This window comes from Helianthus annuus, chromosome 13 (assembly GCF_002127325.2).
Source record: "Helianthus annuus cultivar XRQ/B chromosome 13, HanXRQr2.0-SUNRISE, whole genome shotgun sequence".
NCBI classification, from domain to species: Eukaryota; Viridiplantae; Streptophyta; class Magnoliopsida; order Asterales; family Asteraceae; genus Helianthus; species Helianthus annuus.
The window spans coordinates 85,264,195-85,336,283 of record NC_035445.2 but is presented as its reverse complement, the minus strand read 5'-3'; the positions used below and the strand labels follow the sequence as shown (position 1 = coordinate 85,336,283).

Below are 72,089 nucleotides of genomic sequence, written 5' to 3'. Positions count from 1 at the left end.
TGCATGGTTGTAAAAATCCCGACTAGGTACCGATTAATCCCCGATTAATCACTGATTAATCTCGATTAATTTCCGATTAATTGCAATTAATCCCGATTATATCCGATTAATTCCCAATTAATCGCTAGTCCCCACCCCATCGACCGACTAGCGACTAACGATTTCTACGACCATGCCAACATGCGATTTCATCAAAAAACAACATGCGATTTCCAACATGTTTTTTTTTTATAACATGCGATTTCACAATGGTGTACGAGCGTATGATAAACCCTATTGTACATTACACTTTCTCTCTCTTTATCTCTTTCTTTCTCTCTCTATATATATATATATTAAACGGTCTGAATACCTAATCTTCACCTATTCAAACACGAAGGGGATTTTCCTTTCACCATTGAGCCAAAGCCTCAATATATTATTTATAAAAAAGTGAAGTATGTTTGTATTAGATGATATTTCCAATACATTCTAGTCATGTATTTGATAAATAATTTAGTCAAAAAAACAATGAATTTTACTAATCATGTCACTTATATGGGACTTGAAACCGTGATACAAGCCTTAGACGCTACCCATGGCTTTATAGCCTAGTGGTATCTTGGTGGTGAGATAAAACTTTGGACCAATAGCTCCTGAGTTCGATTCTCACAAAAGGGGGTTTTCCCATATTTATTGGGTTTCCTCCTGAATTGGTGTATAGGCATTATGCCTAGTGGAGATGGATATGATCGGGTGGTTCTGCTGGTGGCACGATGATACTCCAGTGGTCCGTCAGTGATCCAAATTTGCCGTTCAAAAAAAAAAAAACAAGCCTTAGCTAGACCGCTAGTAGTGGTTCTTTTTGTTATTGGGTCACCAACCCCAGTGTTTGATAAACAAAATTTTAAAATGACGACTTTCTTGTATTAGGCTATTACACTCTTCAAAATAAAGAGTATGTTGTCCCACTCCAGTCAGACTATGTTATCTTAACCAGGTTCACGCGGGCTTCAGAATTTGGCTTGGGCATTTCCTGGTAAACCATATCGCCGACTGCCACTTGATATAGATGTGGTGTCACCACAAGAGCTTAACACACGTGACACATGGTGGAACAAAAACACAAATGGACTCAAAACAAAACAAGGCACCTCTACAAGGACAATGTGTTCTATCCATCATTGTCTAATACACTAAAATGAAAAAATAAAAATTAAACTTAGATATCTATTAAAACCCCCAAACCTTTCTAGCACTATGCCACAAGTGGTATATATACAAATCTTTTTACTAGTAAAATGATTTATTATTAAGTGTGTAAATGTAAATACAGTTGTTGGTGTCGTTGAAATTAGAAAGAAGGACAAAAATGGCATATAGAATAATAATGTGGTGGTAAAAAGAAAGGGAAAGGGGGGTGTTTTTGGTAAAAGTAAAAAAGGGGGACCACGTGGACATAAAAGGATGAGAAACGGCGACGAGTACAGCTGCGTATCCACCCTCACCGTACACTTTTCCTCCAGCTGTCTTCCTCTATTTCCAGCTAAGCTCAACTACACCTATTTTCTTTTTTAACATTCTTTTTTCTTTTCTTTTTAACAAACTAAACTACATTGGTTAGTTAAAAATTAAGTGTTTGGTGCAACTTGCCTCAGTTATATACATTCAATTTCAAAGACATTATGAAGATTTATAAGTTCACGCAACTAACTAATAAAGCTAAGACTCTCATCTAAGGATTGGTGTTAATCTCGTGCTGGTGTATTTGGAAAGGAAGAAATGAACTGGTGTACAAACAGATTAGACGAAGTTCGCATGATATTTTAGGGGAGGTTAAATCGAGAGGTTTTGGGTGGACTAAGAATAGATTGTCTGGTAAATATATTAATTGGGTGGATTGGTGTAAATACCTGTTGTATACGATGTAATTGTATGCCCTTTGCCCGTTTAGATCGGGGGTGTTGTTTTGTTGTTTGGCATTTTGTTTGTTTGGGTCTGATGTGTGTTTTTAATGAAGTTTACTTTTAAAAAAAGTTAAAAAATCAAGTATAAAACAGACATCCTATTTTTAGATGTTTATGTTCGGTTCGGTTCCGCTGGTTCTAAAAAAAGAAGGTTTTATACCAAACCCCTAAGTATGATATTAGAGAAGGAAGGACCAAGCTAAGTTGTTTCCGTCGGGTGGGTTGACCAGACCGAATGGTTTTACTCGTTTGACAGTTTAAAAGTCTATTATTTCTCTATCTATTATTTATCAATAACTAATAATACTATTCCCGTGCATTTTGGCGGGAGTTTGATTATTACTAACTATAATATCGGCATTCGGTATAGAAATTGAAAGTGATAATGTAAAACTATGGAAAAAAGAACATCGAGATGTTAGAGTATATTCTAATTTGTTTATGTACGATTTTACACGTATTCGTTAGTGAGGATAGTGATACAATAATATTTGAGATAACTATATACATTTGTTAAAGGCAAACACGGATACTTTTTAAGACAAGTCAAAGTTAGATTTTTAACAGATGCGAGTTCATCATAGTTGTTTTAACCAACACGAGTTGGTTTTTGTATAAGAGATATTATTTGGTTCGTAACACTAACCTACATTTCATATTATGTTATTTATTTAATTTTTAATGACAAAACTTGTGTCTGCTCTATTACACTAATAATCTTAAATTAATTTTTTTTTCAGAATAAACATCGGTACCTTTCAAGAGGCATATGCTTTTACCAAATAGGCTAGCACCACATTCTTTCATTGCATATTGTTATGTTAAGTTTGATAAAAAAAAAAGTATTTTATTCTTTATTTGAAAATAAAAATAGAACCACTTTTTTTTTTTAAATTAAGAAAATGTAAAATAAAACCCGACAGCTTAAAATGAGTTCCTCTGTCGGTTTTAATTTTTTAAATGAGGAATAGTTAGCATTTTAATGATTTGAAAATAGATGAGTTGTAAAGAAAAGACCGACATATTTGCCAAGACTTGCATGGGTAGTCGAAAAGATTATGTTATAAGAAATAATGATGCATAGGTATCATAAATCGACCGAGCTCATTTAATATTTGATATACAAATTCAAACGTTTCTCTCTACTAACTTTTTTCTATTATTCTGTCACTAGCCTAAGAACTCGCGAGCTTCGTTGGTAGCTAAACACCAACTAAACACATAAAATAATTTAAACGTAGAAGCGTTAAAGTGTGATTTGTTAAGCCTAATATTTTGAGACAGTTGAGCACGTCTCAATAGTACATCTACATAATGTTCGTTACAAATTAAGTTTTTGTCAACTAAACCTTCATGATGTTTTCATGATGTCTTCTTTAACTCCACTATCGCATTCATCCTCTGACATTATCAATTCCAATCAGGACGACTTAGAATTTAAAGCTCTATTGCTAGATTATTAAAAAGAGTTAATTACTGTTTTCGTCCCTGTGGTTTGTCAAAAATTACTATTTCAGTCCATTAGTTTAAAAATTGCGATTTCAGTCCTTGTGGTTTCACTTCCGTAACCATTTCAGTCCACCTCGTAACCATTTCAGTCCCTGTACTTACAGAATAAATGGATTGAAATGGTTACGAAAGTGAAACCACAGGGACTGAAAATGGTCACGAAAGTGAAACCACACGGACTGAAATCGCAAATTTTAAACTAATGGGCTGAAATAGTGATTTTTAACAAACCACAGGACGAAACAGTAATTAGCTCAAAAGTGTTAATTACTGTTTTATATACATGAAATTAATTTGAAAAAAAATAGATTCTTACTTAAGTGTAAGAACAACTCAAACGGGTTCTTAGAGATATCAACTGGTTGGCTACCATCCAACACTTGATTTGCTATAAATCCCTTTTACTGTTATAGAAAAAAAATAAGGTTATAACCCGGAAATTTTCCGGGTAGGAAAATTTAATTTATAACAAATAAAAGTATAAAAATAACACTTTAACATCTAAAGTATCATCTTTTCCTTTTCTCCATCATTAATTTTTAATTGGTTTCTTAAACTTTTTCTTGTTGTAAAAAGCCATAAAAAACATACAAAAGCAAGAATGTAAAGTAAACGTCTATATTTAGAGCATTTACATTGGAACCTCTATTCTATATTATGTAACACCCTTTAAAATATACTAGATTATAAAACACTTGAAGCCCTTTTAAGTGAAAACATACTTAGAAAAACATAAATTCCTTACATGGATTTCATACGTAACAAACGTTTAGCGAAACTAGTACTAGATTAAAACATTCGGAAACTAAATTGTTAATTGTCTACATTTGTCTAAAACAAAAACCATTGGAGTTAAACTAAAGCGGAAGCTTGTAGATAGTGTTCGGTTCATCCAAAGCTAGCTCGACCATCTTCCGATTAGTTCCAAGTCACCTAAGGTCAAAACATAATCAAACATATGTTTTAGTGAAGATATAATAAGCATAACCAAGTTCCAAGCATCAAACAAACAAGAAAATAAATTTTTTTCCGGGCTGGAGGCGTCGCGTGACGCGTAGAGTCTTGGCGTCGCGCGACGCCCTGTTTTTCACAGAATGTTGCTTGCTGTTGTGCTGTAAGTTCCCAGCTTCAAGTATTTCCCATTACTAACTACAAATTGGCATAACTTTTGATCCGTAAGCCCGTTTCAAGTGATTCTTTTTCCTACACGACCGTATTTAAATTACCGACGTGTCTGCATAATTATTTTTACCAAAATCTTGGTTTACGGACTTAGTTCCCGAAAACTCCATTTGGATATTTGGCTCAGTTTAATACACAGACTTTCTACCATGTACTAGAAATCTTGAGGCGTTTTTCACCCAACATCCGGGGCTTAACACCACACTTATTACTTTGCCAACCCCATGTTCTATTTCACTTTCACTTGGTATCATTTTTGCCAAGTAATTGGACATCATCACTTCTATTTACACCATTGTTCGACCCGGTTGATTGTTTAGTGAAACCATCACTTTTAACAAATCAAACCCCTTTTTCCAAATCTTTATATTGACCCGTTTGAGGTTCATGTGAACTACGCCACTTTAGAAGGCATCAAACGTGTCTTTCAAGATTCAATCCATCTATTTTCTAAACTCGACAAATATGCATAATTTAACGAAACCAAAGCCACTTACCTTTAAAGCACTCCCTTTCCGCGTATGTCTCCTCCGGCGTGTCCGCTTGACGTCCCGGATTCCTTGCCTAAAGAGTTCAATTTACAACACGTTTAGAGCTCTTTCTTAAGCTTTAATGCATCATTTAATTAACACATTTCAAATCTGCGTTTTATCAAACCCTTAACATTTTGACCCTAATTTAGGCGTTTCATCGAACACCTGGCGGGTCGACTTTCTACATGATCTAATTTAATTTCATAACTTGAGTTCATCATTCCAATTAACCCAATTCTTATAGCATACACATATTATTAGCATAACAATCCTAGAGACTATTTAAAAATCTCAAATTACACTAGGCAACAATCTAAACCCTAGTGTTTACCAAGTTCATCTAACTTGTAATCACCCACCATAGTGATTTTATACCCATATCATCATCATGCAAAGGTTGGACAAGAATTTATCTAGGGTTTGCCCCCAAACTTCATATTACTCCCAAATTTCACAATTTCTACCACCAATTTAAACTAAACATAAATTTTCATTCATATGTAAGGATTCAAGTTGTATCAAAATGACCTAAATTGACATACCTTAGGATCCCCTTGACAAGGTGATCACGATTCTATGCTTGGATTTCGATTTCTAACTGATTAAAGCCTTCAATTTGTAGGATTTCTTGTGAACTAGGGTTTGGAATGGTGGTGTCGCCCCTGGGGTTCCTCTGGTCGACCAGAGTATAGCTTTTGGGGGTGTTTGTTTTATTTTTTCTTTTTTTTATTTGTTACTAACTAGTAAATTGAGTTTCATTTTGACAATATTGGCCCCTCTACTTATTAACATAACCATTTTTATTATTTTAACCCCATTGTAGGCTAATTTTAGACATGTTAGTTAACCAAGTTACTACATTTCTAGATAAGTAACTTCTCGTTTATTTAAACTATATATTATTATAAAGTCTTATAATTTCGGGATGTTACATATTATATAGAGAAAATAATAGAGGAAACAACAAAAATGCCATCACATTGGAATTTCTATGATAGAAAAAAATTAAAGTAAAGTACACCTCTATATTTATAGGGTCACATACATTCAACCCTCAATATTATTATTCTGAGTGTGTAATATCTAATATGATTTTGAAAAGCTTCATTTATACAACAGCCTCACCAATTTTGAAAAGACCCATTTTAAAAAAAAAGACTCACTCACAACCTGTTTTAATCGAGTTAATCACGGGTTATCCTCTAAATATCTTTTGACATCTGTACATAAAATAAATACAAACAAACTAATCATAAGTTCGTCTTTAAACAATTTTTCAAAGTTTACCTACTTGAGCAATTAGAGATAAATATAAAGCAAATCACCCGTTAGGTAAAAACGGTTGAAATTGCGTTTTTTTTTTCAGTAAACCAAACTTTATTATTCACCAAAAGAGGCATACAAACAACAATTAAGCTTCCAAAAAAACACACTAAGATACATCCAAAATACTCTTACCCCGTTACACATCCAATCACTTTAAAAAAATTATCTATACACATACACTAACCAAAGTCTAAACCAGAGAAAGTGGACCAGATTGAGAGATTGACGCCTATCGATCTGTTAATCATCCACCAGAGAGTAGCCTCCTTAATGTCTTGCACTATTTTAGTTTGAAAAGCATCGACCCCTTTGAAGATCTTATCATTTATCCTTAACCATAGCCTTCATATTGTCATGAGAAATACAATATAAATCGGCCTTTTTTTCGTGGGCGTATCCAGACTAATTCTACATACACAAACCTTCCAACATAGTGATTTAGCGAAGATACGTGAAGCAAACAAAAGACAGGAAGAGCAGCTTTTATATTTTTTATCATACATGTAATCATTTTATAAATAATGCTATACAAAATTACATGAAGAAAAACTGTTATAGTTATTTTTTTTATAGTATCAATCATAATGCTATACACACCTTGTCGTAGCTTAAACACATTTCTTCAGATTATGACCCAATTTGATCAGATTCTAAAAAACGAAGAAAGATTATCATGAGATACTGTAAAACTGGGGTTTAGGATGTAAACCATAAAAATAATAAATTAATTTAGATGATTAGCGTTGCAGAAAACCCAAATCGGGAAAGTTTACCTGAATCGTTAACGAAAAAAATCAGACTCAGATTGGGTTACTCAAGCGGATATTAATCACTGGAATAAGGTCGGGTATCAAACATAAGAGCACACATGAGTTGATTAATGGAACAAAATGTGACAACCCTCACAAAACCAGGTATCCGTACGACTTAATTAGCCATTAACTGTTGCCTAATTACTGCGCTTAACTGAGATTTCTGATAAACTGCTACTTGATTGTTGATACATGTACATGTCTGCATCATACTTTGATTTTTCCTGTCACTACATTATTTATTTACTGAACTCTAGTGGCAAACTTGATGCACAAAAAGCACAGTAGCACTAAACGGATACACAGTGAACATGCTGATATAGCCAGCATCAGGCAGACACTGCCTCTAAAGGCCTGAATGAGCCAGAATTATTTTACTACACCCATAGTGTGTGTAAGGATGCAAGGGTTGTATAATTGCGTCTCTAGGAATAAGATACAGAGATTGGATGTGCCTAAAACGTACTTTAAGCACGGAACACAGCACTTTTATTTACACACTAGCTTCTAGCTAATTAATAAAGTGCCAAAATACAAAGAATTATTCCCGACACTTTGCAGAATAAATTGTGTCGCTAAAAATATTACTTACGACGCTTAAAGGATATCTTGAGCACTTTAACGGATTCCTATCCAACCGAACAACCGGACAATACCCGGAACATAAAAATATTGCCAGAATTATTGTTAGTATTTTTCTGAGCCAGTTAGGGTCCCTGATTACCCTAACACCCGTATCATAACGCAATAAACAACTAACGAGGTTAGACCTTTATGTAACCGACTTAACATAACTGAACCATAACTGAGCAGTCGAAAACGAACCGGATGTCATTACATCCTAATGAAATCGGCCAAGGTGATGTGACAAGAGAGTACAACCTTTTTATTATTTTAATGGAGTTCGTGGATATCTAGACGACTCGAGAACCGTTGGACGAAAGCACCTAGAATTCTCTATTTAAACTCACCTCTCTCACCCACTCAAACACACACAAGATCACCAACACATCTCTCTCTCTCCCTTGCCCTCTCCTCTCGGCCGAACACTCACACAACCATCCATCCATTTCCGAGTTCGTGTCTCTTCATTTCAAGTGCATTCAAGTCTTGAGGATCACGTATAAGGAAGCCGGAAGCAAACGGAAGTTGAAGGACCTCGCTACGTTGCTTTTATCCACGCCGTTTTCGACTAGTTTCTTCCCTAGCCTCGAGCTAGAGGTATATTGTTTAAAACTCGTTTTTAGTCGTGTCTAAAGTGGTTAAAAGGATTTTTATCGGTTAAATGTCGGTAACCCGCTTCATGAATCTTTAAAGTCTACTAAAAAGTGAAAATCGTTGGATAAAAGAACATAACGCGTGTAAATATCGTAGTATTTGAATATGTTGGTTTTTATGGCCCGATCTATGATGTGGTGGCTCTCATCATCGTTTAACCCGACTTTGTTAAGATCACGTATCTTGACATACACTTGTTTCTTTTGTACAAGGGTTAAAAGGTGAAACTCCACCACACGGGAAACATGAACTTGTGTAAAAGTGTTTTAACATGAAAAATAGTATTTAAAACGAGCCGATCTACGTATGTACAAGTGGTATATACGTAGGACCGGGTGTCGAGAAAATCATGTTTTATAAAAGTTGCATAACATGTTAACAAATGTGATTTTTATAATCTACAAGTGTATAAACACTTGTGAAATGAAAGATCCGACAAAATAACGATTTTTATAAAAATTGTCGGAAGTTGTAAAGAGTGATTTGTTCCAAAAACGGGGTTTTTGCAAGAATAAACTATTTTATACAATAGATCCACTAAATATAACGAGATCTACATAATAGTTTTAGAAAAACTACAAGTTCATGTAATATTGTGATTTTACATACTAGTCTACGAATTCGAAGTGTTGAAACTTGTTTATTATGTTGGAAATTGATTGATTGAAATAAAAGAAGTGATTTTGTAAAAGAAAATGATACGCTTGAAAGCGTGGCCACCTCCAGTTACAGGGGAAACTCTGGCGAAATTTTCTAAAAAAAATCTAACACTTAGAATTATTTACAAGTGTTAGACTACTTTGACATGTTTTCAAATATATTTCGCCACAACTTTATTTATAAATAATCGGAGGTGGGATTTTCACAAAACTAAACGTGATAAATATATTTTCGGTAAACATATTTTGTCACAACACTGTTTATGATTATTTTGTGAAAATGTATAAATATTATTTTTAGAGTAAAAATAATATTTACTAACTTGTCAAACCCAAGATAATACCAACGCTTATACGACAAGCATAAAAGTTACAACGGTAATTTCTATTACCACATAATCATTAAAACGTAACTTACGCATTACGCGGAAATATTCACCAACACGTATGTTGTTAACGTATTATTTTGGAAAGTATTGTGTAAAGAGAAAATATAATATTTTTGAGAAAAATAATTATATTTTGGAATGAGAAATAAAAATATATTAAGTGGGACTTAATGAGATAGTATAAATACACATGTATTTAAATCCCCCATCCTTGGGAAGGAAAGTAAAATACCAAGTATGTACACGAAACGGTTGTCTAACCGTCTCCTAAAAATATAAGTTATAAAGCTAAGGCACGGCCATCCGTCTAATAGAATTAGCACCTGTAGGTCGTTGCACAGCTTCGGATATTCGGATTACTTGGTAGAGATACGCATTCACTGTGAGTTCATGTCCCCCTTTTCTCTAACTGTTTTCAGTTTACTTAACTGCGGGGGTGAAATACATGTTACTATGATTTACGAGTACTTTACAACGGTATGTTTAACGTAAGGAGGTGTTATACGATCATGTGAGTGGATAGGAACAACATGGGGCCATTAGTCCTCATGGAGGGACCGAGGGACAGGAGCGGTAGATCTATCTGGGTGTAGCGAGCCCAGCCCCCGGCCAAACTAGAAACGGACTGTGGGGTGACTTTGTCCACATACTTTGCCGTGGCACAAATCTGCTAGGTTTGAGTCTCCCTATTTGCACTTCACATATGTCAGTGGCCTTGCAAACCATTGGTGATCACAAGTCCTCTTACACTGCTACATACCACAACTATTTTCATACTTACAAAGGTTTTATATACTCACTCACGCATGAACTCGCTCAACATTATTGTTGATTTTTCAACTCGCATGTATTTCAGGAAATTAAACGGATCTGGCACGGTATGGAACGTTTTCCGCTGCACTGGTCATGAAGTCATCAGGGTTTAGGGTTGTGTCTCTTACCTGGACAAGACACAATCCCTAAATCACGTTTATGTTTTGTTATAAGTTGTAATGTTACTAAACAAGGTTATGGTTGCATGTTAAAAACAATGGTATTGTATGATGTTTTCAAAAACTTAATGGATGACTTGCATGGTTTTTAAATTCATACAGCTTTGTTATGATTAAGCTATGGTATTAAGAAGTCACACAAATTAACCACGCTTCCGCAAAGCCAGGGTGTGACAGCTTGGTATCAGAGCCAGGTTCATAGCGAACTAGGATTCTTTCTCGAGTCTAGACTATGATCACTAGGGCTCTCACGAAAACATTTTTCTGCATACCACTTAAGTCCAGATCCACAAACTTTTACAAACGAATGTTGAGCACATATTATTCATTATTTTAGGCTCAGTCTGGGAGGCTGAGGTTCAGGCTAGTGGGACTAGGGGTGTTGGCTAGTGGGACTAGGAGTGTTGGCTAGTGGGACTAGGAGTGCTGGCTAGTGAGACTAGGAAGGACAGTCTGAGAGGCTGGGAGGCTAGTGGGACTAGGGGTGTTGGCTAGTGGGACTAGGAGTGTTGGCTAGTGGGACTAGGAGTGTTGGCTAGTGGGACTAGGAGTGCTGGCTAGTGAGACTAGGAAGGACAGTCTGAGAGGCTGGGAGGCTAGTGGGACTAGGAATGTTGGCTAGTGAGACTAGGAAGGACAGTCTGGGAGGCTGGGAGGCTAGTGGGACTAGGTGGATTATGTGATTATTATCTGGTAACTTATGTGACTATTTGATTCACTGATTTTGTGCTTATTCTGTGTTATGTTACAGACCCATGGATTCACCAGCTACAGGTGGATCAGGTACCACTGGACCCCTACCGTTAGTGTCAGACGACGTTATGTCTTCGGAGCATGAGGTACACACCTCATACTATACTAGCACGGACGACGATGACTTTCGGCACCCTCTGGTAGAGATTCCGGCACCCATACCTTTTGCCTATGAGCCCATTGATGGCGACCCTGCTGAGTACCTCCCTATTGTTGCGATTCCGGCACCGATTCCCCTTGCTTCTTACCCTGCTTATGAGCTTATGCCAGACGCCGATGCCGACGACGACATCGATCTGTACGAGGACGAGCCATTTGAGGACGAGGCTCCTGACGTAGCTCCTCTACCTGCAGGCGGTCTCTTGATGATAGCTGATGTTCCAGCTGGAGACTCGCCCATTCACTCACCCGTTCCAGACTCTTTTGAGTCTGTGGCATCTGTATCATCTCGCGGAGCGAGCGCGCAGCAGTTTATTCACGACTCAGACCCTGATCAGGCGTCTTCAGCTGCCCCTATTCCGAGCTACGCGTTTGAGCATGATGAGATCGAGGATTCTGACCCTGTTTTCCCTCCAGGATTTGATCCTGACCGTGATATCGAGTATATTCCTATGGATGAGCATATAGAGGACCCTGATGATCCTATCGATCCCATTGACCCAGATTTTGACTTTGACATGGCGTTCGACGACCCCGAGCCTGCCATAGCCCCAGAGCAGGCAGCTGCTTTTGATCCTTTACCTGAGCATGACCCTGTTCATGCTGATTTTCCTCTTGAGCCTGTTGATGTTGATCCCCCTGTAGGTGTACCTGTGATCGAGGGCGATCATGTTGCTGCTGATCCCATTGTTCCTTTACCCATAGGTGACATACCTGTCGATCCTGTTATTGCACCTGTTGACCCCGTTATTGCTCCTATCGATCCTTTACCCATCGAGCCCGAGCACGCTCTTTTTGCTGAGCACATGGATCCTCCAGAGGAGGAGGCACAGCACGGGTGGATACCGGCGGACGAGGATGTTCCACCGTTTCCCCCACATCACACTGGCACACATCATACTGAGTTCTCTTTTCAGATCCCACCGTTTATTCCTCCAGCGGGGCCTGGAGAGGGCTCTTCAGCCCACCCTTTCGGTCATGTACCGATGACCATGCCATTCATGCCTCAGATAGCATCTATCCCATCTTCTGTTGCACCTATCGATCTTACCAGCACGCCATTGCTTTGGTCATCTTCCTCACCGATACCACCCACAGATCCATACCACCCATTTCATTTGGGCCATACTATTGAGGATCTTTTGATGTCGTTTGTACACCAGCACGAGTCTCATTCACAGCGACTCCAGGAGCTCGAGAGAGCTCAGTTGTCTTTTGGTCCATATCTTGGTCAGACATCTTCGTCGTTTCAGCCTTTTCGATCATTTCCTCCTGACATTGCTGCCCGACTTTCGACCTTGGAGCAGCAGGTTGCGTCCGTGATCCGTACTCAGCAGGCGATGGAGGAGGACTGGTATCACCTACGCCGCTTACTTTTCGCTCACTTTCCCCCTCCCCCACCCCCATCCGCATAGGGCTCATTGGTACTGTAGTGGTAGGCGATGGTGAGACGACCGCGATTGTGACTGCACAGATTTTTGGAGACCATCTGACGATACAGATTTTTGCTGATGTACTGGTTGTATGTGACACTGATGTGATGTTGTTTTTGACAGGGGTGATGTAGCCCCTATTTGATTTGTGATTGTATGATACAGTGACGTGCTGACACACTTGCTACACTTTATGGTCTCGATATATATAACAATCGCTGTATTCTCACCATATCTGATTCACTTGATTGCTTATTTATGTTTTGTGACATGGAATGTTGTATGTATGATATTTGCAACATGGGATGTTGGGACATGGGATGTTGTGTGTGATATATTGATAACATGAGATGTTATATGCTATTACTATTACTATATACGTATGTTTACTTTGGCCTAATCGACGTACGCATCTTTAGAAGATGGCACCAAGACGTCAACCGCAGCCGATGCCCACTACTCCTGAAGAACTACAGCAAGTTATTGCTGCCGCCATTGCTCAGTATGCTGCCTCGCAAGAAGGACCCAGCGGAAGCAACACGAACATCAACGGCAACCAAAATCCTCCTCATGGTAAACCTAAGTCATTAAGACATACCATGGCATAATTGGATTCCTTTAGCAAATGCTAATGCCGTTCCTATGATACGATGTATGTGCAGGGTGCACCTACAAACAATTCTTGGACTGTAAGCCCATCAACTTCGACGGCACAGGTGGTGCTGTTGCTTTCGTTCGCTGGACAGAGAAGACTGATTCCACCATCCGCATGAGCAAATGTGCGCTCGACCAGCAGGTCACTTACATCTCAGGGCTGTTTCTGGATGGAGCCTTATCTTGGTGGAACTTACAAGTGCAAACACTAGGCGAAGCTGCCGCCTACGCCCTGACTTGGGCCGAATTGAAAGAGCTTATGCGCAAGAAGTATTGTTCCCGTGCAGAAATTCAAAGGTTGGAGACTGAATTTTGGCACCTAAAGATGGATGGACCAAAGGTTGCAGAATACGTCCAGAGATTTCATGACCTATCTCAAGTGGTTCCTTATATGGTCACGCCTGAATACAAGCGAATTGAGCGCTTCATTTGGGGGTTAGCTCCCCAAATCATTAGCATGGTGACCTCCGCCAGACCGGCAACTATTACGGAAGCCATTGATTTGAGCGTGGCTCTCACTGAGGAGGCAATTCGTTTAAACAAGTTTGATGAAGTCAAGGCGAAGAAGACAGAGACTCACGTTGAGTCCTCAGGAGATAACAAAAGGAAGTTTTCAAACTTCAAACAGGGCGTCAGTATGGCAGTAAAGAAAGGAAAATCAGCTGGTAGTACCAAGAAAGGGAAAGGGTACCAGGGCACCCAGCCCAAATGCAACAACTGCCAACGCCACCATACTGGCAATTGTAACGTGAAAGTTTGTGAATCTTGTGGAAAACCGGGCCACTCAAAGGAATCATGTTGGGCTAGTACAGGCCGAGGAGGCCAGGGAGGATATATGAATAGAAACGATAATCGTGGTGGTTTGGGAAATCGCCCACAAGGGAATAATCGAGGCTACAATGCAAATCAAGCCGGAACTGCCAATCAAAACAACCCGCCAGTTGGGGGCGGTGCAGGAAGTGGAAAAAGATTAGGATGTTTTCATTGCGGTGACGTTGGGCACTTCAAGAAGGATTGCCCAGGATTGAACCAAGCCCGTGGAAGGGTGTTCCAGATCGGTGCACAGGAAGCGCGCCAGGATCCCAACGTTGTCACAGGTACGTTCCCTGTAAATCAACGTTATGCATCTGTTCTGTTTGATACCGGTGCCGACTATAGCTTCATATCACTAGAATTTAAGAATATACTTGGGCTAGCCGCTAATAAGTTAGACATTCCCTACGCAATCGAATTGGCTAATGGAAAGTTGATAGAAGCCAATGATGTGATCAGAGGCTGTGTGATTGAATTAGGAGAACGCGAGTTTACTCTAGATCTACTACAAGTCCAGTTGGGAAGCTTCGACGTGGTAGTAGGGATGGATTGGTTAACGAGTAACAAGGCTGAGATAGTGTGTCACGAAAAGGTTATTCGTATCCCGACCGGTGATGGTGAGACCATTGTTGTTCATGGAGAAAAGCGTGAGACGCCGTTACGGATGATTAGCTGCCTGAAAGCAAGGAAGTGTTTGAGGAAAGGATGTGTTGCTTTTCTAGCACACATTGTAGATAAGAAGGCTGCTGAGCCGAAGATCGAAGACATCCCTGTCGTGAGGGAGTACCCAGAAGTCTTTCCAGAAGACTTGCCTGGCTTGCCGCCTCAAAGGCAAGTGGAGTTTCGCATCGACTTAGTTCCAGGCGCTGCGCCTGTGGCTAAGGCACCCTACAGACTTGCTCCGTCTGAGATGCAAGAACTGTCGACACAACTTCAAGAGTTGTTAGACAAGGGTTTTATCCGACCAAGCTTCTCACCTTGGGGAGCTCCAGTTTTGTTTGTGAAGAAGAAGGACGGTAGTTTCCGCATGTGCATCGACTACAGAGAGTTGAACAAGCTGACGATCAAGAATAGGTATCCCCTGCCAAGAATCGATGATCTGTTCGACCAGCTTCAAGGTTCAAGCTTCTATTCAAAGATCGATCTTCGATCTGGATACCATCAACTTCGGATACAGGAGGAGAGTATCCCGACGACAGCCTTCCGAACTCGTTATGGACACTACGAGTTTCTCGTTATGCCGTTTGGTTTGACAAACGCACCTGCAGTCTTTATGGACTTGATGAACCGAGTTTGTAAGCTGTACTTGGATAAGTTCGTGATCGTATTCATTGATGACATTCTGATTTATTCGAAGACAAAGGCTGAGCACGAGCAGCATCTTAGAGCCATTCTAGAGTTGCTAAAGAAGGAACAATTGTACGCCAAGTTCTCTAAGTGTGAGTTTTGGCTACGTGAGGTGCAATTCCTTGGGCACGTGGTGAATGGAGATGGAATCCACGTGGATCCCACCAAGATCGAGGCGATCAAAGATTGGGAAACGCCTACAATGCCAACCGAGATTCGGCAATTCTTGGGTTTGGCTGGCTACTATCGAAGGTTCATCGAGGATTTCTCGAAAATCGCTCAACCTTTGACGCTCCTCACGCAGAAAGATAAGAAGTTTGATTGGGGAATCAAACAGGATGAAGCATTTCAAGTGTTGAAGGACAAGCTTTGTAACGCGCCAATCTTAGCTCTACCGGAAGGTACCGACGATTTTGTGGTATATTGCGACGCATCGCGTCAAGGATTGGGTTGTGTGTTGATGCAACGTCAAAAGGTTATCGCCTACGCAATACGCCAACTGAAGGTGCATGAAAAGAATTATACCACGCATGATCTGGAGCTAGGCGCAGTGGTTTTTGCTTTGAAGATCTGGAGACACTACCTGTATGGTACGAAGTGCACAATCTTCACAGATCACAAAAGCCTACAGCATATATTCAACCAGAAGGAGTTGAATATGAGGCAAAGACGATGGGTTGAATTATTGAACGATTACGACTGCGAGATAAAGTATCACCCAGGGAAGGCGAATGTAGTCGCCGATGCCTTAAGTCGTAAGGAAAGGATCAAGCCCCTAAGGGTTAGGGCTATGGAAATGATAATCCAAACCGATCTCTCCTCGCGCGTTCGTGCAGCGCAGAAAGAAGCTCTCAAGGAGGAGAACCTTGAGAAAGAGTATCTCCGTGGGATGGAGAAGATATTGGTGCCAAACGAGGAAGGAACGTTATGTTTTGGGAAAAGGATTTGGGTTCCTCTATTTGGTGGATTAAGGGAAGTTATTTTCGATGAAGCGCACAAGTCACTGTACTCTATCCACCCTGGATCAGATAAGATGTACCAAGATCTCAAAAATTACTATTGGTGGCCTAGGATGAAAGGCGACGTTGCTATTTACGTGAGCAAATGTTTAACGTGCGCTAAGGTCAAGGCGGAATACCAGAAGCCCTCGGGACTTCTGCAACAACCTGAGATTCCCAAGTGGAAATGGGAACAAATCTCAATGGATTTTGTTACAAAACTGCCAAGAACGCCAAGAGGCCATGATATGATTTGGGTGATTGTTGACCGCCTAACAAAGTCCGCACACTTTCTGCCAATCAAGGAGAAAGACAGTACTAGTAAACTTGCGGAAATTTACTTGAGAGAGATCGTAGCACGACATGGAGTACCCCTCTCGATCATCTCTGATAGAGACGGAAGGTTTGTGTCAAGGATATGGCAATCCTTCCAAGAAGCTTTTGGCTCACAATTGAATCTGAGCACAGCGTTCCATCCGCAAACTGACGGCCAGAGCGAGCGAACGATACAGACTTTGGAAGACATGCTGAGAGCATGTGCTATGGATTTGGGCGGTAGCTGGGATAAACACTTACCTTTGGTCGAATTCTCATACAACAACAGCTACCACACCAGTATTGGTGTCGCGCCTTTTGAAGCCCTATACGGACGCAAGTGTCGATCACCACTATGTTGGGCTGACGCAGGTGATATGTAACGCCCTGCGTTTTCAAACTTCCTACATTTAGAAACCTTACGTGAAATTCTAAATTTGGAAATCTTGTGTTCTTATAACCATTCTTTCATTGTAATCGTTGTAAAATACGGAACTTGCTTCGTAAATAAAACTTGTACATTACACTTTTTACCTAGTTAAATCATGTTTTATTTCATATTTCACCTTGTTACAAGTTAGGGGAAACATTGTTGCACATTATTACACAACTTAACTAACAAAATTACTCATTATAATGTTTTAAAAAAATAAAAAAATAAAGAAATATGGCAGCCCCAATTCAGCAAAATTCAGCCCATATAGTTGGGTTTTGTGGGCTAGTTTCAAGGTGTAACCCCTTCTAAACACTTCCAAAGCCCAACCCATTGAAACCCTAATCCTTCCCCCTATAAATACCACTTATAACCAGCCTCCCTACCACTTTTGCAACCCTAAAAACTCACAAAACATCCACCAAACCGTAGCTGAAAGCAAGGGTTCGAGTAGATTGACACCCCTTCACGAAAATGAGCATAACTCACTCAATTCTTATCCGATTCACTCGATTCTTTTTCCTACTTGCTTGTATAATCATGGGGTTCGATTCCTAGACTTCTCCTTGGAGAAATCAGACCTGGAAATGCCCCGAAATAGTCCATAAACTTTCTGTTTGTTTTTATGTTCATCAAAAACTTGTTTAAACCTATGCAACTTGTGTCCAACACATCTCATACCTATGTCCTAATGCTTACAACTTATCCCATGGTTGGTTAAGCTTAAAAACAAGGTTGAGACATTTAAAATCAGAGGATTAAACCTCATAAACTTGGTGTTTTGTTTAGGGTTTTTAACCCACAAGTCATGTCAAACTTTGTCTTTGATACATGAGTGATTATGGAACAACTTGGGTTGTCCAAACATACAATCCTCACATGATTTGATGATTTCTCTTAGTTAGTGTGTATATTTCTTATTCTTTATTGTATGTTCATGACCCTCCTTGGTTGTTTTTTTTACATCAAGTGTAGTGGTGAACACATAGAGGTGCCTAAATGGAAGACTTGATCTTCCTACCTCCTACATGACTTCTATGACATTTAGAGGTACCAAAATGAAGATTTTAATCTTCTACCTCATGCTTGAACTATTGGACATATATTATATAACCTAAATATATTATTCGAATAATCGAATCTTTGATGATGAACTAGTGTTCATATGTCGGGGTACTAGATTACATCATCCTAGACTATGATAACTTGTCACGATTCTAATGGAACCTTGTTCCATGAAAACATCTAAACTCCTTCGAGTTTCCTAGTGTCAAGAACAAGCATCATATGTACTAAATGATTATTTTCCATGTTATTATCATATCTTATTTTTATGTTGTTTTAAACACCGAATCTCGACTCTAAACATACTTGAACTTTAACCCTTATACATTCGGACTCTAAATCTCTACTCGTCAACAATTGGATAATCGGAAAACGTATGCAAACTTTGTGAGTATACTCGTATTTCCCCTTTTTACTTTTACCACTTTTGGGGTGTAACATGTTTACTTATTGAAAACTTACACATGAACACTTTGTTAAACACATGAACGTTCCTATAACATGCTTGTATACGTGATGGCTTGATACTTTAAACTTGGGTTATTCTTATGTGTTGAACTTATCATTAACTTCGTACGAGCCAAACCTTGACATATGTAGCGCTATAGGATTAACGACCCGCCCGTAAACTTGAGGTTATGTCTTGAGCATATTGCGTTTTCTTGGTTTGATATGTTAGACACATGCCATATTTAATGTTATCTTGAATCATATGCTTGCCATGAGGAATTGTTCACACTTTTTATCTTATGCTATGTACGTACCAAACTTGTATACTCGCCTTTGCTTTTGCATTGAATTGTATTTTTAAACATGTTACAGGTTGATGATGATGAAATGAAAACGGATAGCAAAGATGCCTAGATACTCACTTAGACGTTTAGGTTTAAAGTGTTGTATCAATTTTGTTTATGTTATGTTGAACAATGTTGTTATTTGCTTTTCTTGTAATGTTTTGACAATTTATTTTGGAAATGAAATTTGGATTATTAAATTATTGTCACAAATAGCGTTATGATGTCTCGAGCAATCTTCACACTTCGTCTCATCCCGATGTTTCCGCCATTGGTTGGGGTGTGACAGATTGGTATCAGAGCCATAACTATAGGGAATTAGGAAAAGTAGGAATGCTTTAGCCTAGTCTATAGTTTTAGAGCCTTATTCTTATGTTTTACTTGAAACTACTTGCATGCTACCTTATTTGCTCTTATTTATTCTCTTTTGATCTTTTAAGCATATATGTCGCTTATGTGTTAACACTTGACATGCTATACTTGCTTTATTATGTGCTAATACATGTTTTATTGTCCCACTCATTATGTGCTATTCTTAATATGCTTCATTGTGAGTTTATATTTGTTGTTTATTCCTTTAATATACTCTTTCCCTCATGCATTTTACTCGACTATTCTAAATCCGTAAACACTCGAGACGAATTCACCAAAATAGGCGTGAAACCCACAATTTGGTGAACGACTCTCAATCTACATATTCTTTTTTTACACGAGATATCGCCATTAAGCTAGGAGTGAAATCCACATCTTAATGGTAAAACTCAAATTTCAAATTCTAGTGGACCCTCGTCAACATGTCGAAATTAAATTTTGACCCGACGAGTACCAACCACACTTAGGATACGAAATCGTCAAGTTAGGGGTGAAACCCGCACCTTGTCGACTAGTTCCACTCCTTGGTATTTTTTTTTTATAAATCCCGCCAAGTCTCGAAACTTCGATTGATTTGGGACATGTAGTAACCGGAAGGGTAAATACCGTTAACCGACTTGTCGGCGAGAGTATTTTACCTATTAGGCCAAAGCATGCTTCTCAAATTCAAAAGACTTTTCGACCACTTTGGTTAGTCAAAGTTCCATTTGGAACACTCCAAACTTTGGTCAAACATGTGTTTCTATTGTTCATTTTATACGATGCAATCTTTCAACCTCGAGTTTACCTTTGATTTCTCTTTTCACACGCACAACATATCGAACCTTTTCGATACATTTATATATGCATGATTTTCATATAATTTAAATTCATATTCCTTGTAACAACTAGTGGAGAGGTATCATCGAGATTGGAGTGACTTCCTTACCTTGACGATTGACTCCACCCCTCTTCCCTTAAAACGACCTCACCAACGAGTTAGGGGTGATTCCCTTACCTAGGTGATCGTTACCAAAACATCTCTTCAAAAATATCTTATTATGCAAACTCGATCATATTTTATACCCAAATTGTTTATGATTATTCAAAATACCCACTCATACCGATTTCAAAATGCATTGTTTTATCAAACGTACTTCTTATTCTACAATCTATTTTCACTCAACTCATATACGCGAAATTCATAATCATGTCTTAAAACGTTTTATTGCTCGAACTTCAAAACCTTACGAAATGCTACCTATCAATTTAATCGGCTCAATGAAACTCTTGCCCATGAACTTCATATTCGACTTAATCACTAAAACATGCTCACCTTCTACTTTTAATCAAAATCCAACCAACCTTTCTCAAATACTTATAAGATCTTATAGAAGTTATATGATTGTTTTACCAAATACCCTTTTCAACATCAACAAATCATTTGTTAATTTTTTTAATCACTAAGTCCTTTTGCTAAATTTCTCTTCTAAGGATCCTAGTTTTCACAAGAACCTCCTAAATTCATAATTTCTTCTTTGATGAAACGAACTTACTTTTTAACGAAAACCTTTTTCCTACACCAATTTACAAAACACGTGCGCAAGAAGACTTCATAGGGACCGACCATTTTTTTTCGGATTACGTAAACCCTTTTAAACAAAATTAGCATTTCTATTTGTTACAAAATACGTTTTGCATAACCAGCGAGTACTTTATGTTCCTTTACATATACAAACTATATTCTACCTTTCAAACCAGGCTCAATCTAATTTTGATTCGATAAACTCAACGTTTTGTTGGAACAACTATACATGCACATCGTCATACACGTTTTAGTCGATATCTCGCGATAACACCATTTATATCGTTCGTATCTACATACTTAGCCTTTCTAATCCGCAATGCCTCAACGTACACTATATACGCAATATTTATTTTTTTATAACTACACCTATGTTCATACGTTTTATGCTTGTACTTATACGCATACTACTTATACGTTTTACGCTTCTGCTTATACACATACTACTTACACGTTTTATGTTTATGCTCATACATACATGCGTATTCATACTTAAACTTATGCTCATACTTTCATCCTTACTCATGGTTCATACATTCGTACCTATACGCGAGCGTAACCTGAGGGATTCGCTTGCGTGGGTCCCACACATACTTAAACATGGACTTGCTTATATACTATATTCTTGTACGTACACATTCTAAACTTTTTATGTATACCCTGATTCATACACAACTAGTACAAGCTATGCGGACCATGCGACGATCAAAATAATCACGGGTGCACACGGGATTATAGTGATAGGCGTATGAGAACCATAAAGTGTGCTACTGCGTATGGTAATACACGAAACGTAACATGACACCGAAGACAAAACGGACGTAACGTGGTCAAAACATGGTGGATACGCCGCTGGTACTTCCTATATATAAGGGTTTTCACCATGTTACCAAACTTTCGTAAAACGTGCCATGAGAAATTCAGTGTGTTGCAGACCTTTTGGACCTAATACAACTTCACGCAACTCACAAACGCATTATATCCGATTATTCATGACGAGACTTCATCCTTAACACACTACGTTCATTTATCCAACACTTATGCTATTCACATACTTGTACTCTTTAAGAGCCATTCGTTCATTCTATACTCGTATTATTTTATACAAAACTCGTTCGCAATCCAGCTTGTTTAAACATTTGAGTCCTAACTTACCTCATTACCTATAAAATAGCCTCCCTATTCTTGATTCTTGTGTAACTATACTTAGTATCTCTCTATTGCTTTATTTAAAGTAACAAACCTTTTCGTTCCTCTCAATAAACAGGTTTTACGAAAGTATGATTTTTTATACTATCCTTAAAAACTTCCCCTTGCAAATCTACCTTGATGTTCTCCAAAATTTGGTACTTTTCAAAACTTTCAAACTTCCCAAGTTTCAATTCTTAATGATCACCTTTATGCCAAAAACTCTTTCAAGCCTTCCTCTTAAATAAATTTCGGGACGAAATTTCCTAAAGGAGGGGAGACTGTAACGCCCTGCGTTTTCAAACTTCCTACATTTAGAAACCTTACGTGAAATTCTAAATTTGGAAATCTTGTGTTCTTATAACCATTCTTTCATTGTAATCGTTGTAAAATACGGAACTTGCTTCGTAAATAAAACTTGTACATTACACTTTTTACCTAGTTAAATCATGTTTTATTTCATATTTCACCTTGTTACAAGTTAGGGGAAACATTGTTGCACATTATTACACAACTTAACTAACAAAATTACTCATTATAATGTTTTAAAAAAATAAAAAAATAAAGAAATATGGCAGCCCCAATTCAGCAAAATTCAGCCCATATAGTTGGGTTTTGTGGGCTAGTTTCAAGGTGTAACCCCTTCTAAACACTTCCAAAGCCCAACCCATTGAAACCCTAATCCTTCCCCCTATAAATACCACTTATAACCAGCCTCCCTACCACTTTTGCAACCCTAAAAACTCACAAAACATCCACCAAACCGTAGCTGAAAGCAAGGGTTCGAGTAGATTGACACCCCTTCACGAAAATGAGCATAACTCACTCAATTCTTATCCGATTCACTCGATTCTTTTTCCTACTTGCTTGTATAATCATGGGGTTCGATTCCTAGACTTCTCCTTGGAGAAATCAGACCTGGAAATGCCCCGAAATAGTCCATAAACTTTCTGTTTGTTTTTATGTTCATCAAAAACTTGTTTAAACCTATGCAACTTGTGTCCAACACATCTCATACCTATGTCCTAATGCTTACAACTTATCCCATGGTTGGTTAAGCTTAAAAACAAGGTTGAGACATTTAAAATCAGAGGATTAAACCTCATAAACTTGGTGTTTTGTTTAGGGTTTTTAACCCACAAGTCATGTCAAACTTTGTCTTTGATACATGAGTGATTATGGAACAACTTGGGTTGTCCAAACATACAATCCTCACATGATTTGATGATTTCTCTTAGTTAGTGTGTATATTTCTTATTCTTTATTGTATGTTCATGACCCTCCTTGGTTGTTTTTTTTACATCAAGTGTAGTGGTGAACACATAGAGGTGCCTAAATGGAAGACTTGATCTTCCTACCTCCTACATGACTTCTATGACATTTAGAGGTACCAAAATGAAGATTTTAATCTTCTACCTCATGCTTGAACTATTGGACATATATTATATAACCTAAATATATTATTCGAATAATCGAATCTTTGATGATGAACTAGTGTTCATATGTCGGGGTACTAGATTACATCATCCTAGACTATGATAACTTGTCACGATTCTAATGGAACCTTGTTCCATGAAAACATCTAAACTCCTTCGAGTTTCCTAGTGTCAAGAACAAGCATCATATGTACTAAATGATTATTTTCCATGTTATTCTCATATCTTATTTTTATGTTGTTTTAAACACCGAATCTCGACTCTAAACATACTTGAACTTTAACCCTTATACATTCGGACTCTAAATCTCTACTCGTCAACAATTGGATAATCGGAAAACGTATGCAAACTTTGTGAGTATACTCGTATTTCCCCTTTTTACTTTTACCACTTTTGGGGTGTAACATGTTTACTTATTGAAAACTTACACATGAACACTTTGTTAAACACATGAACGTTCCTATAACATGCTTGTATACGTGATGGCTTGATACTTTAAACTTGGGTTATTCTTATGTGTTGAACTTATCATTAACTTCGTACGAGCCAAACCTTGACATATGTAGCGCTATAGGATTAACGACCCGCCCGTAAACTTGAGGTTATGTCTTGAGCATATTGCGTTTTCTTGGTTTGATATGTTAGACACATGCCATATTTAATGTTATCTTGAATCATATGCTTGCCATGAGGAATTGTTCACACTTTTTATCTTATGCTATGTACGTACCAAACTTGTATACTCGCCTTTGCTTTTGCATTGAATTGTATTTTTAAACATGTTACAGGTTGATGATGATGAAATGAAAACGGATAGCAAAGATGCCTAGATACTCACTTAGACGTTTAGGTTTAAAGTGTTGTATCAATTTTGTTTATGTTATGTTGAACAATGTTGTTATTTGCTTTTCTTGTAATGTTTTGACAATTTATTTTGGAAATGAAATTTGGATTATTAAATTATTGTCACAAATAGCGTTATGATGTCTCGAGCAATCTTCACACTTCGTCTCATCCCGATGTTTCCGCCATTGGTTGGGGTGTGACATGATAGGCAGCTTGCCGGTCCCGAAATCGTCCAAGAGACGACGGACAAGATTGCGCAGATTCTTAAACGCATCGAAGCCGCTCGCCACAGACAAAAAGCCTACGCGGATCCAAACCGAAAACATGTGGATTTTCAAGTTGGAGAGATGGTGTTATTGAAGGTATCACCCTGGAAAGGGGTGGCACGCTTTGGGAAGCGTGGGAAGTTAAATCCACGCTACATAGGTCCTTTCAGAATTCTAGAAAGAATTGGAACCGTAGCATACAAATTGGACCTACCTGCTGAACTAAATGGTGTCCACGATACATTTCATGTATCCAATTTAAAGAAGAGTCCAACTCAAGTTGACGTTGCCATTCCTATCGACGAGATTCATGTTGACGACACGCTCCACTTCGTAGAAGCACCTGTCGAGGTCACAGATTGGAAAGTTAACAGGACCCGCCGGAGCAGTGTCAAACTCGTCAAGGTTCGCTGGAATGCCAGACATGGTCCTGAATACACCTGGGAGCGTGAGGACCGGATGAAAGAGAAATACCCCCACTTATTTCCTGAAAACTCTGCATCTACAAGCAGAACTTAAATTTCGGGACGAAATTTATTTAACGGGGGGAGAATGTGACAACCCTCACAAAACCAGGTATCCGTACGACTTAATTAGCCATTAACTGTTGCCTAATTACTGCGCTTAACTGAGATTTCTGATAAACTGCTACTTGATTGTTGATACATGTACATGTCTGCATCATACTTTGATTTTTCCTGTCACTACATTATTTATTTACTGAACTCTAGTGGCAAACTTGATGCACAAAAAGCACAGTAGCACTAAACGGATACACAGTGAACATGCTGATATAGCCAGCATCAGGCAGACACTGCCTCTAAAGGCCTGAATGAGCCAGAATTATTTTACTACACCCATAGTGTGTGTAAGGATGCAAGGGTTGTATAATTGCGTCTCTAGGAATAAGATACAGAGATTGGATGTGCCTAAAACGTACTTTAAGCACGGAACACAGCACTTTTATTTACACACTAGCTTCTAGCTAATTAATAAAGTGCCAAAATACAAAGAATTATTCCCGACACTTTGCAGAATAAATTGTGTCGCTAAAAATATTACTTACGACGCTTAAAGGATATCTTGAGCACTTTAACGGATTCCTATCCAACCGAACAACCGGACAATACCCGGAACATAAAAATATTGCCAGAATTATTGTTAGTATTTTTCTGAGCCAGTTAGGGTCCCTGATTACCCTAACACCCGTATCATAACGCAATAAACAACTAACGAGGTTAGACCTTTATGTAACCGACTTAACATAACTGACCCATAACTGAGCAGTCGAAAACGAACCGGATGTCATTACATCCTAATGAAATCGGCCAAGGTGATGTGACAAGAGAGTACAACCTTTTTATTATTTTAATGGAGTTCGTGGATATCTAGACGACTCGAGAACCGTTGGACGAAAGCACCTAGAATTCTCTATTTAAACTCACCTCTCTCACCCACTCAAACACACACAAGATCACCAACACATCTCTCTCTCTCCCTTGCCCTCTCCTCTCGGCCGAACACTCACACAACCATCCATCCATTTCCGAGTTCGTGTCTCTTCATTTCAAGTGCATTCAAGTCTTGAGGATCACGTATAAGGAAGCCGGAAGCAAACGGAAGTTGAAGGACCTCGCTACGTTGCTTTTATCCACGCCGTTTTCGACTAGTTTCTTCCCTAGCCTCGAGCTAGAGGTATATTGTTTAAAACTCGTTTTTAGTCGTGTCTAAAGTGGTTAAAAGGATTTTTATCGGTTAAATGTCGGTAACCCGCTTCATGAATCTTTAAAGTCTACTAAAAAGTGAAAATCGTTGGATAAAAGAACATAACGCGTGTAAATATCGTAGTATTTGAATATGTTGGTTTTTATGGCCCGATCTATGATGTGGTGGCTCTCATCATCGTTTAACCCGACTTTGTTAAGATCACGTATCTTGACATACACTTGTTTCTTTTGTACAAGGGTTAAAAGGTGAAACTCCACCACACGGGAAACATGAACTTGTGTAAAAGTGTTTTAACATGAAAAATAGTATTTAAAACGAGCCGATCTACGTATGTACAAGTGGTATATACGTAGGACCGGGTGTCGAGAAAATCATGTTTTATAAAAGTTGCATAACATGTTAACAAATGTGATTTTTATAATCTACAAGTGTATAAACACTTGTGAAATGAAAGATCCGACAAAATAACGATTTTTATAAAAATTGTCGGAAGTTGTAAAGAGTGATTTGTTCCAAAAACGGGGTTTTTGCAAGAATAAACTATTTTATACAATAGATCCACTAAATATAACGAGATCTACATAATAGTTTTAGAAAAACTACAAGTTCATGTAATATTGTGATTTTACATACTAGTCTACGAATTCGAAGTGTTGAAACTTGTTTATTATGTTGGAAATTGATTGATTGAAATAAAAGAAGTGATTTTGTAAAAGAAAATGATACGCTTGAAAGCGTGGCCACCTCCAGTTACAGGGGAAACTCTGGCGAAATTTTCTAAAAAAAATCTAACACTTAGAATTATTTACAAGTGTTAGACTACTTTGACATGTTTTCAAATATATTTCGCCACAACTTTATTTATAAATAATCGGAGGTGGGATTTTCACAAAACTAAACGTGATAAATATATTTTCGGTAAACATATTTTGTCACAACACTGTTTATGATTATTTTGTGAAAATGTATAAATATTATTTTTAGAGTAAAAATAATATTTACTAACTTGTCAAACCCAAGATAATACCAACGCTTATACGACAAGCATAAAAGTTACAACGGTAATTTCTATTACCACATAATCATTAAAACGTAACTTACGCATTACACGGAAATATTCACCAACACGTATGTTGTTAACGTATTATTTTGGAAAGTATTGTGTAAAGAGAAAATATGATGTTTTTGAGAAAAATAATTATATTTTGGAATGAGAAATAAAAATATATTAAGTGGGACTTAATGAGATAGTATAAATACACATGTATTTAAATCCCCCATCCTTGGGAAGGAAAGTAAAATACCAAGTATGTACACGAAACGGTTGTCTAACCGTCTCCTAAAAATATAAGTTATAAAGCTAAGGCACGGCCATCCGTCTAATAGAATTAGCACCTGTAGGTCGTTGCACAGCTTCGGATATTCGGATTACTTGGTAGAGATACGCATTCACTGTGAGTTCATGTCCCCCTTTTCTCTAACTGTTTTCAGTTTACTTAACTGCGGGGGTGAAATACATGTTACTATGATTTACGAGTACTTTACAACGGTATGTTTAACGTAAGGAGGTGTTATACGATCATGTGAGTGGATAGGAACAACATGGGGCCATTAGTCCTCATGGAGGGACCGAGGGACAGGAGCGGTAGATCTATCTGGGTGTAGCGAGCCCAGCCCCCGGCCAAACTAGAAACGGACCGTGGGGTGACTTTGTCCACATACTTTGCCGTGGCACAAATCTGCTAGGTTTGAGTCTCCCTATTTGCACTTCACATATGTCAGTGGCCTTGCAAACCATTGGTGATCACAAGTCCTCTTACACTGCTACATACCACAACTATTTTCATACTTACAAAGGTTTTATATACTCACTCACGCATGAACTCGCTCAACATTATTGTTGATTTTTCAACTCGCATGTATTTCAGGAAATTAAACGGATCTGGCACGGTATGGAACGTTTTCCGCTGCACTGGTCATGAAGTCATCAGGGTTTAGGGTTGTGTCTCTTACCTGGACAAGACACAATCCCTAAATCACGTTTATGTTTTGTTATAAGTTGTAATGTTACTAAACAAGGTTATGGTTGCATGTTAAAAACAATGGTATTGTATGATGTTTTCAAAAACTTAATGGATGACTTGCATGGTTTTTAAATTCATACAGCTTTGTTATGATTAAGCTATGGTATTAAGAAGTCACACAAATTAACCACGCTTCCGCAAAGCCAGGGTGTGACACAAAATGGCGAGGAGAAGAATATACATCAGTGAATCGAATAGAGATCAATTTCCCATAGGATCCCATTTAAGATATATAGATATACAGATATAGATAAAGAACGGTGCAAGATATACCTTTCCTTCAACTTCTCATAGGATCCCATTCAAGAGTTCCTTGTAGGGGAAGGAGTCTGAAAGAAGCTCATCACCTAAAATTACAAAACACAATTTGAATTAGATATGCAACTCGAGTACAAAAACAATAGTCGAAGAAGACTCGAAGCATCCCTAAAATTACAAATAATATAGTCAAAGCATCTCATAAAAAACATCAAGATTTCAAAGCGTTCAAAATTTAAAATCAAACACAATAATGGTTTACTTAAAAATTTAAATTTAAAATAATGATTGACTTCAAAATTTAAAATTTAAAATCTGAAAATCAAATAACTAATATCCAATCCCGTAAATCAAGAAAACTTATTAGGAAAGTCTAACTTTTCAAATTTAAATTCAATTTACAGATTCGGAATTTAAAATCAAACACATTAATGGCAAACTTTCAAATTAAAATTTAAAATAATAATTGACTTCGAAATTGAAAATTTAAAATCAAACACAATAATGGGTTACTTCAAAATTTAAATTTAAAATAATGATTGACTTTAAAATTTAAAATTTAAAATCTGAAGATCAAATCACTAATATTCAATCCCGTAAATCAAGCAAACTTATTAGGAAAGTCTAATCTTGCCAAGCAAAACCAACCGACATAGAAACAAACTCATAAGAGAGGGAAAAAATATAAAACAAACAAAAGGAGGGGTTTCAAAAAAAACGTAAATGAATTTATTTATGGAAACACTACAAATTTTCCGGAAATTAATAAAATACCAAATTTATTAGTAACTAAAAAATACAGCCAAAATTAAATGAGCATAAAGTATGAAACCAAACATTATATCGGATAAAAAATAGGAAAAAAAAAACAATAAAACTAAAATTTTTTATTAACATGTCCGACGAAGTTTAATAGTCCGGCAATGGCATAAAATTTAGGGTTAAGCATGAAAAAATAAAAAAACAAAAGAATCATTAATACATATTAATACAATACAAAATTTATTAGTAAAAAAACAAAGATTTTCAAATTTCAAAAAATATCATAGTTTGATTTGCCAAAAAAAAAAAAAAAAAAAAAAAAAAAACAGAATAACTTAAAAATTATAGAGATTGACATAAATGATAAAACTATCATTCTACTGGATCAAAAAACACCAAAAAAACGATAACATTAAATTTACCTCTTGTGTTCGAAGAGGATTCAGACTCCTGCAATTGCATAAAAATTAGGGTTTATCAGGAAAAAACAAAAAATAAAATAAAAAAAATCAGTAAGAGCATCACTCTTTCAAAGACATCAAGAATAGATCCATTGATAAGATTAGATTCGAAAAATTTAAATCATCATCAGCAACACAAAAATACAGAAAAACGATTAAAAAAAAGTGCGATTAAGCATTTAAAATACATAACAATCTAATCTAGTTTACATACCTGCAGAATAAGTGGAATGATCTATAATAAAAGAAGAAGAACAAATTCTGTGAAACTTGAAAATTAATGTGATTGTCGAAAATTATGGAAACTAACACAAAATTTGAAAGCAAATAAAACTTTAATATAAGTTATCTTGATAAATTTGGAAATACGTTACAATTTAGACAACTTTGATAAGTATCCATAATTGATATAAATTTCAAAAATTCAAATTTTGAAATAATCAGTCAAAACAAGTTACCTAAAGAACAATAAAGAAGACTCAAAATAACACCAAATCTATGGAAAACGAACCTGCTTGCAATCGATTGGAAGAATGATCAGCTCTCTAAAGGACCTGTTGTCAACAAAGACATCACAATTTTAAGGATTTAAATAGAGAATGATGGATGAAACATTGCTTAAGCTTAAACAATAATCTGTACTATAACCTTTCTGGTATGCCAAACCATCACTCCCAATTGTTGAACTGTAATAGTGTCAGCAAACAACGTCACCTCTGACAATTGCTCAAAATCTACTTCAATACGTGAATTTAATCGGAAAACCTAAAGATGAACATATGATAGAGAACATCAAACAGGAAGCGACATTATCAAACATGAATCGATATTTGAAGAATTGTTACCTATTTGTTGAATCGTTTGGAGAAAACAGTGATGGATCCCATCTTTCAAAAAGCACCAAATCTTGAAAAATATCACAGAAGCACTCAAGAAATGAATATAGGTATTGATGAATGCATAAGTTAGAAATCATTGAAACCCTAAGAAGAGGCGGCGGCTAGGTCTTCCAGACACCAACAACGCCGCAAAAAGAAAATTGAAAACACGGATACATACCTTATACGCCGCATAATAAGGACTGGTTGCTTCCACTCGCGATTGAAGATGAAGAAATCTAGGGTTTAGGAGATTGCAAATAACATAGTAAAGATCGATAGATGATATCTAGGGTTTAAGGAAGAAATAGATAGTGTTTAACAATGACAAAGAAAAATCAAAGAGGGAAAAGAAAAATAACATACCTATGTTTTTCGAAAATCAATCGATGAAGAAGGAAGAATCGGATGCAGGAGATGGGTATTAGGGTTTTGGAGTGAAGTGAAGCGTATTAAAGAAGCTAAGGAGGATGGTTTTGGCGGAAAAAGCGAAAAAATAAAGTGGTCTAAGCAAATGCCACGTGACAAGTAATGGCTTAAGCTAATGCCATGTGGCTTAAGCTTGTTTTGCTTTATTAGAAGTAGTAGATTCTCTTTATTATATATACATAATATATTTATAGACTGATTTTTTAAGAACATATAATTAATTTTTCTATATAAAAAATGTCTTCATGGTTTAACTTTTTTTAACGACAAATTTGGATCACTGACAGATCACTGAAGTATTATCATGCCATCAGGAAAACCAACCAGTCATAAAATCTATATACTCATACATCTTACTAAATTTTACTTTAATAAACATAGCAAACCATTCCCGAAGTTTATAACCTTACTAATATATGTGTCAAAGCTCAAAAGGTTTGTAATTTATGACTTTTAGAATAGAATGAGAATTTGTTTATTTATGTTGTTGAGACTTGAGAGCATCCCCTATGCTATCTTTTGAACAAAAACAAACGTTACAATCGCATTCCCTTGTCATTGGAAAAGACGTTTGTTTGTGTTCATCTGGATTTCTAAACGGATCCAAATGGATGGTGGTGGATTCCTCTCATACAACTATGTAAGATAGTGAGTTTGATACAAAGCCAAATCAAGCTGAGAATCGTGTAATGTATTAGTATGCAGTGCTTGATGATATAAGAAGAGACAAAAAGACGATGGGGTATATCTGTCTTATGGATTACAATTAAAGCGAAATACACAAATATTAAACGGTTATTGTAATTCATATGTTAAAAATATATTGTTGCCTTGTACTAGCGTCTTTAACTAACGAAACTAATTTATTTACTCTAACAATAGGGTTGTGCCCTAGTAGGTGCAAAGGCTTTTGAAACACCTACAAAGTAATAACTTTTTTTATTAATTATAATTGTACGGTTTAAGTTTTAGGTCATTAAAACTTAAAGTTCATAGTCACCCAATCACCCACATTAAAATTGGATGAGACTATTTGTTGTGACCCGTAATGCATCTTAATAATAGTTTATTTTTAAGATGATGTTGCTTTTAAAACTTAAACCCTTGATCTTTATAAAATCTTTATAAAAGCTCTATTTTAATTTCAAAAACTTTACCAATTAAACTCAATCTTCCACCTCACACCTTAATAATAGCTAACGATATTAAGTCAAAGTATTTTTTTGAAAGGAATATTAAGTCAAAGTATAGTTTCATATAATACAATAGTAAGATTTATTGTCTTTATATTCTCTTTATTAGAGTATATTCTTCTTTCTTTCTTTTTTTCTTTTGGAATATAACTTTATGTAAAGACCTTGAAACGTGATCTACCGAAAGTGTAACTTTTATGTCGATAAGTATGAGAAAAAAAGTTGATTAATAGTGACGTCAATATTTTGGATATATATTGTATGTGTTAAAAGTTAAATGCATTTATTAAAACATGTGTTTGAACAACTTATTTAGAAAATTACATCGTAAATAATAAAAAGGCATATACAAATCCACTATAAACTTGAAAAAAGTACCAATAAGTGTGACGATTGAGATAGATTTCCAATGTAGTCAAGATAAAATGCAACATTATTTTTTTTTAAACAAGGACATGTTTGGTTTTTTAAACACGCTACTCTCATCGTTGCCACCCTGTATTCGTCGCACCCACCCCATCACTGTCGCCACCACCTTCATAGCCCCCCAACACTACCGTTGCCGCCACCTATCAGTCTCTTGTATGCATCACCACCAGCGCCTACCATTCTCTTGTCTGCACTGCCATAAGCCGCACACCGTCATCATCACCACTCCAACCATTGGTGTCGCTACCGGAGCAACGATGATATATTTCAATTCTTTTATGATTGGTTTGTCAACTAAATGCATCATAAATTTCAATTACTTTGATGGATTTAATTCCAACTTATTTGACATATTTCAATTACAATATTAAAAAAAAAAAAAACAATACTAAAAAAAACAAATAAAACTGAGACATGGAATGGAATGTGAGTGCTCTAAATCCTTCAGTATACTTAAAAAAACGAATAAAAAATAGAAATTCAATATAAATCCACGAAGTTATGAAGAAAAGTCAACGGTTTGGTTTTGTATTTTCTGAAAACCGAATTTTACGATTTGGTTCGGCATCGGTTTTGTATTTTCTAAAAACTGAAAAAACTAAACTGAACTAAATAATCGAAAAAACCATTTACTTTTTAATGTTTATTATTGAATTTATGGATTATAACTTTCAAGTAATTAAACAAATGGTGTAGCCCAAAATTTTTAGGCCCAATTTCATTATTTTTTGCCTAAAAATTTCAAGCCCAATAGAAAAACAAAATAACATCGAAACCAAACTGAACACATCGTGAAAACCGAACATGACTCTTCTTTTTAACAATTTATTGAGGTTATAAAATGTTCTAACTCTAAAGAGTAAAATGCACGGATAGTCCCTGTGGTTTGGTGAAATTTCACCTTTAGTCCCCAACTTTTCAGAATTACACTCTTAGTCCCTGTGGTTTGACAAGTTGTTACTCGGATAGTCCTTAAAGCGGATGAAGGTTAATCGGATAGTCCTTGTGGTTTGACAAGTTGTTACTCGGATAGTCCCTGTGGTTTGACAAGTTGTTACTCGGATAGTCCTTGTCATTTCACACCCACTTAACCAGAAAAATTAACCTCCATCCGCTTTGGGGACTATCCGAGTAACAACTTGTCAAACCACAGGGACTAAGAGAATAATTTTGAAAAGTTGGGGACTAAAGGTGAAATTTCACCAAATAACAGGGACTATCCGTGCATTTTACTCAACTCTAAAATATATTATTGAAACATGTTAAGATACATGCTCAATTGTTGTGACTTGTGAGTTGTGATCATGGATGTTTATCTAGCATCAAAACTAACTAAACTGGTTAACTAAAATCAAGTTGGCTGATTTTGAGATTTCATGGTTCGGTCTTTGTGGTTAACATTCGACCACAAATGTTTGATCAATACTACACATAGCGCTAACACCGAAACTAACCCACCCTAACATGCTAACAGCCAACCTTAATTCATCTTGATCAACACATACACTTTAAGAACACAAATAAACACACATCTTAGGCGATAAACCATCCACCTATAAGTCTATAACACATCGATTCTTGATTTAGATTGATTTTAAAACTCGCCTCGCATCACCTGTGTTATAGTGCAAAACTATAATCTGGTCTCACAGGGTAGGTTAAAATAAAAATTACTAAAATTTAAATACCATTTTATCACCATCTGAATTTTTCCCATGTGACATTTTAGTAATCAAGGTAAAACCACATGGTAGCATACTTACAAGGAAGTATATCTATTCATTGATGAATACACATTATGTATATGTATCATGCTTTCATTGATGAATAAATGTATTTTCGTATTCACAAGTAAATACAACACATTTACGCTGACTACAAAAATGTCATCACGTCGTTCATATCGTGTATTTAACGTGAATTCACGTATTCACTAATGAATATCGATGAATATAACATATGGTTGTAATAGCCAAGTTTTATTGGCCTCCATCCCTAGGACTGTAAACAAACCGAACGTTCATGAACTTGTTCGTCGAGAAGTTCGTTTATGTTCGTTTATTAAATAAACGAACGAACACGAACAAAACATTTTGTTCTTTTAATTAATTGAACGAACATGAACACACTTTGTGTTCGTTCATTGTTCGTGAACGTTTGTTTATGTTCGTGAACGTTCGTTTATTTACGTTCGTTTAAATTTTAGTACATACATAAATAGTTATATTTATATAAATATTAGGTTTTCTAACTACTTATATAAAATATAACTAATTAGTAATTGAGTTTTCTAGTAATAAAAATCAAAATTTAAAATGTAACTGATCGTTTACTTGATATTTATATAAAAAGCTACTTAATTTAGTGTCTATGAACCCTAATTTAAATGTGTTTTCAGATGAATTGTAATATATTAAACTTGTTCGCTTGTGTTGAGTGTTCACTAATGTTAAATTGTGTTTGTTTATGTTTGTTCAATCATGTTAATTTATGTTTATTCAAATATGTTCAATTAAGTTTTTTTGTTTGTGTTCGTTCATTCGTTTAGGCTTTAAACGAACGAACATAAACGAACACGAACATGCCCGATTTCTTACTGAACAAAGTCACAAACACGAACAAAAAATTGTGTTCGGTCATATGCTCATGTTCGGCAAAGGTTAAATGAACGAACACAAACATGCCTGTGTTCGTGTTCGTTCGGTTCATTTACAGGCCTATATATCCCAGAAAGAAAACCGGCTTCCATAAACGAGAACTTGAGTGTTCGTAGTCCAATTTGAGAACTTGGGTGTTCATAGTTCCGTTTAAAATCATGAAACTGCCCAATTCACATTTGGTTTTTAATACTTTTCAGATAGTCCGTTTAGAAACTACAAACTATACTAAACAGTTCGCTTCACGATCTATAGCATAATCCGGTCGTAAAAGATCTAAGCACCAAAGGTCCAAAACCGACCATAGGATTTTGGACTATAATATTCTATACCTTGCTTAGGTATTTAATTATTTCAAGTTACACTATCATTTGCTTAAGAATGCAATACACCTTTATTTTAAGTTGTACCATATACATGAGATTTGACTAACAATACAATACACCTTTAATTATCTTAAATTGTACCACAATATAAAACTACAAAGAGACGTCTTCTAAGTTTCAACCAACATTATGTGGCTTCTTTATTTGGACCCTATTTATACATTTTTTTTATTATAGTCGACTCACTAAGCCCTGGTTTGGTTTGATTTTCATTTTTAATGGTTTGCTTTAGTCAACCATCACTAGCGTTCTAGTGGTGGCCACGGGTATTTAAGTTCCACTTATGATAGATCCGGGTGAGTTTTCCTCTCCAGGTCTCAAGTTCGAATCTGGGTGATAGGAGTTTCTCATTGAGGGGTTTAAATTAGGGATCTATTGTGCGAGGGGGTTCTCTAACGTGGACACGGTTAAGACAACGTATGCTAGACCTCCCGACATCCACGAATAATTCACACCTTTCAAAAAAATTGGTTTGCTTTAGTCTACAACAGGGAAAAACCGTAGCTAACAGTTTTACATAACTGTTAAAACTAAACTATTAACACAAGGAAGAAAACACAAACTAAAAAACAAAATATAAACAATTAGAAAACTCAAATCCAAACAAAATTAAAGCATGCTTTTATGATAAAAAGATATGAAATAAACAAATACGTCTTGAGTCGTATAAGCTACCAGAGTTGACTTTAAATTTATTTAATTTTTTTTTTACTTTTTTGGATTATTGTTTCGCTTTATTGTCTTGATGATTTCATCACAAAGGAGATTGTATCAAGAGAGAAGGTAAAAACGGACAACAAGTTGCGCTGCTACAATATATACATATATAAAAAAATTGAACCATGTATAAAGTAAACGGACAAGTTGCGGCCTTACAATATACATATACAAAAACATTGAACCATGTATAAAAATAAAGTCAAATTTGAAAAAAATGGTCATCCAAATTAGGGATGAGCAAATGAGACCAGATCCCGAAACTGAACCGATACCATACCCGTATCAGTACCGAATCATTTTCGGTACCTACCTTTTGGAGTTTTCGTGATCGGCACTTTCGGTTGGGCATGGTACCGGTATTTTACCGGGCTCATCCCTAAATCCCAAATGTCTCCTCAATGATAATTTAAACCAGCTTATTTAGTGAAAGTTCAAATTAAAACTCATAATATATTTGATCATTTGAGACCGAACCAAAATTAACTAATCAACAACTAGATGGGTTGAAAATACGCCTCACTAAAATACTAAATAACCAACAAAATCAACCAAAAAGAGGTACAAGTATTTCAAGTAACATAACAGATATAAATGACACGTTACCATAAACTTGTAAAGCCGAAATGGAGCTAAAAATGGGAGAAGAAGACCTGTAAAATCTACTGCTGCTTGTAGAAGAGAACATAAGCTTGATCATGAAGGACTTTGTTGGTAGGAATAGAGTCAACCGATGCATCGTCAAAGCGCAGCCATTTTCCGCTCGGGTGCAAAACATCAGCAGTGTAGTGACCCTTTGAGGGTTCCCTCCCGTGATGAGTTATCGTTGCCACAAGCGCATACTTACGACCCTGTATACCATTATGTTCATGAGGTAAAAGGTCAAACTGGGTGTGTTTAGATTGAAACAGGTCGGACTGGGTTCACCACACATATACTTTTATATCCAGCTTTTTTCAAATAAATAAGAGTAAAATGCCCTTTTTGTCCCTGAAGTTTAGCCAGTTTTTCCGCATGTGAATCCAAAAGGTTTGAAATCTTACCATTTTCATCCAGCTCGTTAACTCCATCCATTTTTCTCCGTTAAGTCAGGAGTATTTCCATATTTTTTTAACTTAAAAGGCTATTCGGTGGTTTTCACTTTATGTGGAAGCATTTAAAATATCCTTACTAAATAAAAAGCAAAAATAATATATGTATGCACACACACTATCACTATCTATCTTCTTCACAAAATACCCCTGACTTAACGGCAAAAAATGATGGAGTTAACGATCCGGATGAAAATGGCAATATTTCAAACCTTTGGATCCAGACGCGGAAAAACAAATCGTTGGATGTAAGTCACAAAACTTGTCAAACCTCAAAGACGAAAATGGCATTTCAATAAATAAATAATAAAGATGATTAACGAGTTAACTGGATTACGAATACAGTATTATTGTAATGATACGCTACGGTAAGTGAATAAAAACAATATAGGATGAATGGACTAAAACTAAACCATGGGCGAATGGGTTATTTGACTATTAGTACAACACTATAACATCTAAAAATATCCATGACGGTAGATGTATATTTGTCAAACTAAGAAAAAACGTTAGTAATATGGGTAAGGATGATGATACCTCTGTTGATGGCGAAACAAGCAGCCCACGGTTAAGAATGAGTTCGAGAGGGAAGTAGACGGGTTTTAATAACTTGGTGCTCCCTTGGCTTCCGTAGCTAAATCGCATCAAGTGCAGTATTATAATTTCGGGAAGCTCTAGTATCTTCACTGATTTGCTTGCACTTACCAGCTCAGCCTGATAATAAGACAAATTCATTTCATTTAGAGTAATTTTTAACAATCATCTAGGTTACGGTCTTACATATACAATAATGCTAACACATAGGCCTGTAAATGAACCGAACGTTCAGGAACTTGCTCGGTGGGAAGTTTGTTTATGTTCCTTTATTTAATAAATGAATGAACATGAACACAATTTTTTGTTCATTTAATTAAATGAACGAACATGAACTCACGTTTTGTTTGTTCATTTGTGTTCGTTTATGTTCATTTATGTACATGTGTTTATGTTCGTTCATTTACATTTGTTTATGTTTGTTTCAATTTAAATTCATAAGTAGTTATATTTATATAAATATAAAACATAAAAGGAACTTTCTATCTACCTATATAAATATAACTAATTGCTAATTGGGCTTTCTAGTAATAAAATGGGTTTTCCAATGGAATTTATGGTAATTAATCACTAATTTATATAAAAAATCACTTTATGTTTAGTAAATTATGTTCATTTGTGTTGTTTATTGTTTGTTAAATTATTAATTATGTTCGTTTAAGTGTGTTTGTTACTTTGTTTATGTTCGTTACGTTCATGAACTGTTCATTTAGGTTTTAAACAAACACGGACAACATAAACGAACACGAACAACATAAACGAACACGAACTTGCCCATTTTCTTAATAAACGAACATGAACAAAAAAAATGTGTTCGATTATATGTTCGTGTTCGTTCGATTCATTTAAAGGGCTGCTAACACAGTCCTGTTGGATATAGGTGTTTATATAAGACAAGGAATATTCGCTAGTGAAATTCAGTCATTGTTCTATGTGTGTGTGTGTGTGTATATATATATATATATATATATATATATATATATATATATATATATGAAGCATTAAAACTTCAGATCATGTAAACATCTGAGAACTAAATTGTTGATTCCATATTGCAAGTACAATTGCAAGTGATGCAGATTCATCATAGTAGTGCCAACACTGTCCGCCACATACAAACTACAAGAAGTATAATATTAGTACCTTTCCAGCAGATGATGCACGGTATCCTTCAAGTGTTTCTGGCGCAGAAAAAAGATGAAGTGCATCCTCTATTGTACGGACAGGATCTGGACATATATTTAGGTGGAGTAGAAGAAATGGTTGTATAGTCGCTGAGGGTGTGTTACCTGTTTACATTACAAAAATAAATATATATAGAAAATGTTATATAATAATTTTAAAAAAGGGCAAAAAAGAACAGCCAACAGAAAGATGATGAACACATTTTAAACATAGTTTCACATTTGACCTCAAAAAACAATACTAAAAAAATAACGGACCTTTTGCTTTGACTTCACTTCTGAGCTGGCCTCCAAAAATCTCACTTAACTTTGATGGAATAAAACTCTGCGTTCTGGTAATTGCAGTTTTGTTCCTCGGGCCAACCGTCTCCCAACCATCATCATCGTCATCACTCACCGATGAAACCAATGAAACTTTGCCTCCATTAACAGCAGAAACTTTTCCTTCAAGCTTAAGCAATTCATCATGCATTTGATGCATCACAAAACTTAGAAACTCTTGCGCATCTTCTTGCCTGGTAAAAACTTCAACTCAGAACCAAAAAGCAATATATAGAAACTCACCCAAATATATACAGGCTTGAATTAGCGTATAAGTAAACTGCCTTCATTTGCATAGATGCATATTACATATGGGTGATAAAAATATCCAGAGCTTATAACACAATTGTTAACGTAAGGGGAAGGATCAAATACAAAACAATCTTAACCTAGGAAGTGTAGGAAACCAGGTCAAATAAACTCCGATTGACCTCATTCCAACGGCGTTGGAACCGCCTCGTCGAACTCTATTCAAATATATATAGGGTTTAGACCTTAGCTTTTAGGGTTTAGCATTAGTATTTAGGCTAGGTTTTAGCTTTTAGCTTTTAGGGTTTATAAGTTTATATTTTAGGGTTTAGCATAGGGTTTAGCTTTAGGGTTTAGGGTTTCTGGATAGGGTTCGATGAGCCGGTTCTAACGCCGCTGGAATGAGCTCGATCGGAGTTCGTTTGACTTGGTTTCCTACACTTCCTAGGTTAACGACAATTTGTACCGAATCCTTACCCGCTAAAGCTAGCAAATGGCTCACAACAGTACGAACACAGCTACACTTTATCTGCTAAAGATGTATCAAAGTAACAAGAATTCAAAAACAAACCTTGCTCTCCCCGCGAAGCTATTTGGCATATCTGGGGAGAAATTGTTCAGAACGGATTCGAACATCACGGGCCGCAAAGGCTTCCCGGTTCCCAGAAGAATGTCACCTTTTTTCTTTAATTGCAAGCCAGATGGCATGTCAAATCCAGATACAAACTCAACAAATGCGCGTAAAGTTGGGTACCCAATCTGAGAAAAGAACTAAAAAAATGACTTCAATGGCGTCATGATCACATGAGCAAATGAAAACGGTAGTTTACCTCAGGTATATTGCCCATTCTTAGCTCCTGCAAAAGATGTACGAACGGAGAACAGGCTAAAAGAGCCTGAAGAGTTGCGTTCAGAAAGCACAAATTTCCCGAGTTGACTAAACCTCGAGGTAGTAACTCGAGTGAAATCTTATGTGGACCAATTGACGGACCGAAAATTTGGTTTTCGGTACCATTTACATCCAGAGCTTCATTTCCTTGATTTACAGCTGAAACAGCTACAGATTCTGTGACATGTTGCTGCGAAATTGACTGGTCAACACTTCCGGGTACAAATGATACGGGTAGTTCTGCATCTTTTTCATCATTATCTTGTATACCGTTGCTATAGGGAAGAGAACTTGAATCATGGGTGTTCAAGTTGTTCAAGTTCCCGTTTATATGTACAATTTCATCGCTGTTACTGTTACTTCTCTTTACATGTTTTTTTGTTTGGGGCTTTTTGGTAATTTCTGTGTTGGTTGGTCTGTTATAGAAGCCCACGGATCTAAGAGTTGCAGCGTCGAGAGAACCGAACATAAACGGTACATCATTCTCTTTGGGAGAACTTTGCATGGATCTGATCTCATCCTCTGTAAATGATCCAAACACGAACACCTGACAGTGGTGAACAGGATATACGTGTAATGAATAATATGGATAACTTTACATAAGATAAACAAAGGCGAGGAAGTACAAAAGTCCCAACATAGAAGTGAAAATTGAAGCTAAAAAACAAGTTAATAAGGTCCAAAGTCTTAATCACCGTAGGACATCACATGATCACTGTACTTAACCGGTCTAATAACCAAACGGTGGTACCACGTCGGCGATGATGTGGCCGTGAATAGGCTACTACACATAGCCTTAGCATATAATCTACTTATACAGGCGTACTTATTAACTTACATCAAACGAAAAACTTTACACTTAGAATAATCTACAGGCTACAAATCCATATTTATATTAAACCTTATAAGAAAGATTGATTATACATCTTGGTTTAAAAAAGCGTGAAGCGCACAAAAGCGACGAGGTCTAAAACCGAGACGCAAAACGCAAAAGCGACGGGCTTTTCGTACTTGAGGCGCTAGGCGATTATATACTTTTTTTATATATTCTATAGGTTTCAAGGGTCATCTACCCAATATTTAGACACAAATAAGCTTTATATATGTTTTACTATTGAAAATACATACATGTACAGCCTGAAAAGCATGATGTACAACAATCTGCTGCACAAAAATGTGGTATATACATGAGGCGCGCGCCTCAGAGGGGGGTTTTCACCAAAAAAGTGCGCCTCAGCCTACATAAGGCGCTGAGACTTGCGCCTCGCGCCTAAGGCACGCTTTTTTAAACCAAGTTATACATCCACACCTGTCTTACAAAAACATAGATAAAACTGAGGTGAGGCGAAACGCACCCCCATGTGACAAAAAGTAGAGAGTTGATGAGACTCATTTAGCCATTATGAGAAAAAAGTAGAGAGTTGATGTGACTGATTTAGCCCTTAAAGCATACGAGTGAGCGAGGGTACGTTTAGCACAACCCATAAAACCAACCGCCTTACTGCTTAATCTCATGAGTGACAAGACTAGTACTGAAAAAAATAATAATCATTAAATAACTTCATCAACTTTATATGAAGCCCTAACAGTAAAACAATTCAATCAAATCAAGCACCACAGTTCATACCAACTTTAATCTTAGGGTTTACTTCTATGAACAGACAAACAAACAAACAAACTGGAGTAATTCAAATCAGACGCAATAACACTACCTAACAGTACAAATTAAACCTAAAATCGAACAAGTGAAGTAAACAATAAACAATCAACAACAAAAACATCAAAATAAAGTGAAATTAAAGGAGATCAGAGTGAAAATAGGGAAGAAATTACGTTGTGGTCAGTCATGTTGAGAAGATACTGATAGGAAGCTCAAGGAGAAGTGTAGAGTTGAAGCATGGTGGCGTTGTAGGGAAGAAGAGGAGGAGCTAGAAGCAGGAAGATGATGATGATGGAGCAGAAGAGCAATGGAAGAAGACATATGAATGTAAGATATGTGAGAATGAAGAAGAAGAAGATGGAGAATTAGGGTTTTTGTTTGTTTGTTTTCTACCTGCAAGCAAAAGTTTTAGGCGTTGAACGATTGGAAAGAGAAAAAAGGGGGCAAACCTTCCTTCCTAGGAAGAAGGAGGAGGACAGTGGTGTTCAAGGTTTTTATGTTACACCTCTACATTTTTATTCTTATTTTATTTTTATGATAGTGTTTTATAAAAAAAAAAATTAATAACTCATGTATATCTCTTAATTTTTATCATATCGTATTATAATATAATATAACACAGAGTAATTTTTATCATATCGTATTATAACTAGTTAATGCCACCGCCCGCGTTGCGGGGCGATGGCCGGATAATTATCAATCAATTAAAAAAACACTATTATTGTTTTGTTAGGAAAAAAAAACTAAAACGATGACAAGACCGTAGTTCAGAGCTCAGGGCAAAACTGTAGCTTGTAAGGGTTAATGAGTGAGTTTTAGTAAGCTCCTTGACATGGAAAAAAATTAAATACAGTAAACTAATATAAAAAAAAAACTTTTATAATTTTGCTAAAAAAACTAAAACGATAGCAATACTGTAATTTGAACTGAGGGCAAAGTTATATTTGTTGACTTGGGTAAAATCATAATTTGCCAAAAGTTAAAGTGGTGGCAATACTATAAATTTGAACCGGAGACAAAATCGTACTATAACTTTGCACTAAGGACAAAATCGTTATTTTAAGCTGGGACAAAACTATATTTTTAATTTGAACTCGGGCAAATTCAAAATTTTGAACTGATGGCAAAATCGTAATTTTGAATAGGGGGGCAAAACCATAGTTTTATTTTGAACCGGGCAAAAACATAATTTTAAACTTAAGGCGAAATAATAATTTTTGAAAGGGGCAAAAATGCGAAATCGTCATTTTTAGTTTGGGCGAAAGCAAAAATTTATTTTGAACTGGGGCCAAATTTGTAGTTGTAATCTGGGGAGAAAATCATAATTTTGAACCGATGGCAAAATCGTAATTTTGAGCGAGGGACAAAAACGTAATTTTATTTTGAAGTGGGGACGAAAACATAATTTTATTTTTAATGAAGGGCGAAATCGTAATTTTAAAACGAATATAAAACAAAAAACATGTTGGTCCAATGGGGGAGTGCCAGGCAGCTGCCTGGCACTATTCCCCCATCTTGAAATTGTATATATGTAAATATAACACAGAGTAATATTATATATATTTACCCATGGCATTATAGCCTAGTGGTATCTTGGTGGTAGGATAAGGCTTATGACCATTAGGTCATGGGTTCGATTCCCACAAAAGGGGTTTTTCCCAGATTTAATGAGTTTCCTCCTGAATTGGTGTATAGGCATTATTGCCTAGTGGAGATGGATATGATCGGGTGGTTCTGCTGGTGGCACGATGATACTCTAGTGGTCCGTCAGCGATCCAAATTTGCCGTTCAAAAAAAAATATATTATATATATTTATTTTTATACTTGTGATATATTTTATTTTATATACATAAAAAAGCATGGAGGAGAATAATGTCATACACTTGTTTGACACTTTTTTTTGACACTTTCTTATTGGTCCACCCAAATTACGATTTAGTCACGTTTAAATTAACAGTTTTGTCATTGGTTTTGGTTTTTTTTTATTCCAGCCAAATTACGATTTTGCCCTTTGTTCAAATTTACATTTTTGTTATTGTTTTTTTCCTGTCAAATTACAGTTTTGCCCCTAGTGTAAAATTACAGTCATGCGGTCGTTTTTTTTTTTTTTTTGACAAAACTATGGTGGTGTTTTGTGTTAATTGTTGGCTCGGTGCAATTTTTATTCGTGCCAGGCAGTTGCCTGACACACGCTTATTTGTCCTGAAAAATTACAAATTTTGCCCCCCGTTTAAATTGTAGTCTTTTCATCGTTTTAGTTTTTTTTTAGCAAAAGTATTGGTAGCTTTTTATTTTAATTGGTTGACTCAATGTAATATTTTTTAAGATCATGTTATGAGTAGTATGTACAAGTACCCGAAATACAGACGTATATGAGAGAGAAATATTCAGCTTAGTATCTCGTAATGCGGGTGGGGCAAAAACTAGTTAACAACAAACTTTAAGCCTAAATATTATATATTACACTTATAGGGTTTTGCATTTAGAGTTTGTGAATTTGCATTGTTTGGAAATTAGAATAACATGTAAATCTTTATGTCATTCTATGAATTTGCATTTAGAATTTGTGACTTGGTTTCTTAAAACTTGAATTCTAGGGCTAATGATGCAAGGATTGAAACTTGTATGTTAAGAATTTGAACTATAAAAAGTTTGGAAAAAAATATCATTTCAAATAACATCGTATTTTTATTGTGTTTTTTTTTTTTTTCTTATGAGTATATTTTTTAGTATATTTTTTTCTAATAAGTAATGATTATACCGTTACAATTTATTTGTTTACTTCAATTTTTTGTTTATTTTCGTCTAAAAGTGATGAATGTTGTGAAAACAACGAAACTAGTTTTAAATCTTATAGAAAAATGGAATGTTCGAATTTAAAACGTACGATGGTATGAAAGTCCTTTTTTTATGAAAATAAATATGTTATGATATTGACCAAAAGTGGTCCAAAACCAGTAAGCTTTGGTTTTATATGATTTAATGTAATATACTAATATGACATTGTAAATTGCAAGAAATTTTCCAAAACACGGTTTCTAATAAATTGCATATTTATTTTTGTTGTAAACTAATCATTTTATTTTTTAAACATGTTAAAAAATGAATCATTATGCTACATTATTGTTCCATCCAGGTTTCTCTAGAAATGGTAGATCGGATGGTTCGAACCATTCACGGGTCAATAGGAACCAAGACTAACTCGGGTTTTGTTTATTGGTCTAGTTCTCGATTAATCTTTCTGTTTTGTTTACCAGTTTTTGGCATGGTCTGATCCATATTAACCCAGTTAAACTTAATTACAGTTAAGCTTCGTAAAACTGATGGGTCAGCTAACGAAATTAGGTCATAACAAATAGTTTTAAAGAGGTACCAAACTACCAATTTGGTGCAAGTGAAAATAGCTCTAGCCAAAATGGTTTCAAGTTGAAAGATATTTGTTTAAAAAAAAGCATCAGAATGGGTTCATATGTTTGTATTAGGGATGAGGATATGGTACAATTACCTATACCGTACAGGTATCGTATCGTATATATATATTCAGTAGGGTATTCGGTACCCACTTTTCTAGAATTCGGTACCATTATTTTTGGTAGTTGTACGACACTGGTACCATATATAGATGAGCATATTGTATGAGTACGAATACCGTACCAATAGACTAGGGACGGTATACGGTACCCACTTTTTCAGAAATTCGGTATTTTAAGTAGCGATACAATATCGATCTCATCCCTTAGTTTGTATGCTAGCTAGTGACAACGATAAACAAATACCGTGGTGCAACCACCATGGTGGTGGCGACACTTAGTACACTGATGGCAAGAACTAAGGTGGCATTGATGGTGTTGGCGCCGTTGGGGACGATGGTGACAATCGATAGGTGTTCATGTCAACAAGTAGGCGGTGATGACAAATATTGACAATGGATAGGTGCTTAAAAAATGTTTTTTTTTCCTATGGTTTGAGAGTAGTTTTTAGGGTTTTAACCTTCATGTATTTACTTTGACTAGGTGGTGTGGAAAAAAAACCTAGGGTCTTTGATGTCACGTTAACATCACGTAGACAGAGGGTCCTTTAAGCCCCCATCCTTAACTAGCATAGTGTGGAATAAAGCCCGATAAAATCTCTTTAACTATTAATAAAAAAAGATAAAAAGAGAAAAAAAAAACAAAAAAAAATTGATTGGTTTATGCACATGGCCCCCACTAAGGTCTCTCTTAGCGCTACTTTTTGGTGGAGCCATGGCGGTGTGGGAAACGCTACCCGACTGAGGTGGATGGGGACATTACCCCACATCGAGTAGCCTTGACATTGCTAATGTGTGTGATTTATATTTTGTAAGTAATGCCCCTATGAAAGCCAAGACCAAGAAAAGAAGATTCATATGTAATGCTCGAGTGGTTTAGTTTGTTTGGTTTATGTAATTTCAATCACAAGTTAGTTTTGTACCACGTGTTATGTATAAGTTACAGACTCAACATTTTTAATAAGTAAGAGATCAGAGTATTAAAATAAATATTTTATGATTTATGCTACTGAAATTTTAATTGTATCATAAACTTTAAATATCTAGTGATAGACTTATTACAACATTGAAATGTATGTTACAAGTTATAAAAAGTAGGGGGGGGGGGATAATTAATTAAAAGAACATGGTTTAAATTCTATAAAAAATTGCTAATGGGTTAAAGTTGATTTTGGGCTCAACGCAGGGCAACATCACACAAAAATAATCAGGTCTTGAGTTGTTAAGTATAATCGTTTATTAAATAAATCAACCCGCATACAACGTAGTTAATAAACAACTTTGATCAAGTTTAAATGTTTTTCAAAAGGCTTATGTTAAATAATTAGAGGGGGTATTCGTAAAGTGTTAAAATTTAAAGCTATAAAATCTCCTATCACTATTCTTTCAACAACTTTATACATCACCTCGACAGTCCATTCTCACTTCTTTGTTCTTCGGTCCTTTTCATTTGTTCCGCTAGTCCCAATTATATAAACTAAAGTTTGTTAATTGAGATGCGGATAATGAACAAAAACAAACTAAAAGACATCAATTACAAATAAAAAAAAGTTAAAAAGTCATTATTTGTATAAATTATTACTAGCAAGACACATTTTTAGAGTGTCTAATCTAGGGTTGACGCCTTTTATATGAGTAAATATAGAGTCGTGTTTGGGTTTGCCTATTTAACCTTAAATACGTTAACCAGTCAACCCGCTAACACAACATGATCTCTAGTCCGACCACTCTCTCCGGGTTAGATCCGTCCGTGATGATATGTTACAATAGGTCAATACAACACTCAATAAAATGACATAAACATCAATTTGATGTCATGAAAACAAGTTTAATTAATAAAGTATTTATACATGTTAAAAGTCAGATTTTTATAGTATATTTGAACAAAACAAGAACTTAGTGGCCAACTTTCAACTTTTTTAGGTAGTCTAGATTTTATCATCATACTCAGTATATCTCACCAATAGCAAAGCTAAGGTAGGGTCTGAAATGGGTAAGATGTAGAGAGTCTTACCTCTATCCCGTAGTCTAGATTAAAAGTGGTTATTAATTGGCATTTACCTAGACGAACTAATTCTACAAACAAACACAAGCTCTTATAGAACATACAACAACAAAATACTATATTTATAAAGCAAAAAGTAATACCAGAAAGGACAACTATATATAGAAGGCCACACACAATTAACACACCTACAACAAACATTCCTCTGAATTACTCTGCCTTGACCAATGCCCAATAAGATTCTCCCAAAGACCAACTTTGAAAATACACGTTTGTTTTCGTAACACATAAATGATGGTTATTAGCCTAAACACAAAGAACATAGTTCGCCCTCTAGTATATGATGAATAACATTAGGGTGTAAACAACCCGAGTTGTTCATAATCTACTCGAGATCGGCTCGCATCAAACTTGGCTTGCTAAAAACTTGAATTGAGCAAAACTTAAATAAGTAGCTTGCATAATAAAGAAACCCAAACCCAAATCTCACGTATTGAGCTCAAGTAGACTTGAGGACCTAAACGAACCCTATTATTTAATCATTTTCGTTTAAAATATAAAATATGTATTTACATCATAATTATTTTATAAATAAAATTATGATAAATATAACTAGTTATATAACAACCACCGAGCCCGAGCTCCAAAGATATAAATGTAAAACTTAACTAGTATATAAGATAACTTAATCAACATATAATAAACAAGCCGAGCTTAAAACAAGCCAAAGCTCTCAAAAGGTAAACGACACTCGAATTCAAACTTAGCCGAGCTCATGCTTGGCTCATTTACATAGATAACATTATAAAAGCTAAAACAATCGAAATGACAAATGTAGTAGCAAATTCCGAACTAAGTTGGTACTCAATAACTATTATTATTTTGCTAGTTTCATTTATCCGTTAAGAACAAGATCATGTGATGTCGGTTGCTCTTTGGTGTGGTAGATTTCCTCCGACCATCACCCCAACCCAATCATACCACCACCTCTAGCCGCCGCTCCCTAGATATGTCCGTCACCATCCCCCATTTCCCCATGACCAACCTAAAACCCCAACTATTTCAAACACAAACCCAACAGGCTTACATATTGCACATCATTCGATGCTCTGTTTTCTTGTGTATTATTGTCTTGTGGTATATACCTAACAGGCTTACATAACATTAGTCCTACAAAATTACAGTTTTGCCATTCAAAGGTGCAAGACAACATCCTCCTCACTAGCAGAATGAAACCGGTATATTTGGTATGCTACAAAGATCCAATTATAGCAAAAACCACTTCTCAGTAGTCAGTACCGTCTGCTCTAGTACAAAACAATCTGGTATTCAGCAGGGTCCGGCCCGCTTGAGCCGGTGGTTGTAGTGTTACTTGTAGTACACACGGCTCAATGGAATTGCAGAACCCCGGTAATAGTGAAAGGCGGGTTAAATTCAATGCGCGTAGCTTTCCCTTGCAAAACCAGCTCGGGTAATGTATTGGCTTCCTTAGGGGGTATGCCTTGAGCGGTCCATAATGTGAGATGGGGCCACTCGTTTTTAGACGTTATCTTCTGACCATCAATGGACCCGGGCTGGGCTTCCAATGCAGCTAGTTTATCTGATAATAATAGTGCGGTTACATCCACTGGCACCTTTTGGTTCACGAAACGACCATAGTTAGCCACAGCGGTTACACCATGACTTCTCTTGTGAGCAAGAGTGATGTGGGCCTTTTGGAGGTTGTTAACTATGTTGTTTTCTATGAATGTTTTCACCTTCGGGTCGTTCTCGGATATCTGTTCAAGAAAATAATTAGATACATTCAAGACTACTTCATGAAAAATAAATATTATATGCTACAATTACCAACTTTGGTGAATAGTGACTTGAGGTTTTTTTTTTTTTTTTTTTTTTTTTTTGTCTTTTTTGCTTTTTTCTTTCGTTTTTTTTTTGTATTTTTTATACTTTTACTTCTCAACTCTCAAGCGCATTGACACTTACAACCCCTTTACTTTCTAAAGACTTTGTAATCGAGTTTTACGTGTTTATTTTTATGTACATGTGGGTACAAATTCAAGTTGATTTACGTTTCAACGTAAATTTTTCCCGGAAATGAGTCGGGTCAAATATAATATGTTCTTATGCTTATTATTATGTATGTTTTCAGTTGGCCTACGCTTTGACGTAAATTTTATTTTGTTCTGGAAATGGGTCGGGTCAGATATAATACGTGTTCTGAAAATTTTTCCCGTAAATTTTATTATGTACGTTTTCAGTTGGTCTACGACTCTATGTTTTGACTTAATTTTTTTCGGAACGCCGCGGCAATGCGCGGGACAATTTACTAGTTTATATCACATACGGAAACATGAAAATCAAAGAATATTAATTAACAAAATATTAAGACTCTTTTCAGAAAAAGTAGATATTTTACTCACATTTGAAAGGAGATTATGAACGTCAGCAACATGAACATCAATGGCAGCAAAAACTATAGTTCCAAACTTCCTCTTTTCAGATATCGGTGTAACATATTCTCCCTTCATTATTCTTTTTAGCTGTTCTAACACTTGATCGACAGCAATTTCAAAAGGAACCTACAGAACGTAGTATTCACAGCCTCAATAATATCTCCAAAGAAAATTTAATGCAACTATAAGAACAAATGAATGGAAAACATGTTTCGGATTTTTTTTTCGTTCTATATATTAAAGTATTAAACATAAAACATACTACCTGAATGGATGCCAAATAATCAGCATTTCGAAATAAAACCTCACGCAGTTGCTTCTCCCACAAAACCCAATCTTTTGCGTATGTCCCTTTACTGGGTTCTGATCTGCAAATTAAAAAAAAAAAAAAAAAACATTAACACAAGTACGGAAAGGAAAAAGAACAATATAACCAAAGTATATATATATATGAATGGAAAATACCAACCTTCCATGCCTATTAGTATGAAGCCTGTATAAGTTTATTCCCTCTTCCAATACTGTCTTCACCGAATCAGGTATCGGACTCCTTTACATCCCCAAAGAGTAGAAAACATACATCACTGTTAGTCCAGCAGCAGAAATATCGAGCGTAGATATTGATAGAGGTGGAAAATGGGCGGATCCAGCACAATGAACGGTGGTTCTAGGGTAGGGGTGTGCACGGTTCGGTTCGGTTTTATCCTAAAACCGAAACCGTAACCGAAATGTTCGTTTTCAGTTATTGAAAACCGTTCGGCTTAAGCAAAGGATCGGTTCGGTTTTGGACCAAAATTACGTAAGATTCAGAAATTAAAAGTACGATCCAAGATTTAATAATCTTTCTTAGATGTTTACATTTAAGTTATTGTGTTTAACCCTTTTAATTAATATTGTTCACATAAACCTAACTTCTAATACTTTGAAAATCATTTAATTTATATGTTAAATTTAGTTATTTCTTGTAGGCAATGGATAAATCATTTCAAAGATAAATAAACATGCTAATTTTTTTATTATAAATATTTAACATTTGAGAATAAAATTTATAATTCCTAAATAAATATATAACAAACATTAAAAAATGATTTTTAGGTTATTCGGTTGAGTTATTTTTGGTTTTTATAAAATGCAAAAACCGTAACCGAACCGTAAATTTCGGTTCGTTTTTTTTTTTCAGTTTTTTGTGTGATTAGGTTTCTTCTTTTTTTTGTGGTTCGGTTACGGTTTTTTGTGTGGTTCAGTTTTCATAATATGCAAAACCGTAACCGAACCATAATTTTCAGTTCGGTTATTCGATTCGTTTTTTTTTTTTTTTCGGTTTTTTGTGTGGTTCAGTTTTTTTTCAGTTCGGTTAAGTTTTTTCAGTTTTTTGCTCAACCCTATTCTTGGGTACTGGTCGGGTTAACCCAAACACATTTTGTCAAAAAATTTCAAAATTCGTATACATAAGTTGATTGTATCGATAATAACCTAATTTCCATAATAAAGTAACTTCGATTGTCTTATGAATGGGACCAGGTCAACTTTCTATCCTTTTTGACTCGTTTGACCATTATTGACCCATTGATAAGAAGATGGGCCAACATTGCCAGCTCTGAAAAATATTATCTATGTATCTACCTTTCAGATTTCAGGAGAGGCATCTTCACAAGTGAGCCAAAACGTTCGATCAATTCACTTTCAAACTCTGAACGATTCTGACATGCGAAGAACAAAAACCTTAGTAACGATTTGCAAGAAAAATAAAGTATAATATTCAGAAGTCAGAACTGTCATACCTTTCCATCATACAGGTGATAGAACATTAGCAACACGTATCCAACGTTTGGTGATGATTTATCAAGATTTCCCTTCAGATGAAACATCAAATAGTGACATAAGTAGTTTAATACCAAGCGGAAGCAACTACAATCGCATACATAGAAAACAAACTTACAGGATGATTAACTCGATTAAGTACACGGTATATGAAAACTGCTAATGCATCAAGAGAGAATGGATTTGAGTCGGTTCCTGCATGTTAACCCCAAAATTATTATGCTAAAGTAAACTGCTAATTCATTCTTGACAAACAGTTGACAATAAAGTCAACCTTTCAGTCTAGCATGTTATATATTTAGCTTAGAACCTATGATGTTGAGGCCTGAATGTACGCATATGTAGTATTTTAGTGTTAATATAGCATAGACCCTATAAGTGAAAACGAGGCATTTTACTGGTTTCTGAACAATAAGATGCATTCTGTCTGACCTATTCCCTTATAGTAGTAAGCTTGCTCCAAAAATGTATACATTACAACTTTAAGTAACTATAAGAACCAGAATTTAAATGCATTTATGACGAAAAGAATAACTCATTAGCTTGGTTTTAAAATGCGTACATTATGCGCGCATAATGCGTGATGCGCCCGATGCACTAATGAGAGCGCATCACAACAGCTGATGCGATGCGTTTACGTGATGCGAGAATATTGGGCGCATTTCGCATAATGCGCTCTGATGCACGCAACATTGTTTCTCATGCTTTTTTTCCAGATTTTATGAACTGTGTTCGGTTTTTTCCATAATTAACATCTTAGTATGCTTGATTTGAACCAAAAAACACAACTCTTATCTTCTAATTACGTCAGTTTTTTTACTTTAAGTATGTTTTTATAAGTTTTTATGTATAAATAATTTTTAACTATTTTTTATAAAGAACGCATCACGATGCGCTCGCATCGCGCATCACGCATCAGATTTTTGGACTAAACGCTTCGGAGCGCATCACGCAATTTAAAACCAATCTCATTAGAAGTAATAAAAGATTGACATAAACCTTCAGAGTCAGGCACAATGGGCACTGCAGATGCTTTAGTGCTACGGGACATATCCTCAATCTGCAAAAGTGAAAAAAGAAAACCACCATAAAGTTATTCAGGAGGTTTATTTATACTTTTATAGATCTTATTACCGAGGCATGTTGTCCTCTATATTATATTTGTACATAAAATATACTACGTGTAGTTTATGCACAATGGAAAACGTGCTTCAAAAAGTTACCTGCCTCCAGACTTCTTCATTGGGTGCATTCTTGTCAGCAAGCACTATAGAATAAGGTTTCTTCCGCCTCTCGTCAGCAACCTTTTGCCAATATCTTCCTGTTGAAATTTTAATCGCCAAAAAAAGCAAAAGTATATCACGTTATAACATTAAGAAGACGATAATTTGTAAGTTAATGATTTTGCTAGAGGTGGACACCTTTTATAAGGTCACCCATCAGACTATGAATTGGACGATCATCCTCAAGACCTTCTGAAGCGCTTAGTATTTCCTTACAAAGAGCAGATTTAGCACAACCAGGTATTCCTATAAGGAATATGTATATCTCAAGTTAGTGAAAATACATGCATATAAAAATAACAAATTTATAATCATACACATTCTACAATATCTTAAAAACCAAAGTCGGTGGGGTTTCCCACCGGCTTTGGTTGGCACCTATACTTTAAGAATTGTCACTTTTAGCCACTACTCAATCTTTGCTACCCCCTTCACTTTGACAATTGACACTTTTTTAGACCCTATGCCATTTTACAAGTTTTACAAACTAGCCCCTTCAACTTCTAAACCCTTGTAAATATATATGTTATACGTTTTTACCCTAATAAGTTTTTTACTGATTTAATTTTCCTTCAATAACTTTTGTTCGCTAATTTATTTAAAAAAAAAAGATAATTTGTCGTTGTCTCTAAGTTCCGTGTTTATCCCTTTCGTTCCTTTACTTAAAAAAACTTAACGTGCGTATTTTTATGTACGTGTCAATATAAATTCCAATTGGTCTATGTTTCGACGTAAACTTTATCTAGAAACGAGTTAGGTCAATAGAATACGTTTTCGTTATAAAAATCATTTTTACGTGCATATTTTTATGTATGTGTCGGTATAAATTCAACGTAAACTTTTTTGGAAAACGAATTAGGTCAAATATAATACGAGTGGAATCAAATTGTGTTTTCTTTTTTTCCTTTTGTTAAAAGCTCTAATTAATCCCTTTTGATTACACGTCAGTTTTTCTTTATACCCGTTACATTTTCTATGCGTGAGTCGGCTTACATTTTATACATTATGATTGTACGGTATAAATTTGATTTACTTTACGTTTTTATCCAATCGCAATGCTTATGTAGGTTGCATTGAGTTCAATCGGATACGTCGAAACACGCGTTTTCATATTGTTAACGCATCACATAACGCCTGGACTAATCCATTCGATGTTTGCGATGTACCCGCGCCGCAACGTGCACAGGTCTTATTACTAGTTTCACAAAAAGAAATAAGTTGGTTTCATATAAATTAAGATCATTATACCTGGAAAGAATACTATGAGACCTTCCTTTTTCTGAATAGAATCAAGACCTGGGCTAGAAGGTTCTAGAATCTTCTCGGTCTCAAGGTCACCTTCCTCATCTCCGCCTCCTTCAACAATGGCCAAGAAATCTTCTGTTCGAACCAGGTCACCAGCACATCCAATCAAAGCTTGATTCTCTGGACTGCGTTTTGCGTATTGTTCAAGGAAAGGCTCGGCTTCGCTCAAGTATATAGATGATGACAGCTGTCGGTTGCCACATTTCCTTTTTATGTACACTGCCCTGAAATAAAAATTGTATCATGTATAGTGAAAAATAAAAACCGGTAAGCATGTAAAACATATAATGATGATTTGATTCATCCATTACCACTCATCCAACATCTTGCTGAGCTGTCTCTGCTTCCCTGGAGATGTATTCCATATTTTCATTTGCCTATAGCATAAAAGAAAATCCTTTATAGACAATAACAGAAAATGAAAATTATCTATGTAAAAGGATTCACATGCGCGCACACACATTTCTGGCAATTTCATCTATATATTACAAGAATGACATAAGTGCAGATGTAACGTATAGGCAAGGGCGTAGCTTTGTGGGGGCAGGAGGGGGTGGCCGACCCCCCGAACTTTTCATTCGTTAGTGGACAGTATGTAGTTTTCGTATAGAAAATTTTGGGTATACACGTTTTTGACCCCCCGGTTTTATAGAAATTTTTGGTATATACGTTTTCGACCCCCCGGTCGGAAATCTCAAGCTTCGCCACTGCATATAGGTCAAGTCATATAAGGTCAGCAAGAATGACTGCGTTTTACCTGAGGTAGTAGGCTTTGTAGGCAGCTGGACCATCTTTAAAAAGAACTGACAAGCCGTTGCGAATTAAAAATGTCCTCAACTGCGCCAGAAGAATATAAGGTCAGAAAAACATGAAAGTAATTTACACCGAAGAATAAATAAATAATTAGGGTTTTGATCTTGCGTGATTTTGTGTTTCACCATGCATAATTAGGGTTTAAAATTGATCTCGCGTGATTTGTGTTTTAACCTATGCGTAATTAAGTCGCATATTGGTCGCACGTTAAGGAGCTATTGTACGTTAGCCTTTCCCTATATATATATCATACTTGGTTTAAAATGAGCATACCTTGTATGTAAGAAATTTTAACTTGATCATAAGATTTGCATCTTCATCAGCTAAACCTTTTTTTCCAGATATATCTTCACTATTTTTGTTATTTTTTCCAACATCTATGCTAGGTTTAGCCATCTCAGCAGCTTTCTCTTTACTCGCCTTGAACAAGTTAATTTCAACAAAAAACCCTAAGAAAACAGATGAGTCATATGCATAAGTCATGGAAACCGTCAAGTCAAAACATTTGACAGGGGGTGAGTTTGAATCTTTTATAAATCTGAATATTACAATTTCCATGTCCTTTGGTTAAAAATATATATAATAAATTATGATGATAATAATGTACATGCAATAAAGTTGCACTTCAGTTGTATTAATTAAGTAGGATGACCATATACCTCGATATAACGGCCACAGGTCTGGTTTGGACCTGAAAACGCCAAGTACAAATCAGTAACGCATAAAAAGTAACGGTTTTTTGTGTAACAAGATATAAAATGTAAAATAATTTCAAAATCAAGCAAGAGTAAAGATGTAACACCTCATCTCTTTCTGGTACCGCCTGAAAGTTGAATCACTATGCACATGTATCACCATCTTATAATGAAGATTATCACTAGACATTGAATTAATTTTCCGGAAGTTATGGTAGCACTTAAAAGCTGCCGGAAAACGCTTTTCTTTCATCAAACGAACCATTTCCATTAACTTAGTGGTAGAATAATCAGAAGGATTTGCTTGTAAAAATTTGGAAACCACCGATCTATCAGCATTTCTTGGATGTATATCAGAAGCTTCAATTCCAAACCAGTCCACATTGTCCGGACAAAAAGACGTGCCGGTATTCTCTAAAAGTGCCTTTATTTGCTGCATTGATGATATCAAGGTTTATCAGAAGTTTTCAGAAACATATGTTATAACCAAGTATCAAAAACGAGACTAAGCGTTACATGTTTTTCATCAGATCTATTTGCAGCACATATTTCCCGCAGATCCGGTCCCAAATCTTGATGGACTGTCACGTCATCAACCAAAGGTTTATCAAAATATTATGCAACACTTAAAAGGATATATTTTGAATAAAGTTAAAGGCCAGCGAACCTTCATCTACTGGCAAAGGATAATCTTTTAAAACCAGTTCCATCTCTTTTGTGCTCTCATGGCTTACAATACGTGCAACAAGGCCTTCCAGAATCTCCCCCTGCACCTTTATGTGGTCTATTGATCCTGTAACCATTCATTTTCGATTAAGATGATAAATATTATATATGTTTTAGTGATTTACATTGTATCTAGTCATTAGTGTTTCCACGTATGTCACCTTCTTTCTTAATCAATGGCCCAAGGTCCATCATATACTCTTATTTAACATTTTTTTTCATAATATCTTATTGCAATATCAATCCATTAAGTTCAACAGATGAATTCCGACATACCTGGCACAGAGACATCTGCCACCTCATCAAGAGCTTTACATACAGACGTAGCTGTCCCTTCCTCACATAATGCATCATAAGCAGCAAAAAATGATGTCACTGAGTTCCTTTAAAAAAAAAACAAACACTCGTTTGAATGGCCAAAAGTGGTAATTATGAAAAGAAATTAATGACAATTTTCTTACTGTCTTATATTTTTTCCGCAAAAAAGACAGATTTCAACATTGCTTAAGAGTTGGTAAAAGACAATGTTACATTTAATTTCAACAACTTAGGTAATCACCTTGTTGAGAACAACCAAACATGATTTGTAGGTAACCGCCATTTTCTGCAAAATGCAATAATTTCTGGAGTTGAGTAGAACTTCGGTTTCCCGTTGCCCAATTCAGTGACAGCAGTCACAACAACTGCTCAAGGTAGGACAAATAAGTGACGAAAAACCAGATCTAACCATAATTTATCAAACTTAAGACATAAAAAGCAAGTGAAATGATATAAACAATTAAAAGGTTGTTTTCACTCTTACCATAATCTTCACGAGGTCGTTGTCCATGGTCCCCTAAAACAGCTGTCACCAATTCCATCGATACGCTCATGTGTTCACGCTAAATGATGGTCAAATCCGTAAAAAATAGTGGTTTAACGTAGGAAAAAAAACAATTTACTTTACATTACCATTCATCACACTATATTAAATGTTTAATATGACAATTACCTCAAGGAAGTCATTGAACTCTGCTTGCTTTTTACTAGCTTCAGTGCCCCATGCCTTTCGAAAAATTCTTCCAAGAACAAAAACCCCAACAGCTGTATAGCTGTAGCACCAAAACAAATTTAATAAAGCTAATCTGACTTAAAGCTAACGGTATTTGATATAAATAACTTCTGTGTTTAGGAATATATATATATATATATATATATATATCGGAACGACGATGCAGATAACATAAAGCCAAAGGGAAAGAAAGGGATGTCAACATACACATTCCCGAAACTGTTTTTCGCATATGCTCCACCCTCATGACCAGCATACATGAAAAGTGATCCAGAGTGTTTAAGTGATACCTGATTATAACACGGAAGCATATACATACGTAAAGAGAAGACCAAGTTAGTCGCAAAATATTAATAAAAATATCAAACCATAATAGTATGCTCAAGAAACATTATCAGAAAATACTACCCGCTCACCGTACCTCCAATGTGGCAAGGCCTTTCGCAACCATCTCAATCATCCTTATCCTAACCTGGAATCAGACAGATATAAAGATTTTATCAACACCAAAACTACTCAATAAGCCAAGCAAATGCGACACTCGATGTCATTAACTGTGTAAAATACTGAAATTCTATCAACATCATAACTTCAATGAAATGAACAAATGAACAATTAAAGTTACCTCTTGATCCGACTTCTCATTCTCAAATTTAGGATAGAACGTTGCTCTTATTTTGGCAGTGGAGTAGGTAGAATTATCTACAGTAAACTTCTCCAACAAATTGCTGTTGAATAATTTACTAAAACCAACAGTTTGAGCCGCGGTATCAACAGTTTTTTTAGAATCATCAACTGTTGTAGTAGACACCGTCCCATAAGCCTTCGGTTTTCCAACCGGAGACTGTCCATGAGGTGCTAACTCATCCAATCTGATACCCCCAAACTGTATCACCGGAACAACAGGAGACTGCGCATTGTTTTCAACAATTGTGAGCCTACCAATTCCGTTAGTAATACCTTCTGCAGAAGCTGCAGGCCTAAACTCTGCAGCATCAGCTGATAAATCACTGCCTGGCTTCTGAGTCCACTTTTGTTCTTTCTTACCACTTCTTTTCTGAACATTATCAAATTAATCCAGTTACTAACAATGACATCTAAACCACAAAAATTAAACAATCAGGGATCATTTCATCCGGTAGTCAATATGATCTCTTCACCCGTTAATATAACATCCAACCTAAACAGGTAATTGCAGCACATGATTAGTCAATAGCATAGAACCTAAACATCACGACGTGTATAACACCGAGCACGGTTCGCTTCAACTTGGTCAATCGAAACGCAATAATTTTCTTACAATCAATAAATAAACTCCAGCAAATACGTTCAATAACAAACTGATAAATAAATACAAGTGTTGATTGACGAAATATTATCAAATAATTACCAACAATTACATCTAACCGCATATATCAAACAATCTTCCCCAAAATATAGTACAGATTAACTCATCAATAGCGTTGATTGACGAAATGTTATCAAATTAATCGAGTAATTACCAAAAAATACATCTAAACCACATAAATAAAACAATCTTCCTCTAAATTATAGTACGAATTAATCAATATGATATCCTAACTGCAGCACAGGATTAGTCAATAGCGTGAAAACTAAATAGCACAATCTGCTTCAACTAGGTCAATAGATAGAAAGGCGATAATTATCTAAAAATGAATAGATAGATAGAGCAGGTGTTGATTGATTGAAGAGATACCTTGTGATGCGGCATGGTGGAGTGGAAATCGGAGATGTTGGAGCGATGACGACGGTGAAGGATCCGGAAGGTTCTAGAAGGAGTGAAGGAAGATGAATAGAGAGTGCGTGTTGAAGTGAAAGCGCAGTGGTATACCGACATTCATGAAGAAGAAGCTAACAGGGATGAAGGTGTAGAGCTTTCAACAGATGGCAGTGAGTGAGAGAACGAGTAGTCAAGTAGACGACACCTCACCAGTCACCTCAGTTGAGTCCTGCACACAAAAATTACACATTTGGGTTTGGCCGTTTGGGTTTGGGTTCGGGCGTGTGATTAAGGGTTGAACGACGATGGCCTTAATCCCTTTGAAGATTAGTTGTTTGGTTGGTTTGAGTTTTTTCGGTTTCCTCGGTTTTTATGGTTAGAGCCGAAAACCAAACTTGCATCACACATATGTCAAAACCCTAGATAATGAAATTAAATAGTGATTACATACTAATTACACAAGGCAAGTAAATTTATACGAGCCAAGGAAATTCGGACTTATACAAACTAAGACCATGCCCAATAGCCCGTCTTTTGCCCGTTTTTTGGAGGCTTAAGTTCCCCTCTTGCTATTAGGTCGGTTTTAGGGTGGCTCGTTACTTAGTGCATGTTTGGTGACGACGGGGGTAGCCCAAGGATAAACAAAATGATTAATATGCAAAGAGCTTAAAAGGTTGAAAGGTTCATCGGATGAAAAGTTGTAAAATGAGGAAATCGAGAAACAGTAATCAGTCATGTCCAAGGACTAGTCTCACCAACCCATGCTCACCAACTCACAAAGTCAGAGCAGGTCTGCACAGGCACACTCTATTAACCAGGGGTCCAAAGCCTTCAACCCCAAAAGGGGAAACCCTCCATATGCAAACAGGTCTCGCTAGTATAGTTTATGCCATTTCAGGAGGAGTCTTCCACTATAAGAGGACAGCTCCTGAACACTTCAAAGACATTCCGAAAACACAGAGATTCCTTAATCTCTAGTCATTCAAAGAGTTCTTTGTCACTTCCAAATAACTCTTCATCAGATTCATCTCATTCATTCTATTTGTTTTCTTTTCTGGATTCGAGCTGGCCTCGGAGAAAGAACCTCAAAGCAAATAACAAGAACATACTAGTGAACCTCCTTCCACGTTTTGCAAACGTGGAGGGACCCCGCGACCTGCGTTAGGCAAAACTGAACCCTTCAGCCCTTTTGCCTAACCAGCTTAGCTACCATCCTTGGTCCCGTGTTTCTTGCATCAACAAGTTGGCGCCCACCGTGGGGCTACGCCGCTGTTTCTCCTCAAAAGAAACCTGGTACGTGTAGCTCCTTGCATTCAAAACCACCATGTCAGAAAGTGGATCTCCAGGAGAGGTAAACCAGATCCCTAACACCTCTACCCCGAGAAGTGGTCAAGCTCACACAACAATAACAACGCCTTTTTCAACTCCGGGGAGTACACCCGAGTTTCTTACCTTTAACACACCAACCCCATCCAGATCTGGAGCTCCATCTCCCAACGTTGGTGTGTCAGACACTCCGGCACGTGTTGAACTTACCACCGAGGGGGTCGCTAATAACTTCCTTGAGCTAAGATCACTTCTTAACCAACATGTGAACAGAGAAAGGGAAAAAGGTGTAAGGATTCGTCTAGATTACGACGAACCTGAGCCAACGTTGTCTCCTGGGCCACCTCTACCACCCTTCGTTACAAGAAGTGAAGCCGGTCCCAGCAACCCTTCAAACCTTCACCCTTATCTGTCCACTGTGACAAACCCCACTGTTCATCCTATTCTCTCTTCCCAACCAACTGTTAGTGGTACTCCTCTGGGACACGAGTTAACACTCGACCAACTCCTACAATCCTCGGTGACCAGTTGTCCCACTTCTCTAACTACCACATGGGAGCAAGCCCTATCCGTGCTCCCTTTAGCACGAAGTGCCGTTGCCAGCACCCCTCTTGGGGTAAGTTGCTCAGTTGGTCCGGGAAGCCTTCAAGGTTTCAATTTCATACCCAACATGATGTCTCAGATGATGGCCAACTTCCCCTGGCAACACTTCATCAATCAAGTGCTTGCCACCCAGGGAAACCATGGCAATAACAACAACGTAGGTACGAGACATAAAGAAGACCTGGCTAAACCTTACAAGCCAAGTAACCTTTCATGCTTTTCTAGACAGATAGCTGATTATGATTTTCAGTCTAAAATCAAGATGCCAGCTCACATCAGAACGTATGATGGGACTGAAGATCCCGAAGATCATCTTCAGATCTTCACTGGAGCTGCTCGAATAGAAAAATGGACGAACGCTGAATGCTGCCTAATGTTCATGCAGACTCTTGTTGGGTCCGCTAGAATCTGGTTCAACGACCTACCTGCTCAAAGCATTCGAAGCTTCGACGATCTCAGCAGAGGCTTTCTGGCAAACTTCTCCCAACAAAGGAGGTACGTTAAAGACGCAACAGTGATCTTTCAGATAAAACAACGCGATGATGAAAGCCTACGGGCATTCATTGAACGATACAAGAGAGAAGGGCTAACCTATGTGGGGGCTGATGAGAAAATGAGGGTTGCCGGTTTTATGAACGCCATAACCTCCAAGTATCTCACACGAGATTTCAATAAATCTCTGCCCAAAACCTTGGAAGAAGCCCTTGAAAGAGCCGAGGCTCACATTCGGGGAGAGGAAGCTGTGGATATCAAAGAACAAAGAAAAAGGGGTCCTGGCTGGCGAAGAAGTAGCCCAGCCAGAAAGAGAGGAAACTTTAACTCTTACGACAGACGCTCAAAGGGTTCAGACCCTCGAAGGGTTGAAGGGCGAAACCCTTCAAGCAGAGATAAAGGAATGAGTTTCACTCCCCTCACCAAAACCCCTCAAGAAATCCTGGCGACGGAAGAAGTCAAGCAAAACTTTAGACCTCCCAGACCTCTTCCCAAGAGTCGAAAAAATGAGAACTCCTCTCAGTTCTGTGAATTCCATGAAGAAAAGGGACACCACACCAATGATTGCTTCCAATTGAAAAAGAGAATTGAAGAGGCTGTTAAGTCAGGAGAACTCGCCCATTTGGTAAAAGGGGTTCGAGACAAAATGGCTGAAGGCAAAGGGAAGGAAGTAAACATGGTATATTCTGACGAAAAGGTCCCTTACAAGAAGCGACGGTTGGAGGATTGGGAGCTTCAGTGTGTCTGCTTCCCCCCAACAAGGAAGGACCCACTCCCTGGTCCCCTTGTGGTTGAAGCCATCGTGGGTACCTTACAAACATGCAAAGCATACATAGACACGGGAGCAGCCACTGAAATCATGTTCGAGAAGTTTTTCAATCAACTAAGCAACGAGGAGCGTTCAAGGCTTCAACCCTCCGGGACCTCCATAAAGGGTATCGCTGATATAACCCTGAAGCCTTTGGGGCAAATAACCCTTGATGTCTGTCTTAAGGAGGGATCAAAGGAAAGAACCCGATCACTAACCTTCGTGGTTATCAACATCCCTTCCAACTATGACGTAATCATAGGGAGGCCCGGACAATGTGCATTCTACATGGCAGTGTCCGTTGGCCATGGCACTGTCAAATTTCCCACTGAAAGAGGAATTGCAACCCTTCAACCCTCTCAGGAAGCTTATCTAATCGAAGGGGAAAGTTCGAGCGGTGAGAAAGACAAGCAAGGGTTAGTCATCAACCCTAAATACCCCGAGCGACGAATAAGGGTCAACCCCAACCTTTCTCAAGAGACCCTTTCATACCTTGAAAAGCTGCTGAAACATCACAGCGATGTATTCGCCTGGTCTCCCGAAGATATGACTGGGATCCCTCGAAGCATTGCTGAACACGAGCTAAGGATACCACCCAATGTAAAGCCGGTGGTTCAAAAGAAAAGAAGCTTGGCACCCGAGAGAAGCCTGGCAGCTTGCCAGGAGGTCGAAAAACTTGTATCAGCTGGCATCCTCCGAGAGGTCAAGTACCAATCATGGATCGCAAATCCTGTTATGGTCAGAAAACCCGACAACTCTTGGAGAATGTGCATAGATTTCAAAGATCTTAACAAGGCTTGTCCCAAGGATTGCTACCCTCTCCCGGAAATCGATCTCAAGGTTGATTCTCTCACAGGGTATCCGTTTAAGTGTTTTCTCGATGCATACAAAGGTTATCACCAGATCCTCATGAAGAAGGAGGATGAAGAAAAGACAGCCTTCCACACCGACAAGGGCATTTTTTGTTACCAAAAGATGCCTTTTGGCCTCAAGAATGCGGGTGCCACCTATCAACGACTTGTCGACAAGGCCTTTGAAAACCAAATCGGTAGAAACATTGAAGCATATGTCGATGACCTAGTGATCAAAAGCAAAACGGAATACCAAATGCTTGACGATATCCAAGAAACCTTCAAAAACCTTAGAAAGATTAACATGAAGCTTAACCCGAAAAAATGCTCGTTTGGGTTTGATGAAGGAAAATTCCTAGGCCACATCGTTGGAAAGCAAAGTATCAAAGCCAACCCTAACAAGGTAAAAGCTGTCCTTGAAGCTAAACCACCAAGAACTAAGAAGGAGGTTGAAAGCTTGAACGGGAAGCTTGCAGCCTTGAAGCGTTTCACCTCAAAACTGGCCGAAAGGTCTCTACCATTCTACAAGACGCTCAAGAATTGCTCCGATAAAAGAGATTTCAGATGGACCGATGAAGCTGAGGAAGCCTTCAATCAAATGAAGCAGCACCTTGCTTCACTACCAGATATTGCAGCACCAGAAACTGGGGAGCTCATATCGGTGTACCTTTCAGTTGCCGACGAAGCCATCAGTGCAGTTCTCACTATTGAAAGAGACAAGGCTCAGGTACCCGTTTTTTTTTTCAGCAAAACTCTAAAACTAGCTGAAACCAAATATCCTCCCCTTGAAAAACTCGCCCTAGCCTTGGTCCAAACAGCCAGAAGGCTTAGAAGATACTTCCAAGCACATCCTATACAAGTGGTCACCGACCAACCTGTCAAGAATGTGCTTGAAAAACCTGAAAACTCAGGTAGATTGGCAAAATGGGCAGTGGAACTAGGTGAACATAACATCACCTATGTCCCACGAAAAGCAATCAAAGCTCAGGTCCTGGCTGACTTCCTGGTCGAAGTCCCAAGCCAAAAGACTGAAGAAGTAAACACCACAACCACTGAACCCTCCAACCCTGAAGCCTGGAAACTATTCACCGATGGGGCTTCAAGCGTTGAAGGGTCAGGAGCTAGTGTAATCCTAATCAACCCTGAGGGGCTAGAATTCACATATGCTCTTCGTTTCAACTTTCAGACCACCAATAACGAGGCTGAATACGAAGCACTGATCGCTGGTCTCCGGCTAGCCAAAGAAATGAAAGTCAAAAAGCTTGAAGTGTTCACTGATTCACTACTAGTATAAAGCCAAGTTAATGACAGCTATGTCGCCAAGGAGCCAAACATGAGAAAATACAAAGAAAAATCTAAAGAGTTAATGAACACCTTCCAGGCATGCAACATCAAACAGATTCCGAGATCCCAAAACAAAAAGGCCGATGCCTTGAGCAAACTGGCATCTCTCACATTCGCCCACCTCACAAAAAAGGTGTTGGTTGAAGTGTTGAAGGCCCGGTCGATTGATGAATTGGAAGTACAAGATGTGGTCACCGAGGAAGATCCAAATTGGATGACTCCTATCAAAAAATTCCTTCAAAACAATGAACTGCCTAATGATCAAACGAAAGCTGAAAGGGTCAAGATCAAAGCAAGACAATATGTGTTGCAAGGAGAAACTCTCTATAAAAAAGGTTACCTTGCACCATTGCTAAGGTGTGTAGGCCCCGAACAAAGCAAGTATTTGGTTAAGGAAGTGCATGAAGGAATATGCGGAGCTCATTTTGGAGCTAGGTCGGTGGTTGCAAAACTCATGAACTTGGGATATTTCTGGCCTTCAATGCATCGTGACACCGTCGAGCAATTGAAGAAATGTGATGCCTGTCAAATCCACTCCCCAATACCAAAAAGTCCCAAGCATGACTTGGTCCCCATAACCTCAGCATGGCCATTCCATAAGTGGGGAATGGACATTGTTGGACCATTCCCTCCAAGCAAAGGGGGAGTAAAATTCCTGTTGGTAGCAATTGACTACTTCAGCAAATGGCCAGAGGTCAAACCCCTTGCCAAAATCACAGGAAAGCAAATCATAGACTTTGTATGGGAGAATATCATATGCCGCTATGGGCTGCCAGGGGTAATTGTCACCGATAATGGGAAACAATTCGCTGAGAAACCCTTCAGCCTTTGGTGCAAGGAGTACAGGATCAACCAAATCTTCAGCTCAGTGGCTTACCCGCAGTCAAATGGTCAGGTTGAAAGGACCAACAGAAGCATAGTGGAAGGCATCAAAACAAGATTGGGGAGATATGAAAGTAATTGGCTGGAAGAATTGCCTAGCGTTCTATGGGCAATCAGAACAACAGAAAAAGCAAGTCACAGAAAGACACCTTACAGCTTGGTATTCGGATCCGAAGCCGTAATCCCCGCTGAAATAGGAGTTGTAACCCAACGAATTGTCAACATGGATCCCGAGGTAAACACACAAGAGACCATGTTGAACTTACAACTCCTAGAAGAGGCCCGGGATCAAGCAGCAATACAAGAAGCCAAATACAAGCAAAGGATGGAAAGCTATTACAACAAGAAGGTCAAGAACGAACGATTCAGGCCAGGGGATCTAGTCCTCAGAAACAACGAAGCAAGCAAAAAAGAAAATCAAGGGAAACTAGGCCCGAAATGGGAAGGTCCATACACCATCCTCGAAGCACACAAAGGAGGGTCCTACAAGCTGGGAGATATGGAAGGCAAAAGGCTCCCAAGGCACTGGAACGGAAAAACCTTGTAACACCTCGAATTTTTGTGTCCAATGATGTGTTAACACGTGTCATTTGTTTACACGTGGCATTTATAATAAATAAAGGACTAATTTTGACAAACCTTGAAAGTATATAAATTCGAGGGTTATAAATGTCAACAAGGGTAAATATACTGTATAGTATCCCTAAATAATGCTTAAACCTTCAAACGAATAAATTATAGATCGTACAAAAATAAAACGCGGAAGAAAGTGAGAGATTACAAACTACAGGGGTTAACTGTGTCAACATGTTTAATAATACCTCTGAGTGACCCTTTAACGTTCCAAAGACTTTGTAACGGTATTATACCCTCACTAAAATAATATATATGAATTTCGCGAAGTTTCGATATGAAACAAGAAAATTACGATCGAATTCGTAGAAGAAGGGTTAAAAGCGTCATCAGTGAAAGTTAAGGCTTTCCAATATAATTAATAAATAAACCGGGGACTTAATAATGCGGGTAATTAACACGAGGCCCCTATCGGTAAATAACCGAGGGCCAAACCGCAAAGTTACCCCTTCAAAACCGAAAGGTCAGGTAAATCATTACGAAAGATTTCGTTATTAATGGCCAGATTCTGTAATCATTACAAAAAGATTTAAAAATCCTGAAATCTTAACCTTAGGCGACCCGCGAGCCTCCTCTATTTCGCGTCTGATATTTGATCTTTAGGCGACCCGCATTAAAACACATGGGAACTCCCATGCGGGCCGCGTAAAGTGCCCAGATGCATAATGGTTGTAACTACTTGGCTTTTGGAGCTTTTGAATGATCAAACACCAATGTATGAGGCATGGGCACCCTACACTTGACCCATAACTTCAGGGGACACCTACCCATCACTCTTGACCTGTTGTAGTGCTTGTAATGATCATGCTTGCTTAACATTGGCTATAAATAGCCAAGTTTGGCACATAACATTCACACAAATCAAACAACACCTCTCTGATCATTCTAAGTGCTCCCAAGCATTCTCTTCTGCTCTATAGTCAAGAAACAACTTCTGTAAGTCGTTCATAACCATTTTGGTTTCATATTTCCATAGTTATAGCTCATAAACGCAACCGTCGTAACTAACGGTTGTCATTGCAATATCTTGCAAATGATTCAGTCTTATGACGAATCAAAAATGGTTATGAGTTGGTATTTATGTGGGTATTAAACCACTAAAATGGTTCCCCCTGATCACCACTCTAACTATGTCAATTATCGAGTCAAACGTGCGGTTAAAAAGTCAACAGAAAGCGATTTTAGCGATTTAAGCATAATCTGTAATGTATATGTTATGGAACCTGTTTTGACAATCATAAAACATGATAATAAGTATATAAACATGTTTGCGCTCGTTTGAATCGATCATTTACTATATAGAACCGGTTCGGAGCCGAATGTCGCAAAAGTTTGACTTTTGCTTTGACTTCAGTTCTGACCCGTTTTAGTGAGGTATAAATATACCTTAGGACTCTCTTAGGACCAGGTCACATGTTGGTATACGCCTCTGTGGTCGGTTCATGGGTTATCCGAGTCTTTTGCGAAATTCCGTCATTCGCCTAAAAGTTGACCGTAACGGCCTTTTAAAATTAAAACGAGTATTTCGGACACGTGAACGAACCAAAACCTTGATTATTAAATTATAAGCATGTCCTTAAAGTTTCACGTCAATCCGAGGTCTAGAATGAGAGTTATGCTAAAAGGCGCACTTTTAAGAAAGTTTTGTAATTAACGGCGCAATTAGCATAACGCTCATCTAACCCAAGTTTTCGGCACCAAAACTTTTACCCACTGTGGTAAAATAATATTTTGGGAATTTTAAAGATTTTTAATAATTTTTACCTTGCTCATAACCTGTAGTTATGGCTACGGTTCGGTAAATACCGAATATGCCCTTTTTGGCCAAAACGAGAGTTCTACAAGGTCTTTTGACCCGATTCCAATTACCACTGATTTTAAATAATAAATAAAGTATTTTAAGCTTTATAAACTATTCGGGAAACTCAGATTTCCTGTAGAACTCGAAAAGCCTTTTTAAAGTCTTTAAAATGACCGAAAAGCCCCTACGGGGCATAATATTAACTTAAACTCGTTACGGGCATTACGGAAGGTATCCTACTGATACCAAAATACTTTTAAGGCATATTGACTTAGGAAATAAGCGTACGACTCTTATGGTTAACCGTTTCGCCTATTTGCGCACACGGTACGGCTCATGGAACTAGTTTTCGTGCAATAGCCGATACGGGTCAAATTATATTATTTGAACCCCAAAATCCAGGGTATGAACTATAAACCCATATAAAACAAGTCACTGAACTTGTTGGGTCCAAATCATACTCCATTCTCGGTTTTCGCCTTTTCGTGCGAATTAACCATATCTATATATCGGAATCAACCGGTTTAAGCTACGGCTACTATAAGGACCGTTAGGATTCTAAGAGGTTAATTAAAACCTTCGTTCCAGATTAGGAGCCCCAGTAAAAGCTATCGGTGACTTGATCTAAATTAAGGATTAATACTTGCAAAGGTAAATACTTTAACTTATTTCCCCTATATGGGCTTGGGTTACGGTATATTAATACCGCTTGATTGAGCATTATATAATTCCATCGCTTAGGTGGTTAATTGATTAAATATGATTGGCTCATTTAAACAGTTTTGTTGCTTATAAGCCTTTGGGGGGTTTAATGACCGTTGTCCCGGATATCCTCGGCATCATTTTACGAAATGGCCACGACCATCGACATCCCGGTGTAGGCGTACACCCGGTATAAAGTGTCGACATTAAAACTAAAAGACGTAGCCGTTGGTTTCTGTACTACGGTTTTACGCAAACGTGGTGTGTCTATAAATCTTTAACCCGGCACGACCCGGGCAACTGAACGCATAAAAGAACATGTAAAACGTTCACAAGATCATTATGAATTTTCCCAAGTTATAAAAGAGTTTGTGCCTTGTGCATTCAAATCAATTTTAATAAACATTTTCAAATGTGTCAGTTGAATGTATTTACCAGTGTAAACTGACGTATTTTCCCCAAAAAGATTAAGTGCAGGTACCTAAACGTAATTGGCTGGTATTAGCTCCCTAGCGTCGGGATAAGCCTCGCAAGCTTGATTGCAGTATCTGATGGAACATTACTTTACCTTTATTTACGATCCACTGTGGATATAATCAACCCTGTAATACATTTTGATATTACAATCAGAGGTTGAAATTTATACATTTATCTTATGCTTCCGCTGTGCATTATATAATTGTGTGGTTTGACTATATTGTTGCCAACATCGTCACGGTAATCCCCCACCGGGCCCACCGGTGAGACACGTGGAAATAGGGGTGTGACAGGTTGGTATCAGAGCCAACATTGAGTGAATTAAACACTACCCTATTGTGTTTAATCTCAGTGACACAATTGCACATACTTGAGTCTAGACAAGAACTTAGGACAAATTCGGATTACTACTCCATTTTTGTCTTTATTTTCGATTTGATTTTTAATAAGTTTTGGAGCAGGAAAATGCCACCTGTTATATTCCGAGGAAGAGGAAGGGGACGTAGAGGCCGAGGAGAAATCGTGACACATCACGATAAAGAAGCTGGACCATCTGGTACAAGACATCCTTCGATGACACGGAGCGAAGAGCCACAACGACGAAGAGATCTTTACGAACCCGCGAGGCATTCCACTTCGCACAGCTCGACGCCATCCTACCGGCACTCCTTTGGGCCAGACTCAGAAAATGATCCCAACAACCCACAACCTTCCTTCATACCTCTACAACGTTCGGTTTCGCACCGGAATTATGACGACCCTACTCCCTACTACATAGGTCAGTTCAATCCAGCTGACTACATACACGAACCTTCAGGTTTTGTTCCACTAGGGCCACAAGACCATTTTTCTGAAGATCCCATGGAGGAGGATGAGGATCCTACTGAACCAGCTCGTGGTACGCCCACGCATCCGATAGAAGTTTCTGATGGGTCATCCTTCCATGGAACGCCCTATCAAGGACCTGACAGTTTCCAAGCGATTTTTGACCGACATGAATGGTACTACACGCCATCTCGACAGACATCTCAACAACCGAGACATCCACAGGATCCCTCTGAGGATTCACGCCTTGAGGCAGTTACGCCACCACCTCCGCCACCGGCACAACCAGTAATACCTGATCCGCCGAGGCGTAGGAGGACAAATGCTCGTATGTCTACACGAGGAGGAGGGGGTATCCACTTCAGCACTCCTCGACATTCTAGTAGTAGCCACTATCCGCCACTACAAGAAGAAGGACCTTCAAGTCCTATACAGGAGGCGAACTCCGCACCAACTGCACGAAATTCGCCACCATTTGGGTGTGACCAACCCATACCTGCTTATACGGGTCCAACGGCTTACAATCCGTTTGAACCGTCACAAGCACAATACAACTACGGCTATGAGCGCGACCCATATGTGGTGTCGGCTAGATATAATGCGCGCTACCCTGACGGAGCACATGGAAACATGGGACCACCGGACTACTCAGCTCATGGGTATCCAATACCTCCCAGACCTCCAGTTCCGCATCAAGCGCCAGAACCACGATTCTCTCCTCCTGAACAGGAAGAAATACTCCATCGACTAGATCGTGTGGAGAGAGAGTTCGAGGAAGAAAAGAAAAGCCACCGAGGATTTCTCAAAGGCTTGGCAAATCTACTAAAGGGCAAAAAGAAGAAACGTGACCATTAGCCCTTAATAGCTGTACTACTGTAATTTCTACTTTA

The 72,089-nt window shown here is 37.2% G+C and overlaps 2 protein-coding genes and 1 long non-coding RNA gene across 3 annotated transcripts; all 3 read right to left on the bottom strand.

Moving 5' to 3' along the window:
- Positions 1-4,177: 4,177 nt before the first annotated feature.
- Positions 4,178-5,868, bottom strand: LOC110902908. The gene is made up of 3 exons (XR_002571515.2): positions 5,713-5,868; positions 5,135-5,201; positions 4,178-4,388 (listed from the first exon to the last, which is right to left on the bottom strand). It is a non-coding gene; the product is annotated as an uncharacterized LOC110902908 (long non-coding RNA).
- Positions 5,869-37,477: 31,609 nt separating this feature from the next.
- Positions 37,478-43,530, bottom strand: LOC110898439 (ubiquitin carboxyl-terminal hydrolase 24). Its single transcript, XM_022145224.1, has 7 exons — positions 43,206-43,530; positions 41,314-41,919; positions 41,055-41,242; positions 40,172-40,428; positions 39,873-40,018; positions 38,673-38,849; positions 37,478-37,895 (listed from the first exon to the last, which is right to left on the bottom strand). Exons 1-7 carry the CDS (start codon positions 43,218-43,220, stop codon positions 37,707-37,709), a joined length of 1,578 nt encoding a protein of 525 aa, XP_022000916.1. The 5' UTR covers positions 43,221-43,530; the 3' UTR covers positions 37,478-37,706.
- Positions 43,531-49,225: 5,695 nt separating this feature from the next.
- Positions 49,226-60,812, bottom strand: LOC110898438 (tRNA ligase 1). The gene is made up of 26 exons (XM_022145222.2): positions 60,432-60,812; positions 59,340-59,771; positions 59,136-59,186; positions 58,922-59,004; positions 58,655-58,754; positions 58,466-58,544; positions 58,223-58,346; positions 57,940-58,046; positions 57,605-57,730; positions 57,454-57,518; positions 57,045-57,370; positions 56,902-56,933; positions 56,516-56,691; positions 56,187-56,266; positions 55,741-55,806; positions 55,373-55,653; positions 54,263-54,370; positions 54,065-54,162; positions 53,841-53,901; positions 52,960-53,036; positions 52,802-52,873; positions 52,644-52,720; positions 51,490-51,570; positions 51,286-51,388; positions 50,988-51,146; positions 49,226-50,345 (listed from the first exon to the last, which is right to left on the bottom strand). Exons 1-26 carry the CDS (start codon positions 60,570-60,572, stop codon positions 49,956-49,958), a joined length of 3,495 nt encoding a protein of 1,164 aa, XP_022000914.1. The 5' UTR covers positions 60,573-60,812; the 3' UTR covers positions 49,226-49,955.
- Positions 60,813-72,089: the final 11,277 nt, after the last annotated feature.

Bases quoted from the DNA above. Each gene is read 5' to 3' on its own strand.
- LOC110898438 (XM_022145222.2), bottom strand. From the start codon at position 60,572: ATGTCGGTATACCACTGCGCTTTCACTTCAACACGCACTCTCTATTCA. The intron at 57,371-57,453 runs GTAACGCTTAGT...TCATCAATGCAG, and splicing joins ATAGATCTGATGAAAAACAT to CAAATAAAGGCACTTTTAGA. The intron at 56,267-56,515 runs GTATGCTCATTT...CTTCTGGCGCAG, and splicing joins TAAAATTTCTTACATACAAG to TTGAGGACATTTTTAATTCG.
- LOC110898439 (XM_022145224.1), bottom strand. The intron at 40,429-41,054 runs GTTTGTTTTTGA...AGTTTTTACCAG, and splicing joins AGCTTCGCGGGGAGAGCAAG to GCAAGAAGATGCGCAAGAGT. The intron at 38,850-39,872 runs GTACTAATATTA...TCTTATTATCAG, and splicing joins GTGCATCATCTGCTGGAAAG to GCTGAGCTGGTAAGTGCAAG.